The sequence below is a fragment of the Thunnus thynnus genome, chromosome 22, assembly GCF_963924715.1.
Source record: "Thunnus thynnus chromosome 22, fThuThy2.1, whole genome shotgun sequence".
Taxonomy (NCBI): Eukaryota; Metazoa; Chordata; class Actinopteri; order Scombriformes; family Scombridae; genus Thunnus; species Thunnus thynnus.
In genome coordinates, this window is record NC_089538.1 from 825,191 (window position 1) to 884,606 (window position 59,416).

The 59,416-nt window shown below is 38.5% G+C and overlaps 3 protein-coding genes and 1 long non-coding RNA gene across 5 annotated transcripts; 2 read left to right on the forward strand and 2 right to left on the reverse strand.

Annotated features, from left to right (window-relative positions):
• The first annotated feature begins 1,063 nt into the window (after positions 1-1,063).
• Positions 1,064-12,895, forward strand: LOC137174412 (uncharacterized). The gene is made up of 2 exons (XR_010925360.1): positions 1,064-1,426; positions 12,182-12,895. It is a non-coding gene; the product is annotated as an uncharacterized lncRNA (long non-coding RNA).
• A 1,320-nt stretch (positions 12,896-14,215) lies between these two features.
• Positions 14,216-21,213, reverse strand: LOC137174410 (chromatin complexes subunit BAP18-like). 2 transcript variants are annotated; one of them, XM_067579667.1, is made up of 5 exons: positions 20,681-21,213; positions 19,605-19,699; positions 18,335-18,579; positions 16,770-16,877; positions 14,216-15,688 (listed from the first exon to the last, which is right to left on the reverse strand). In XM_067579667.1, the coding sequence occupies exons 1-5, from the start codon at positions 20,699-20,701 to the stop codon at positions 15,624-15,626; spliced, it is 534 nt and encodes a 177-aa protein (XP_067435768.1). In that variant the 5' UTR covers positions 20,702-21,213; the 3' UTR covers positions 14,216-15,623. The 2 variants fall into 2 exon arrangements, with proteins under 2 accessions (XP_067435768.1, XP_067435769.1); XM_067579668.1 differs by having other exon boundaries at positions 18,335-18,561; positions 20,681-21,212.
• Positions 21,214-29,990: 8,777 nt separating this feature from the next.
• On the forward strand, positions 29,991-33,855 carry rnaseka (ribonuclease, RNase K a). The gene is made up of 4 exons (XM_067579048.1): positions 29,991-30,139; positions 31,937-32,019; positions 32,253-32,379; positions 32,918-33,855. Exons 1-4 carry the CDS (start codon positions 30,062-30,064, stop codon positions 32,933-32,935), a joined length of 306 nt encoding a protein of 101 aa, XP_067435149.1. The 5' UTR covers positions 29,991-30,061; the 3' UTR covers positions 32,936-33,855.
• A 59-nt stretch (positions 33,856-33,914) lies between these two features.
• Positions 33,915-54,453, reverse strand: alox12 (arachidonate 12-lipoxygenase). The gene is made up of 15 exons (XM_067579047.1): positions 54,156-54,453; positions 48,851-48,997; positions 47,527-47,728; positions 45,685-45,766; positions 45,475-45,597; positions 45,003-45,109; positions 43,375-43,547; positions 41,663-41,806; positions 41,052-41,255; positions 39,936-40,022; positions 39,607-39,776; positions 36,936-37,057; positions 36,211-36,311; positions 35,824-35,994; positions 33,915-34,864 (listed from the first exon to the last, which is right to left on the reverse strand). Exons 2-15 carry the CDS (start codon positions 48,995-48,997, stop codon positions 34,685-34,687), a joined length of 2,013 nt encoding a protein of 670 aa, XP_067435148.1. The 5' UTR covers positions 54,156-54,453; the 3' UTR covers positions 33,915-34,684.
• Positions 54,454-59,416: the final 4,963 nt, after the last annotated feature.

Consider the following 59,416-nt stretch of genomic DNA (forward strand, 5'->3'; position numbering starts at 1 on the left):
TGCTTATCCCCGCCCCCCACCCTCCACCAACACACATACACACTTCCTTATTTTATTATTATTATTGTAAGGCTGCTCTTTAGGACATTCTGCAACCAATCCCCATCCCTTCTTTTAATGTACATTAATCTATTTATTGTTAAGTTCTGCTGTGTAATACACATTACTGTGATGGTTTGATGGACTTACTTACATGCTAGCGGAAGAACAATCCACTCATCACTTTTATTACTGCCACTTGCACTTAGTCATTTTAAGGTTTTATACTACCTTTAATGTATAATTATTGCGTATTGTTGTGTATGATGTGCATTGTCTTATATACCAGTGCCAAAGACGAATTTCCATTTTATGTAAATTTAATGGACAAAAATGAGTCTGAATCTGAATAGGCTAATCATGTTTAAGAGGGTGGTATAATCATTTTTAATATAATATAATATAGTTTAATTCAATATAATATAATGTAATATAATATAATATAATATAATATAATATAATATAATATAATATAATATAATATAATATAATATAATACACTAATATATAATAATGTATAATAGTATGTGTGTACTTGTACACATACTATTATATATATATATATATATGTGTGTGTGTGTGTACTTTATATGTGTGTGTGTGTGTGTGTGTGGGTGTGGGTGTATGTGTTGATATATGCACTTTATCAACTTTATGTTGATATAATAGGAAGGCTACTGGTTAGTAAAAAACATATCTAGACTATATCTATTCCTGTAAAAGCTTCTCATGACTTCTGAATTTCCAGTTGCCACATAGGAGAGCTTAAAATTCTTTCAAACAAATGTCATGTTTGAAGCACTTTCTTGTTTAAATTCCTTGTTGATTGTGCTATTCCGAGTGAATAAAGTTTGACTTGACAAGTACAGACTGTCGCAACGTGCGCGCGCACGCACACACACACACACACACACACACACACACACACACACACACACACACACACACACACACGCAGGGCTCTAACCGGTTTGAAATTCAAAACACAACCGCCTTGTAGATATCCCGTCCTGCACCGCGGCAATGTGAAAGTCTGTGACGGTTATTTTAATTTAACATAAAAAATAAATAAAAATCACAGAAGCGATATTATTCAAAACCAACGACAGAGATCGATTGGGCTGGTCGACAAGCACATTTTGATACTAGTGAAATATTGCTGCGCGCGCGTTGAAATTTCTATTTATTTTTTGTGTGTGTGTGACGGCTGTGTGGGGAGCCGAGGAACAGAGCTGTTGGCGCCACTTTCAAATCCTGCACTGACACAGTTAGTCCGTCTTCAAACACATTTAAGTTACACACCACTTAATTTCTCTTTTTCATAATTACTGTTAGACGAGGAATATCTTAACACCCCTTCTCTTTTGGACAGTTTTTTCTTCGGAAGGTAAGCAATTCAGTCATTAAATATTTTATATATTTTTGTTATAATTGAAATGATACGTTTATTTTTGTTTTTACTAGTAGTCGTAGTCCAGTAAGTAACTTTTGGGGCTTTTTATAATTAGCTGTAGGGAAAAACTGAGCTGCTTCTGATTGAATTTGGAGTTGCTGTAAGTTACAGTGAAGCTGCCGTGTAACCTCCTGCATAGTAGGCTATCAACGAACTACAGTTTGAAACAAAGGCTGTTTCGCATTAATTACAACCGAAGCTTTGCACGGCTCTAATGCTGGACACACGGCTGCTAGTTTATCCTTTTCTTCGTTGAGGCAGGTGGGTTGAAAAAATCGTTTCTCTATATAGGCTTACGTTAACATCGGAGGAATTGTTTTATATTTCTGTACAAAAGAGTTAAGAGATAACTGAGGAAGCGGACACTCCCCCAGTCACAGCCCCCTCCCCAAAGACCCCAACCCACTCCGGCCGTACACTTCGACTAAATACGCTTTGAAATTTGATTTTAACCATATTAAAACGAACCCGTAACTACATCTGAGACTAAAGGCACCGACAAAAACTAGATAAATCCCGTTTACATTATGTAGAATGAGTGCTAGGACGAGAATCTACCAGGTCTGAGTCAGCGGTTTATCGAGGACTCGCCCCTGTCATGATGCCATTACATTGTTAGAAGGTTGTGGACAGTATATCCGCAGCTCGGTTAGATACAATGTCGCAGCCAGGTGCAGTTATCGAAACACAAGCCACCCTTATCGACTTTTTATCCTGTTGATAATTTCGTTAATAAGCCATCTATATCTATATTAGTTTACATTTTTCAATATCACATTATACATTAAAGTAAAACGTTACAGTTGATTTCTTGCCAATTTGGTACAGTGGTTGGTGTTAAATTATAAAAAAAGACTTCTTCATTCATTAGTTAAAAAAGTCCTTCATAAACATATGAAAATATAGAGAACAATATGAAGATTTGGCTCTCTAGGCCTGTATATTTTGCTGTATTGCTAGTGGAATTTTCCAGCAACATGAAAATAGTGTAGCTGTCATTTACTAAAAACATAACAGAGTTTTTTAGTTCAGGCCCAACCACAACCAGTACAGGCACTTCAGCAAGTCTTTCAGGCGGCCACTATCTTCCCTTGTTAGAATACATAAGAATGAGTGGTGGAATATGATGATGAATATGGGTCCCCTTGGGGGGAGGGGAGGGGGGGGGTATGATATGCTATGACAATGCAGAATCCATCCACATGTATACATATTCCTCCATGCCCCCGCCTCCCTCCTAATAATTCAGGACTCTGGTTGTTAGCATTTAATATACAGTGTCATTACATTAGAGTTACCACCGTGTCTCACCTACATTTGATATATCACAACGAGAGCAAATATCTGCCTTGAAAAAATGTTTAAATATTGAATATTGGTTTATTGTTCAAACCCTTTTTTGTGAATTATCTTGTGAGGTGTAAAGTGTAAGTCAAACTGAACCTCTCTTGTGTCTTCTTGTCAAATATTTCTGAGAATCGGTTCCCATTCTGTGATAATATAGTTGAATACAACTGAAACAGGTGCTCAGATGAAGTGAATTTTGGCAAAAAATGTACTTATCATTACATTCTTTCTCATTTCAGGGGCTTCAACTATTAGTTGTTTTCATTTTCAGTTAATATATTGATTATTATTTTTGGAGAATAGATTTCATCCAAAAATCTAAAAGTGATATAGGTGGGCATTATCAATAATCATCAGTTATCAACGAAATCTATCATATTACAGAAGACAAAGGTGATGTCTTTGAAGAGTTAACTTTGTCTGACCAATAATCCAAAAAAAAACCCCAAACTATTCAATTTAAAATTAGATCAATCAGAAAAAAAACAGAAGGTAATATATACATATCTGAATAGCTGTGAGAAGCAAATGTGTGGCAATTTTACTGTCATCAGTCTATTTCCTGTCAACTGACTAATTGATAAGTTGATGTTTTTATTGCAGTGCTACATAAATCATTCAGAGGTGATAAAGAGTAGGTTGCGAAATTAATTTAGTCTGTGAGAATTATCTTAATTCTTTTACATGATTCATGAGAACTATCTGCACTGAATATGAGAATATCTGGTGTAGGGGAGTGAAATTTAGCTTTCAAGTGATCCAGAACTCCACTGATCCTTCCTGAAACATTCCGTCCAATACAAAATATGAAATGTCTTTTTTATATTACTTGTAAAAATATTTATCAACTTACATGTGCTTTTATGATGCCACCAGTTTACCTATGTAAGGATGTTCACTTTCAGAGCCATTATAGTACCCGTCTCTTTTACTAATAATTTTCATTGTCAGTTGATTAGTCATTTAGTCTATAAAATATCAGCAGTGAAAAATTCTCCTCTCTTCATCTTCAGATTGCTGTTTTGTTCTACTCTAATATCTTCAGTTTACAATGATATAAAACACAGAAAAGCAGCAAATCATCACATTTCAACCTGACAGTGTTTGACATCTTTGCTTGATAAATTACATAAATAATTAGTCTTTTAAAAATTGTTGCCAATTAATTTTCTGTTGATTAATAAACTATTTTTTTCAGCACTAGAGCAGCTGGGTAATGAAATACGTTGATACTAGTGCCAATGCGTGATTTTCAGTACAGATACACAAATTAATATATTTTTCTATAACTTACCTTGTTGAGTCAACACCTGTTTTTCAACAAAACCCTTTTTCTTTTTGACTTTACTTTAATCTTCTCAGCTGCATCAGTCTTTAATGTTCTTAACATTCAGACGTACAAGATGTTCACTTAAATAAAACTACAGAAAAAAATAATAGAATTTTGAATTAAATCAAGAAATATTTGATTAAAACAAGAAATGAACAAGTCTAAGAAGCTTAAAACTTATAGGTGTGATTAGAAAAACTTTATGTTCTAAATTCGGGCAGTGCTCAAAAGTATAGAGGTTCCATAGGTGGTCTAAGAAACCATGCTCAGTACTAATGTCATGTCTTACATTATGATGTGTAAGTCTGGAGCCTGGTGGTCATTATTACATAATGTGTGACTGAGATCACTTCTTGTGAAAGGAATTACAGTAAAATCAGAAAGCTCCATATTTTTGGGTCTCCCTGGAAGCTTTACTGTGGTAACTAGTGTTAAACTGAGTACTACAGTAGATTTTCCAAGTCAGAATTCAACCACCACACTGAGAGCAGAGCCTTGGTCTTTTTTTTTTTTCACTTTGTGCACTATATGGTTATTTTTGTGTGTGTGTGTACGCATGCATGCGTAACAGAAAGGGGGTGGGCAGAGCTTCTGTGTCCTGGTAAAGCAGTGTAGTTTGAGAGCAGCACTTTCAGCAGTCTGAGGGCCGGCCTCCTTCCCGTCGACTCCCCTCTCATGACCAAATGACACGAGAAAATACAGAGAGAGTGGAGCAGACACTGAGCCCAGCCATCAGTGCAATTAACAACATATTTCTGCATTAATACCAGTCCACCTATGTCTCTGCTCAGCCCTCTCATTTTGTGTTTCTGTGTATAAAAGTCGGCCAGTCGAACTCGCTCTCCTCATAGCTTTGCTGTGGTTTATGGTTTTAGTTTTGCAACTTTACCCTTGAAAGCAGACTTCTTAAACCCTGTGTATGAAAGCGTGGAGAGCTTCCTATCACAGCCACACTTTCTTCATTTTATTTCCCTCCCTCTCCTCCCTCCCCGTCTCCTCAGTCTTTTTCTTTCAGTCTGACAGCCGAGCAGCTTGGCAGGCTTACAACTCAGCGCTCGGCACAGCGCAGCAGCCCCCTCGCCTTCCACAAATTAATTTTTAACTCACGAGTGGTAGCACCAACAGACCCCTCCTTTCACACCTGTCTTGCACACATCCTGGGGGCTGCCCTGATTTTTTTTCAGATTTTTCGGCGCCCCCAAAAATGTTGATTTGTATTGTAGAAAGTGATGGCCGGGGAAAAAGGCTGCAGCCCTTTAGGTTTTATGCCTACTGAGCCTCCTCACTGTCTCAGTGTGCGTAGCTGGGGCTCCAGCGAGGCAGCAGGCAGCACTGAGGAGGACTGGGACACACACACTCACATAGCTAGGAGGTGAAGATGTGAAGGGCCAGGAAGAAAGGATGAGGGGGGGGACACTCAGTTTTTGGGGGGCCAATTTTTGGGACTGGGACCAGATCCCCCCCAACCCCCCACAGACCCCCCCCTTCTTACTAGGAACAGAAGCAGGAGCAACCAGAAATCCCTAACAGGCCTTTTTTCTGCTCTCCCTGTCACTATAGTAGACTGGGTATATTCCCATTGATATGTGTTTGTATGGAGCATATGTGTGTTTTAGTGACGTTTTTAGTCCTGGTGTTTTTCCTGTTTTCATTTTTATTTGAATATCTTTGTAATCCTGTAGCCTCAGTGCAGCGTCCGTACGTGTGTGTGTGTGTGTGTGTGTGTGTGTATGTGTCTGTGTGTGTGCGTGTGTGTGTTTGTGTGCGTGTGTGTGTGCGTGTGTGTGTGTGTGTGTGTGTGTGTGTGTGTGTGTGTGTGTGTGCATGTGCGCGTATTTTTTATTTTTCAGGACTAGTTTTAACTGTGGACTAGTTAGTCTGTGATTGGTGATACTGGCCTTTTGGTAAGAGCATCCACACAAAGTGAGGATGGACTTGTGTTCAGATGACCAGCAGTGTTCTCTGAGTTAGTAGTTAGGGCTCGTTAGTGCTCCATTCATTTGCTTTATGATCTCTGCAGCAGACGGTAAGTGAATCTTTATTTTTTTCTCTGAAGCGTTTAAAATGGCCTCTGTTGCTGTGAATGGAGAGAGCAGCAGGCCACAGAGAGGAGCTTTTCACAGCTCTGCTTTGCTTCTCTCTCTTTCTTCCTTTCCCTCCACCACAATTTTAGTTGCGCTCTTTTTTTTTTTCCTTCTCTCTCTCTCACCCCCCTCCTCAGTCTACCTCTCTCTCTGTTTCATGCTTCTTCTTCTTCTTCTTTTTTTTTTTTTCTTTGAATGAGGCTGGAAGTTTGGGTCTGACTCTAACGCCCGTCTGTCGCTGCTCTCCCTGCTGTTATGACCTCTTGTTTTAAATCCGATCACCTTCTATCATTCCTTCCCTTTCTGATTGACTGAGTGGTCGTATGCTTGTACAAGGCTCAGTGTGAGCAGTGTGGGAGGCTCAGTATGACTTACAATGCCTTTTTTCCACTTCATTAAGTTCATTTTTCTCTTAAATGTTGGCCTCCGTTTTTAAATTCCTAATCTGTTTTTTTTAAGTGTATTTGATTTTCTAATATTTAATTTGTGTCAGAGCATTTGATGTAATAGAGCATTTTTATCACTCAAACTCAACTTTTCTGAAAGTAAAAATCTTAAAGTACACCAGGGTGGGTGTGGTGCTTACAGGCCATGATTCTCTCCTCTGCTCTCAAACTTTATTTTACTTTAGTTGAAAGTGAAACCACAATTCAAGGTTTGTTACATATTACATATACTATATATAAATAAAAAAGTGCTGAAACAATAGTCAGTTAATTGATTAGTCAATTGACAAATTAACTTGCAACAAATGGGATAAATAGGTAATTTTTTTAAAGCCATATTTAAGCAAAAATGTCAAATAATCTGTAGTTCCAGCTTGTCAAATGTAAAGATTTGCTGCTCTTCTGTTTTATATAATTGGAAATTGAAAATGTTGGGGGTTTTGGTCTGTTAGTCAAACTAATGAAGACATTCAGGTGTCACTTTGGGTTCTGGGAACTTATAATGGGCACATTTCATTATTTTCTGATATTTCACTGACCAAACAATTAATTAAATAATCGGAAAAAAAAATGTGAAGATCACTCAAAAAAGAAAATAATTGTTAGGTGCAGCCCTGTACAGCACATCTCCAGATTTTCTGTTACACCTTATATACACTGTAGTTTGTTACTGAAATGATGAAGTGTGCAAAAGATTGCAGATTAACAGAAAATGCATCGCCTACAATTTTGATAATGGATTATTCATCAGTCATTTATCAAGTAAAAATGTCAAACACTTCTTTGGCTTTTAGACTGTTAGACAAAAGTCACATTTGAAGACGTCACCTTGGACTCAGATCTTTCACTATTTTCTGATATTTTGTAGATGAATTTAAAAAAAGACATGAAATCAATAATCATTAGTTGCAGCTCTACCGTAGTTATCAGTTTGTAGTAGTGTTGGGTGTTATGACCACATATACTCTGATACATGTAAATCTGTCAACCATCATACTGTTAACACTCAGCTATCTATCCCTTTATATGAAAGCATTGTGGCTAATGGAGGGAATCAGTGAGGAGGACTGATTCAAATCATTGCATTTTTACATTAATGAAATAAAGTCAGATATTTAATTCACAAAATAAAAACAAAGTCCTCACAGGGTATTTTATCTCATTTCTGAGTGAATTTTCATGCAGAAAATGAATTGTATCAGGATATATATGGATATTGTGATATAAAATGACATATTGGCTGATAGAGGATTTTTACCCATATTACCTCCCCCTGTTTTATAGTTGTACATTCTATATTCTTCTTCTTACTCATACACACCTATGTGCCAGAGCACAACAGATTCCACACTGGTGACAATGAAAAACAGCTACTCACTTCATTCCTAACTTTACACTGAATGTAGCCATCAGTGTGTGTTGTGATTGTTGTTGGTGTTGTTTGGTTGTAGTTCTGTTGGAGTAGCTTCATGGCTCAGGTGTCTGCTTGGTTTTTTGGCATTAATATGGCTGCTCACTCGTGTAATCAATCGGTATCACAAGTGATAACATATAATAAGATTAATTACAGGGTTTGTTGTTTTCTGAAATTATTCCTTCATTGACAAAAAAAAATTGTGGCACATGACAATTTTGATGATGGACTAATCATGTGAGTCAGGTGTGAGGATTTGCTCCTTTTTTGTGTTTCATATCACTGAGAATTGAATATTTTGGGCTTTTGAAGTTGTTATTTGAACTACTTGAGGGTCTTGACATATAGGCTAAATGATCAATCGATCAAGAAAGGAATCAGTGAACAGATGGATTAGTGGACAAAGAAAATAACGATTGTATCTGTCTGTGATGGAGAGTGTGTTCAGCTGTGTGGACATCTTCTTAAATAAAACACAAGCAGGTTAGGATGATTCCTTCACTCTGACTTGTTGGATCTTTCTCCAACAACATGTTGCTCTTTCTCATCATTTTCCCCCCTCACACTAACTCATCTTTTCCCTTTTCAAGTGTTCAATGTGTGACCCTCTGCAGGTAAGATGCTGTTCAGCTGATCACACCTTCTGTCTTCATCTTTATTCCTTTTTGCTACAAACTCCATCTGCTCTTACTTTTTATTTGAACCTGTTTCACATGGTTGATTTTGACTTATTTAAATAGCAGTTGATGTACTTTACAAGGCTGATATGTATGAAGTTTTAACAGCAGACATTACAACCCTGCTGTCTTTAGGGTTCTTTTATGGCCAGAGGACTCTAGAGAGTTTAGAGAATGAAAACAGAAGTTGGCCTCATCACATGTGTCCACATCTCTGTGGCAGTTAGTGACACACAGCAGATTGACAAATAATGTAAGAATATTCTTTTACAGTTCCAAAACAACACTTTTTTTCTAATAAAATCGAAATCATAAATCAAATTTTCTTAAATGAAAAGAAATATGCTAATGTAGTGTGATTTCAGTAATGGAGCTGCTTCCAATTTCCATCAGTTTTGTGGAAATCATTAGTATGTTGAAATAAAGGCAGATCACTGCACTAATATCAAGAAATATGACACTAAAGCTGATCTGATTTGTTAACTAGTCAAATAAGAATCATCGGCTGATTTTTCACACTTGTTTTAAAATAAATTGGGTGAGATGTTGGATTATTGCAGTTAGCAGATATGACGTAGCTTCATGTATAGATTCATCAGAGTTAGTAGCAAAGATGTTAGAGTTGTGTCCTTGAAATTTGAGGCTTTTTTTTTTCCAACTGTCCAGTTGTTTCAGGCAAAATCTGCTGTTTCATACTCTGAATGACATTGTAATTATATTTAATTGTATTTGTTTTGTTGTATGTTTCAGTGTAACTTTACAAAAGAGTAAAAGGAATTTTGTAACATGTGAAATATGCCTGAAATGAAAAAGAGAGTTTTTTTTGCTCACTGAACATTTTCTACACAATGAGAGAAAGGAGACAAAGGAGGGGAAGACAGTGAGAATATGGTATTCCCCATATAACTAATCCAGTTCTATAATAGGTCTGAACATAACTGCAGACTTTGTTGCATTTTTCTGCAGTAATTCTTAAAGCAGATAAGCAGTGTTTCTGGTGTACTCTTCACTTCTACTGCTTCCTCTTTTTTTTCTTTTCCTCTTCCTCCATTTTGTCTCCCTCAACCATTTTGTTTGTGTTAGATTTCCTTTACAAATGATACACAACACTGAAAAACTCATGTGTTGCTCAATGGTGTTTTTTCACAATATTGAAATTAATTCAGTTATTTACTACAAACTGTTACACATTTGATTGAAGTGAGCAGCTGCTAAAAGAAAAAAAAAAGCATTTTTAAGCAACTTGTAGCTATTATACACATGAAGACATGTTTGGTGTACATTAAAGAGATTATGAATTAATTTGTACCTAAATTAACAAGGAAAATGATGAAAAGAAAAACATCATAACACATGAATTTCCCTGTTTGTGTCTGGGTGTTAAACTGGTGTGTTTTCCCTTTGAGTGTGTGCAGCATGAGGCAGTAAATCTGATGGACTCTTGGTCTCAGTGTGTCCAGGGTACGCTCTAGCAGCACATCATGTTTTGCAGATATATGCTGAATCACTCCAAATCATTATGTGCTGCCACCGTGAGCCCTGGGATTCCCAACAACATAGTGGGAACCGCTCCCAGTCAAACTTCAGGTCTTATACTTGTGTCTGCAGTAACTCCTGTTGCTTCTTTTATCCTCTTAAAGGTCCTCGGTCCATGTATGAGTGTGTGTAAATGTGATGGTTTTCTGCTCTGTGTGAGCATCACCGTGTCCTCTGACACATCAGCTCACATTAAGCGTGGGTATGGTAAAGTACATCCGCACTCTGAGTGTGGTCCACATTCTCTAAGATGTTCTCTGAGAAGAAAAAAATGTAGAAAATCATGTTCTACTTAGCAAAATCAAAAAAAATCATCAGTACTGAAATTCTGTTTCCGTTTGCTGGTGTTCTGGCACCAGTAGTGTATATTTTTAACAGTAGCTTTCACTATTTTCACTATTTCACATGCGTCACATTTTTATGCTTAATGTATGTTATCAGGCCCGTGTCAGTCAGTAAGTGTGTAAACTGTGGACAAATCCTTTATCCACCACACTGCAACAAAAAAGTCTCCTGACAAGGCATTTACACATATATGTATCTATATGTATGTATATATGTGTGTGTGTGTGTGTGTGTGTGTGTGTGTGTGTGTGTGTGTGTATATATTTATAGAAAGAGAGAGATTTCTTTCTCATTAACATTCACTATTAAAATACAGTGTTACACAATCTTTTTCTGCCATGCCTCCCATAAAGCCATTATATTTTCATGAACTATGAACAGTAACTGGTGAAATAACAAAATAAGGTCAAGTTTATTGAAATAACAATTTCTAGAACATAAAGTGCACGTTTCTGTTCACACGTTTCTTGTGAGTTATTAAGCAGCCATCCAGAGGTTGCATGGTAGAAAAAAAATATTGCTGTGGAAATCCATGTAAATGGATGAATAAACTGTAAGCAGGGATTAATATACTGAGAGAACAGTTTAATACAATATTAGTTAGCATTTAATAGTCATGTCAGCCAATTGAAAGCACAGAATTATAACTGCTCTCAAAAAATTATTCAAATACTATAATACATGTTGTATGCAATAATTGTCAAATATGACTGATAGTGTCTAATTCATACTCTGTTCTGATTGGCTAAAGGTCACTATATTAAAGGACAGGTTTTGCAGTATTCAGTTTGAATCCATGCGTTGATGAAGTGGGTATAAATAAATGGCATTCTGTAACAGCCTCCGGTATATCCACGTATGCCTGTCCAAAATCTAAAGTAAACTCTGCACTGTTGTGTAGCCAACTGTGTAGTTGCTAACTGAAAGCAGCCCAAAGTGCTGATCAGTATTGCTGAAAGAACGTCCAATGTAGTACAATATTTTTTTTTTTTAAAGTGTTCAGGGGACAAGGACAGATGCAGTAAATGTCATAGCGATATTAAAATGGTTAATAAAATAGTATTTAAAAAAATCAGTATTTGTAGCCATCTTAATAGCAAAGCACAGACACCAACCTATTCCATCAGTTCCTCTTAATATCAGAGACTTTTTTAACTGTAAGTAACTTCATTGTGTGCATGGATTTTTTTTTTTTAATGAGAGCCTGCCGGGCTCTGTATATATCCTTATGCTTTGCAGAGTACTTGAATTCATGAAACATTAAAATAGGGACACACTACATTGAAATGTTTGCACATTAAATAGCCGCAAATGTCAGGTTATTTCCGTAAGGTGTCTAGTTGCCACTAGTGGAGTTTATCTGTTCTACAATAAGTGTGGTGTTGTACTCTACATCTTTGTAAGTATATAGCCGTCCTGATCACGACTAAACACGAGCACAGAATACTGACACTCAAACGCAGAGCATGTCTGACAACCTGTGCTACTTTTTTTTATTGTTGTTTTTCAGCAGGTGGATGTGTGAAAGTCTCCCTGTAAGATGCTGACGGCCACACCGTCACCGTGAGTGGAGTTTAAATGCCAAAAAGAGGAAATCCGATCCCTTCAGTCATCACTAAAGGTTTTTAGAAATGCACTAAAAGTTTCAGTTTTAACTTCATCCATTCAAACCTGGCCAGTAACATTCAACAGAAAGTTTGTTTTGGTTCAAATAAATGAAAAGACGTAGATGATTAAATAGTGGACAACTGTGCAGCCCTACTGAATATTAGTTTAAATGTAGTCTGTGTCTATGATTCACCTGCTTTGTATTTCTGATCATATGATTTTAGCTGTGTGAAGCCAATGGAAGACACTACAGCACATTCACAGACACAGAAAGCTGCTAATAAACTGACCAACTTAACCAAGCCTGCCTCAGTACTTATTCAACAAGTACTTGTGTCTGGATATTCTTTGATTTCTGTGTGTGTGTGTGTGTGTGTGTGTGTGTTTTGAGAATAGCAGTCAGTGTGTCAGGCTGTAGCAGCACATCATTACTGGTATTTCTCCTCTCTGTATTGCCAGTATGATATGTGCTGCTCCTGTCAGACACACACGCCTCTTCACCCACATCTTCCTCCTCCAACAAATAAGGAAATATATTTGTACATTTTAGACTTTTCTTGTAATCGGAAAAAAACACATCTGTACAGTGTAACTTATTAAATATGACCTAGTTCAATATGTGGGTCCTTGAAGGATTATCAAGATTTGTTGGATACTATTATACTATTAATAAAAGCTCAATATTGGAAAACAAAGTGTCTGCCCCATTCATGTTTTATATGCTTCTTATATACTTAACTAATAAAGGTGCATGAAACTGAGCTGAAGTGGCAGGTTTCCAAAGCCACTTTCACTTAGGAAAAATAATCCTAAAGTGAAATCCTAACTTCGGAAAAGGACGCATCTCAAATTGTTGCACTCACAGAAAAGAGACTATACAGATAAAATTGTGACTGAAAATGCGAACGCAGGTGGGCCAAACTGGGCCGAGGAGATGACTTAGGAGACAGAATGTAGTTTGATGAGAAAAAAAATCATCAGTACAATCTACAAATCGGTTTTATTAAATAGCATATTAATCTATTAATCACTCCCTCTTAAAGAATGGTTCACTTCAACATGGATTTGTCAACCTTTAAAGGACACCACCACTGGTTTGGTATGTTTTCCACAATTTAAAACTAATAACCTATACTATACATTCCTACCAACCATTTTCCACTGAAATGAATTCATGAAATCTGCTATCACAGTGAGCATGTCTGCACTAGTTGTCAAAATCATGTTCATGTGGAATAATATAGACAGGGCTGGGAGATAAATATGAATGTCTCAATAAATTCAAATTTAAATGAACAAGTTAATATTTTACCAAAATCTTACCGCATGGGAGCTTAAATGCTTTTTTTTTTTTTAGGTATTTTTTTAAAATTAAGATCTGCACTAGCTTTACCAGTGCTTTCATCCACATCGCAAGGTCTTCATCAGCAGGTGGAATTTGCTCAGTTGTCATGATTTTAGCAAAACATTATAATATTTGCCCAAACTCTTTACTGTTGTTCTGATAGTAATTTATCATTAATGTTGTTTGTTCCCATACCATCCAACTTTCAATGTAATGCAGACTTGTCTAGTCTAACTATACTTATGAATGCGTCACTATCTCATGATAACTACAACAATTAAAGCAGACATGATGATAGATGGGCAAACTTCAGCTTCACATTAACTGAAATAAATGGAAGCCAATGGCTGCCTCAATAATAATAATAGTAATGTCAAATATGTATGATGTTGAATGCAACAGGCAAAAATGTTTGACAGAAGAAACTACAAGCTCACCTGTTACGGCATTTCACCTTCCTTCATTATGTTTTATATGGAAGTCTGGTATAACTATGGGTTATTGCTATAGGATGTCCACATGGAAATACATGATCTTAAATGTGGGTTCACTTTCACACAGATGAACTGATGTCATGATACAGAGCCAAGAGAGTATTTCCCATTAGTCTTTATGCACATTATTTAAATTAATCTGTCAGACCTCATGCCATGGTTATTCCTTAAGTACAGAAGCTGAGATTAATAAGTAATAATGTTAATAACATTTAAGACCTTTTGGTTTGAGGTGTTGGTAGGTGTACTTTTGAACTTTGGACAGTGCCAAGCTAACCATTTCCATCTGTTTCCAGTCTTTATGCTAAGCTAGGCTAATTGCCGTCATACTTAAGGCACAGACATTAGATTGATATTGATCATCTAACTGTCAGACAGTAAAGGAGTATATTTCCAAATTATTTTCTTGAAATATAATGCCGTTAAGCATTGTTCTTTCATTTGGAAGGGGGAAAAATGTATTAGCTTTTCGCTAAGCTTTCACACACATTTCGCAGTCTTCATCAGCAGATGATGCCATCTCCACGTAACACCTGGGCCAACTCCACCCACTAATGAAGACTTTACGATGTGGTTGAAAGCTCCAGAAAAAGCTTGTAGGTTTAAGTTAGGATAACTGGTGTCCACACCTAGTACCTACTCATATGTGTTTCTGCCATTTTGATATCTCTATGTCTTACAAATGTATACCATCACCATAAAAACATATTTTATCCAAAGAAAATTAGATAATTATATCTCAAAATACCAGCCACATCCTCATTATTTAGTTTCTCCTTGAATGACACAGAGAGTATCAACTGTATGATCTAACCCTCTGTGTTCTTATAACCTCTAACACACTTTAGCTGGCAAGTTAAGAGGAAGGAAGGAATTTAGACAATTCACACTGAAAATATACTGGAACCAATCACTCATACATGAATCCAAAATGTCTTTGTTCTACTTCTAACTACTCTAATGTTCTACACTGAGAATTACGTTCATATCTGCTAATACGATCATTTGCTGAATTGAACATGAAATACTATAAACTAGTACAGACAAATATTTGTTTTATCATCCTAAACAGCCATCTTTTAGAAACATGGGTGCATCTGGATAAGTCGGAAAAAAAGGCAAAGCAGGACTGTTTCTTCTCATTGATGCAGGCGTTGTAAAACGCTTCTGCTGGGTCGTTTCTATTTTCCTGGCTTCTCTTTAAAGAAACACAGGAAGTATGAATGGTAGAACAGCTTCCTCACTGGATACCGTCTTCTATATTTATGATTTCCTGGATGTTCCTTCAAAGCAAAATCAATTAGCAGAAAGAGAAATGATCTCAAACTAAAATGTCTTGCGGTAAAAAGGAAAAGTAGGATAGGAGTTGTGCGTGACCCAATACAACATCCAATGCTGCTAAATTTACTCTGGTGCTCAGCATCTTCTGTCCAGTTTATTACAACTTGTGTCTTATTTTCATAGTTTTGTCCATCGTTTCTATGAAATCCACAGGAAGTGAAAGGTCAACGGGACAGCAGAGGAAGGTCACTGGGATTCATGATGAGGCTGGAGTCCAGGTTTAGGTTATCTATGGAGTCACACAAAAACAGCATTTGTAAAGTCTGGTGTTAATCAATATTTTTCTCACTGTCAATAAAACCCATAGGCAGAACCAAACCAACAGTGTGTTAGTCCATCTCTCAGTACTTCTTTAACCTGTCTAGCTAGATTTATAAAACCATAAAAGTACATACAAGACTGCAGTCACCCAGTCCTGATGTACAATTCAATTAAATTATCGAGGATACAAACACAATAAAGCTCATGTCCATTGTGGCTCTTTACACTAACTTCCTAAAACAGATGGTCACTGTAGTTTTTAGGAAACGTTTATCAAACAGGAAGAAATTTGAGAAAAATGCATTAGTTGGGGACTATCTTCGGCCGCAGATTAATCCACATTTAGTGCTTTAGTGAGCGTTTCTGGCAGTGGTGTGGTTCATTGATGCGTTTTTAATAGTTTTTGGACAAAGAAGATATATCAGGCTTTGGATACATACACAACACTTTGCGGTTTGGCTCTGCACATGGGATTTGTTGACAAGACGAAATATACTGAACATCACCAAATATACACTTTGAACATGTTTAAACACATGAATTATGTGTTATCACAAACGTAAACGTGCACATACCATTAATTAAAGCTCCTGTGTAAAAAATATTTGAGTCTATAGAACCTTTTCAATGATTAAGATCTACTAAAAGATGCTATAATCACATTAAAAATCCATAGGTGGGGACTTTAAGCTAAGCATTCAACTTTTAGTCATTTGAGAGTACACACAGTAAACATGATACTTTTCTTGATACCTTTGATAACAATGGAAGAAGCAAAAGTTAAATGTTGTCTAAGCACAAGCAGCCATACAAGAATGCTGTCTATATAAAAATACAGAGTAGAAATGACAAACTGTTGATTTAAATCAGGATCTATCCGATCAAAGACAAAGTCAAGAAGATTATCAATCATTTGATGACAACATTTGGTGACCATGCATGTCAGTCAGTGCCAAAAATAGTATTGAGGTTTGATCCACAGTCCTTGTCAGAACTTCCCCTGAATCAACCCCTGTGTGTGTGTTTCAGTAGTTCCTCATGGACTTCACCTTGATCAAAGTTGTTGAGTTTTTTGGAGTTGGATCCTTCACCCAGTCCCTCGATGTCCACAAGATCACTGTTGACATCTGAGTCATTCAAAGCACTGAGTGTCACATCTACACACACACACACACACCAGAAAGATGAAAATGTGTTGTATTATTAGTGAACAATGTAAAAAAAAAAAGTTCAGTTAAAAATGCTTAAATTAAAAAAAAAAAAGATCTCTGTGGTGATGGAGGTTAGGCATATCCTATTTTTTGTTTTGGTGACACCTGGAAGTTACTTGACAACCTCCTGATCAGATTCTTATATATTATCAGTCCATCTATAATTTATAATTTTGTCCATGCAGTATTTCTGTCCTCTTGGTCTATTCTGTACACACACAACATCTATTGCATATACGTCTGTCCTGGGAGAGGGATCCCTCCTCTGTTGCTCTTTCTGAGGTTTCTTCCATTTTTTTCCCCTGGTTGAAAGTTTTTTAGGGAGTTTTTCTTTATTCACAATCAAGGGTCTAAGGGTAAAGGATGTTACATTTCTCTCATAATGAAAAATACAGCTGTTTAGGTTTTACAGAAACATCAATATTGATCTGTTTGTTGCAGCTATCTGTATGTAGGATTTTGTCCTTTGAGTGTATTACATATCTGTAGCCCTCACAGAGCTGCAGCATACATGCATCCCCAAACTGAGGGTTAGGGTTAGGGTAAGGGCTAGGGCTAGGGTTAGGGTTAGGGTTAGGGTTAAGACACATGGTACAACAGGTGACTTCATTCATTATGTAAATCTCCCAAAACGGTGGCAGGACAGGTCAGGATCTAAGGGTAATTTCTACACATCAGAGACTTTGGACCAAACTCTGGATCTTCTAATTACATTTATTTGTATTATGTTTATTATTACAACGAGATTTCACTTTTGCTGCTTAAATGCAATGTCTCACCATATTTACAGTAGTGGCACTACAGAGTGCATGGAAATATATCCATCTACTGAAGGCACTCTCTCTAATCTATTGAGTAAATAATAAAAAAATATAGTAATAATGCAAACATATTTTACTGTACCATAAGCTACCGGAGTTTTGTCTCATTGCGTGTTTTGTAAGATAAATTATAAATTCAGCTAGTAAAAAGATATTCTCTAGCATTGTCAGCATATTTGGGCTGATGTATGTTCATATTTGGGATTGTATTTGTGTGTTTTGGGACTTCACAGAGGTGAAACAGTTTGCTCCTAAAATACACTGCAGCCTGTTACTCCCCAGTCCATCCAAAAGGTACTAAAAAATTACTAAAAAAGGAAAAGAAAATGTATTTTCTGTGTTACATCTAGTGGTTTTATTTTCACAGGTTTTGAGATATTTGTCTCTTGAGATTTCTGCCTTCACCCCAGTACACTAGAGGTGAGAATAGAGAATGGAATTTCTTATGTGATGCTCACAGCAATGGAAAATCAACATCTATTTCCATAGTAAATGCCAAATACAATGGAAGTGAAAGTATAATCCATGTATCACGCTGACTTGCATGTATCAGTTTGTCAGGTAAAGTGCTGCTTCACTCACCTGCAGTCTTCTGTTTCTTCATGGGGGGCCGGCTGACAGCTGGACGCTGTAGTCCCGATGCCACGACAACCTGCGCTGTGGGCACAGAGATGACGGTTGGAGTGCCCTGTGTTGCCATGGTGACGGCGGCCACTGCTTTCTTGATAACCTTCTTGGGCCCATCGGAGGAGGCTGGCAGCGCACCATCTTCATACAGCTTCCTTTTCACTGTGCTCTTCGTCTGACCGCTGGAGAGAAGATGGGAACTAACCTGACTTTAGTATTTATACCAGGTTAGCTGTCATCATTAATTAGTTGATCATTAGAAAATTAACCTGCAACAACATCTTGCACTATATTTGTTTTGTTTGTTTTTTGGTCTGGAGGGTTTTTATAAAACCATGTATGAAAAAGGTTTGGTTGGATTGCAATAAATTTCTGATCCTCAATAAAGTTTAAGAAGTGGTGGTGTAATTACACTGTATTAACATATAATTTGCAAGCTATTTTCTGCAATGATATATGATATGAAATGATTTATACAGTATATATACACATTAAAAACACAACCACCATCACTTGATAATAATATTTAGTTTAGTTTAGTTGATCTGGTGCTGAACAGGAGTACTGATCTAATAAGTGGCCGATGTCCCTGATTTATGTCCAACTGGCATTCATTACCACTATATGTTTTATTATAAAAATGGCCAAATATTTGCTACTTGCAGCAGAAGTCAACCAACACAACAGGACATGTTACCACTTTCAGCACAGACAAGTTAATAGACAAAATAATTTAGTGGAGTGCCTCCTTGTTGAACTGAAAGATAAGGTTGATAAGGAGAGAAATATGCTTAATTAGGCTACATATATGCTAGACCTGTCTGTGCTGAATGCACGGAGATAAATATGATCATCAAGTCTTCACAAGATCCCTGTCGGCTATCATCCACTGAATCAATCAATCAATCAATCAATTTTTATTTATATAGCGCCATATCACAACAAAAGTCATCTCAAGGCACTTTTCACATAGAGCAGGTCAAGACCGTACTATTTAAATTTACAGAGACCCAACAATTCCCCCATGAGCAAGCACTTGGCGACAGCGGTAAGGAAAAACTCCCCTTTAACGGGTAGAAACCTCAAGCAGAACCCGGCTCTTGGTGGGCGGCCATCTGCTTTGACCGGTTGGGTTGAATACAAAGTGTCGTCGCAAACTTTGCTATTGAATTCACCATGTATTTTATACATGTATAGTCTGTGTGTCTACGTGTGTGCGTGTTACCCTGCAGGACTGGAGTCAGCCACTGGGTGAAGCTGCATGGTGAGCTCTCCTAGTTTGGTGAAGGCGGCTCCAGCTGCAGAAAAGATTTCCCCAACCTGTGCAAAACACAAACACACACTGTAACACTCAGTGTGAGCAATGCAGTACATGGCCAAAAGTATGCAGACATCCAAACATTCCACCCATATGTGATAGTTAAAACTATTATTCTGATTCCATGTTCATTAATCTGCTGCTACAGCAGCCTCCACTCTGCTGGTTTCAGGGTCTCCAGCAGATGTTGGAACCTGGCTGCAGGGATTTGCTACCATTCAGACACAAGAGCATTTGTGGTGATAAGGTCTGACTGGTGCTGGATGGGGTTTATGTTCCCCCACAGCAAATTTGGAAGACCATTCCTTTATGAGGCTGGCTCTATGCACAGGAGTCATGTTGAAACAGTAGAGGGACAAACACAATCTGTCAGAAGAACACTACTGTCTTCTGTCTGACTGTATGCTCAACAGGGAAACACTGTCTGAGGAAACACTAAGAGAGAATTTGATGCCAAAAAGAATGTAAATGTGGTAGATATCCACGTGATGTGACTAACTCAGACTGCTGAAGCCTCATATGGGCTTCACATCAACTTTTAAATGCATTTTTTGCACAAAATTTTGCCCCCCATCACTTACATTGAAAGCACATTTGAAGGGGATCTTTTAATATCCAGTATGAACAGGAGGAATGATTACAGCGAAGAAACCCTTTTCACTGTTCATATGGACACCTGACTGTTGTTTTAAGACACACTTGAAAACGGTGAACCTATCCTTTAAGACAAAACCAACAGCAACATCCCAGTCGTTCAGTAGAATATGTTTTATAGAACCGTTTCGCCAAACAACTGATTCAAGTCTCTGACTTTCCTGAATCCATCTCACAACACTGACTGATATTCTTCGTAGCTGGAAAACTTGAAGCGGCTCATTTGTTTGTGTAACGTTACAAGTTAATTGGATGCTATTCAGACAGGGCTAACTTCACTCTGCGGCGACAGACAACAACTCAGTGGTTCATGTCTTTAGAGGACTTACTTTAGTGGAAGCTGAGGTCATGGTGCTGCTTTCTGTAGCACCATAGACTGAATACAGTCTGTGAGTGGGATTCAGTGATGCTTTGAAGTGGACCTTGGAGCTGCTCAGATGCTAACAGTGTATGTTAGCTAGGTAGCATTTGGCTAAGTTACAACCTGTGCTGCTGTTCTTCCACTCGTGGTGTCGACGTCTGGAAAAGTCCAACATCTGAACAGGCTGGGGGACAGTGCTATGAAAGCTTTAGCTACAGTAAATTACATTACTGCTGGAAGAAGACAGGTCATTTTATACATCGAATACAATAAATGAGAGAACCGGTGCTGCCTTCGAGGTCTCCTCGTAAACTCCACGTTCGGGTATCCGAATTTATTGTGTGCTCTGTTTCAGAGGGTTTAGGTCGAAAAGTACATTTTGACTCGTGTGTATTATTTTTGACAGGAATTAAGCGCTACGGACTATACAGTTATTTACTTCTTAAATTGCTTTCCAGACTACAATACAATAACATGGAGTATTGTTTCCTGTCGCTAAAATATATGAGGTTTCGGGCTTTGAACTCAGCAGCACAGTGACATCTGGTGGCAGAAAGTATAGCAGCAATTCAAGACGACACGTCAGTGATTTCGTAGTTGCAATACTTCGTGTGCTGGTGTAGAAGATTACGTGCTGTCCAAGTTTAACTACAATATGATAATACTACAATAATCTTTATTGTCGATCATTGTGGAAATGAGTCTTTGACTATACCCAGAATAAAACTTTAAGACATAGAACATTAGAAACAACAACAGCATGTAAAACAACAGACCATGCAAGGGCACAAGAAGTATTCAAATACTTTATTTAAGTAAACGTTGCAGTGCCACAGTTTAGAAATAGGCTACGTCATTGCAAATAAAAGTTATTTAAAAAGTTAAAAGTTTATTATTGGTAAAAATGTAGCCTGAGAGTATCAAAAATAAAAGTACTCATAATGCAAGAAAATATACTTGGTCAGAGTTATATATTTTAGCCTATCATTTTATTATTTTTACTGATGCATTAATGTATAAGCAGAAAGAAGAAATGGAGTAGTAAAGTAGCATAAAATTGAAAAAATTACTTAAGTACAGTACTTGGGTACTGAGTATTTAGTTAGTGTCCACCACTGCTAATATGTAAACCATGTGATGCTCTCTCACAATAGTATCCGTGATGATAATAGTGGGAGCAAGCAAAAAAGAGAAGAAAAAAAACAAAAGACAAACAACTTCTAATGAAAATAAATAAAATTCTAATGAAGGACTTTTAAAATATTGGTTCACGCTGGTTGAAATATATATGTAAAAATATATATATTGTCGTCTACTGAACTCAGGAAATATCACAACATACCAGTATATACAAGAAGTTTACTGCAAGTTATCATCACTCACTGGTAAAAACACCACATTAAGTGGATCAGTGAAAAAGCCAGTGCAAGGTGTAGGCTGATAACATAAATTCATGGTCATGTTGTTCACTACTAAAAAGTTATATGGGGGTATTGACATTAAGTTGATAACTAATGTCCACCATGTGCTCAAGTGAAATCTCACATCTTGTAGACAACTGGCACTTACCACTTTGTCAGCTGTTGAAACGTCCTGGTTATGTTATAAATATGGAAAAATATGACTTTAGAACATGAGGAGGACCTGAATGCACCATTTTGAAGTCTGTTTGGGAAGAGGAGAAGCCATGTCCAGAAGACACAATGAGAGCCACATCCTGTGGTGGCCCTTGATTTTTTTTTAAAAATAAACAAAGCTAATAAAGAAGAGTGTAAATAAATAAAATAAATAAATACAAAAAAAACGAATGAACATGTAGGTGGATGGCCAGATTCAAGTCAGATTTTGGTATTTTTAAGTCATTGTTCAATTAGAATGCAGCTACTGTGTTATTACCATCTTGCCATGTATAAGGGCTTAAAAGACGTGTTCACAAAGTTTCAAGTCTGTCTTAAAACAACAGTCAGGAGCCCAAATGAACATTGAAATATGTTTTTCTTGCCACAAGTATTCCTCCTGTTCATACTGACCATTAGAAGATTCCTTCATAATGCATTTACAATATAAGTGATGGGGGACAAAATCCACAGTCCTCCTTCTGTGCAAAATCATATTTGAAAGTTTATTTGTAGCTAATATGAAGCTCCAGCCATCCAAATGAGTCAAATCAAGTAGATATCTTTCAACATTACTGAATGTCAGGCTTCCAAAAATGATTCATAGTCCAGGATGTTCATTTAGCTCCAGGACCCCACAAACCCCCCCATGGTAGTCAACTGACTGCCTGACTGAAAAAAATAAAGAAAATAACATTCACATCCAAGATTATTCACATTACAACATTCACTCCCCCCATAGTCCACAAAAAGTCCTTTCTGTTTTTTGTTTTGTTTTTTTCATTTATGTGAAGTCAAGTCAGTTTAATTTATATAGCATCAAATCACAACAGAAGCTATCTCAGGGCACTTTTCACATAGAGCAGGTCTTGACTGTGCTCTTTAATTTACAGAGACCCAACGTTCCCCCATGAGCAAGCACTTGGCGACAGCCTCAAGCAGAACCAGGCTCTAGGTGGGCGGCCATCTGCCCTGACCAATTGGATTGAGAGGGAAAGAGAGAAGAGGAGATAATTGAAATCTGACTAATAATAAAAGCAGCAGCAGTGGGTGTCACACTGGAAATCCATTGGTCCACAGCTGAAGGTCTCCTGCGAGACAAGAAAGCACAAAATTACAGGGAAGATGTCAAGTTAGTAACATGCATTAATGGTACATGAATGCATACAAATGAGAGAGAGAGAGAGGACAACCCTAACTATACGCTTTATCAAAAAGGAAAGTTTTAAGCCCACTCTTAAACATAGAGAGGGTGTCTGCCCCCCTGGACACAAACTGGGAGATGGTTCCACAGGAGAGGAGCCTGATAGCTGAAGGCTCTGCTTCCAATTCCACTTTTGGAGACACTAGGAACCACAAGTAAGCCTGCATTCTGGGAGCGCAGTGTTCTAGTGGGGTAATAGGGTGCTATGAGCTCTTTAAGATATGATGGTGCCTGACCATTAAAGGCTTTGTAGGTGAGGAGAAGGATTTTAAATTAAATTTTAAATTTTAAATTTACAGGGAGTCAATGCAGAGAAGCTAAAATAGGAGAAATATGATCTCTTTTTCTAGTTTTTGTCAGTACACATGCAGCTGGACCAGCTGGAGAGTCTTTAGAGACTTGTTAGGGCAGCCTGATAATAAAGAATTGCGATTATCCAGCCTAGAAGGAACAAATGTGGGGACTAGTTTTCCTGCATCTTTTTGAGACAGGATGTGCCTGATTTTTTAAATGTTACGTAGGTGCAAAAAGGCAGTCCTTGAGATTTGTTTTATGTGGGAGTTGAAGGACATATCCTAATCAAAGATAACTCCCACATTCCTTACGGTGGTGCTGGAGGCCAGGGTAATGCCATCTAGAGTAGCTATATCATTAGATAATGTGTTTCTAAGGTGTTTAAGGCCAAGCACAATATCTTCAGTTTTGTCAGTTTTACCTAACCATCAGTTTATAGAGTATTTCCCAATAATATTATGTAAAGGAAGCATATATATAATGTGAATAGTATTGGTCCAAGTATAGAACCTTGTGGAACTCTGTGTCCAACTTTTGTGTGCGTGGAGGATTCTTTGTTAACATGTACATACTGAAATCAATCTGATAAACAGAACGTAAACCAGCTTAAAGCAGTTCCTTTAATGCCAATTAAATGTTCCAGTCTCTGTAATAGGATGTGATGGTCAGTGGTGTCAAATGCAGCACTAAGATCTAACAAGACAATCACAGAGAGAGATCATTTGTCCAATGCAATTAGGAGGTTGTCTATAACTTTCACTGGTGCTGTCTCAGTGCTATGATGCACTCTAAATCCTGACTGAAAATCCTCAAATAAACTGTGGGTTATGTAGAAAGTCACTCAACTGATTTGCGACTGCTTTCTCTCTTTCGCTCTTAGAGAGAAAGGGAAGGTTAGATATAGGTCTACAGTTGGCTAAATCAAGAGTAGGCTTTTTGAGAAGAGATTTAATTACAGTTACTTTAAAGGACTGTGGTACATTTATAAAGACAGATTGGTCATATCTAGTAAAGAAGGGTAAGGCTGTTTAGATGAAGAAAGCAGTGAAGTTCAATCAAGAAGGTCAATTGGAGAAAAACTGTCTAAATATATATCAGGATTTTATAGCTGTTTCTAAGGTTCCTGTTTATTGTGGATAAATCAGTGCCTGTTAAGGGCAGGAGGTGATGAATTTTGTCACTAATAGTTAGAATTTTATCATTAAAATGGCTCATGAAGTCGTTACTACTGAGAGCTATAGGAACACATGGATCAATAGAGTTATGACTCTTTGTCAGCCTGGCCAAAGTGCTAAAAAGGAACCTAGGGCTGTTTTTATTCTCCTCTGTTAATGATGAGTAATAGGCAGCTCTGGCATTACAGAGGGCCTTCTTATATGTTTTAAGACTATCTTGTCAGACTAAGCAAGGTTCTTCCAATTTGGTGAAACGCCATATCCTTTCAGCTTTTTGTGATGCTTGCTTTAATTTGCGGAAAGGGGCGATAATTTTTAAAGGGGCAATGGTGTCGAGTGTCATTCACAGTGAGCCTGCGGTACTATCAACAAGATGATCAATTTGGGAGGGGCTAAAGTTAGCATAAGAGTCCTCTGTTGTATTGAGACATGGCTTTGAAATCAATGCTGATGGAATCGCTTCCTTAAATTTAGCTACAGCACTATCAAATAGTGAAGATATTTTTGTCTAATGGCGTTTAATCCAGTAATAGAAATTCAAAAGTTATTAAGCAATGGGCTGATAAAATAGGATTTTGTGGAAAGTCTTAAAAAAGTATTAAATGTTCAATTTCAATGCCATATGTCAGAACAAGGTCGAGGGTGTGGTTAAAACAGTGAGTGGGTTTATTTACACTCTGAGAGAAGCCAATTGAGTCTAATAATGTTTTGTGTCCCTGGCTATCATTATCAACATCCACAGGAATATTAAAGTCACCCACTATAATCACTTCATCTGTACTAAGGACGAAGTTTGATAAAAACTCAGAGAATTCAGATAAAAATTTAGAGTACAGGCCAGAAGGGCGGCACACTATAGCAAATAGAACTGGCTCTAAAGTTTTCCAGGTTGGGCGTGAAAGACGGCCCATGTTTCGAGTAAAGTGAATATTAATATGACTGGGGGGAGTGGATTAATTTGGGCTAACATATTCTTCATGACAGAACCAGGTTTCGATAAGACAAAATAAATCAATATGATAGATCTAATGTTTAAGAGTTGGTGGTGAACCATGGCCTTCTGCTTAGGGCTATGCTTCCTTTCGACAGTAACCCAGCTTCCTGGCTGCTGGGTTGGTTCACTCCGGCTACTGGGGGCTGGCTAACTAAAGTAGCTAATGATTAATTTTCCACGGTGCAGAGCTGCGTTTCCAATTCACTGAGCCCCGCCTCCAACACTGCAAATAAAAAACATTTATTACATGTACCATTATCACTACAGGAGGCAGAGGAATAGCTAAACATATGACACACCGAGCAAGAGAGAGGGAGAGAGAGAGGCCATCGCTAACTGCTAAGCTAAGTTAGCTGCTAAGCTTACTGCTGAGCTAAAGTAACTAGCGACTGAGGGGTTAGCGAGAAAGTCACTAAAAGAAGGAGAGAGTTAAGAGTGCTTGAGCAGAGCTAGTGTAAGTTTAAATGTACAGCGGGTAATTATCCACAGTAATGAAGAATATATCAAAATTAACTGTTGAGAGAGAACTGTTGAGTTGAGAGGAGCCAAAATGCTATCAGCAACACAGTTGACATCCAGAAATGAGACAATATCCTTACCACAGAACTTCAGCAACACATCAGCACGTATGTGACATTGAACTCAAATCTACACTACAAGTTATGGGGTAGACTTCCCCACCTCAAGGCACCCAAGGGGACTATTCTCCCCCTACAATAACATAGTCCTTGAGTCTAAGTGGGTGCCTTCCTAACTCGCACTGGATAACGTGGCGCCATTTCAGGACCCCTCTCTGGGGGCACCAGCATGACTGCCTCTTGTGCCTGATTCTCTGGTTCAGGATTTGGTGTTTCTTGTGATGCTGAGTCCACCAGGAATCTCTTATCTTGAAGGCTGGATTCAGTCAGTTTCTGGTCATGACATGGACGACTCTGATCCTGATGCCGTCTCACCAGCTTGCCATCCTGTGTTGTCACTCTTCAAGATACTGGACAAGAGGCCCAGTAGCGGTTTGTGGTCTGTCACAATGGTGCAGTGTTTTCCAAACAGATACCAGAAGAGTTTCCTAAGGCCGAAAATAACAGCCAGCGCCTCTTTATCGAGCTGGGAATAACCCTGTTCTGCTAATGACAGTGATTGTGACCTGTATCCAATTGGTCTGTTGGTGCCATCTGGAAACCAGTGGGATAAAACCACTCCAACGCTGTGAGGTGATTAATAACAGGACAAGTAGAGAGGCTCTGTGTCATCAAACTGCATAAACAATTGCTCTGACTGGAGACACTTTTTGGTGGCCTTAAATGCCTGGTTCTGATGTTTTCCCCATCTCCATGGGACTTCCTTCTGCAAGAGCACATGTAGTGGCTCCAGCACAGTGGAAACACTGGTCAAGAATCTGTGGTAGTAATTAACCATGCCCACGAAAGACTTCAACTGTGTCTGGTTGGTTGTCTGTGGGGCATTTACAATTGCCTTAACCTTGTCAGCAACTGGATGAATCCCCTTGTGGTTAATTCAGTAACCCAGGTGCGCCACTTCTGGTACCATAAATACACATTTATCTCTCCTCAGATGAAGTCCTGCAGCTGAGAGTCTGCCCATTACCACCCCTAGGTTCTGGTCACCAGGATACTACTCTCACAACTACCTGGGGAAATCCTTGTAATGGGTTATCCCTGGTGTGCTGAAAAATGCCTTGGTATGACAGCCCATAGAGTAGCCTGGTAGACAGGCCATGGGGTGTGTTAACTGTTCAAGATTAAAGATTTAGTTTATTGTCATTTTCTTGCATATTTGCATACACAAAAAAACAAAATGCTGTTCCTCCCAGCCCATAGCAGTGCAACAACAACAGAAAGTATAAAGATATACTGTATCCTCAAGGCTGTGGTCTCCCGAAAGAATCGACTTGGCTCTCCAAATAGAAAAAAAGAACCCAAAACAAGTGACCTTACCTACCACAATGTGAGAGAGAGAGGCAACTTGATCAATTTCTATGTATGAATTTATTTTGCATTTCACAAGAAACCATTTCAAAAATACTGTTACTTGTAATTTTACATGTTTTTCTTTTTAACTCTAAAGAAGTTGAATAAAACCAACTGGCCAACAAAAAATGAGGAATGAATAAATTATTGAATCAATGAAAATGAAAGTTAAGAAGTTGCATATAATGATAATTGGCCAATCAGTGATATCAGTGAAGGCAAAACAAAGATATCTTGTTGGCCTTTTAAACAAGCATAAAAAATACACATATTGGGCCTTTGACTGGCCACCTCAATTAATGTATGGAAAAAAAACTTGTCTTGTCCTTGTCCTCCTTGTCTAGTCATCAGCTTTGTTCCTCTGTAACATACACATACACACTGTACTAACTTTTATCCCTGATAGTTTAATCTAAAATGTCTGCTAATAACATTACAAGCAGCTGTGGCTCAGGAGGTAGAGCGGGTCGTCCACTAATCGGAAGATGGGTGCTCATCCTACTGATGAGCAGGTTGGCACCTTGCATGGCAGCCCCTGCCGTCAGTGTATGAATGTGTTTGTGAATGAGTGAATGAGGCTTGTAGTGCAAAAGCACTTTGAGTGGTCGAAAGACTAGAAAGGCACTATATAAGTGCAATCCATTTACAAGTGTGGTTGTGACAGCAGGCAGCAGGCAGACATACAGGGAGCAATCCCAAATAAGTAACTAAGCTTTGGAAACATGCCCAAAAAACCGCAACCTTTGACCAATATTTGTAAGCGACTTTATAGAAAAACAAACCCAAAGTTGCTTATAATAAGCAGACTACACAATCCCCACAGACACAGCTTATCGCCTGGGTAGCCTAATGCTACCCAACTCCAGTACCCCACAAAAAACAAACCATCAAACAAAAAAAATTCCAGTACCCCACATAGGCCCCCATGGTGGTCATCTGACTGCCTGACTGAAAATAACACTCACAGCAAATAATATTACATTACACCATTATTAACAGTCTTTTTAATGTCCCTCTTTTTGTCACTATACTTCCACCTTTGCTAAACAGGGAAACACTGTCTGAGGAAACAGAAAGAGGGAATTTGATGCTAAAAAGACTGTAAATGTGACATATATCCACTTCATATGACTAACTCAGACTGCTGAAGCTTCATATCAACTTTTAAATGCATTTTTGCACAAAATGACTGTGTGGACACACTGTGGATTTTGTCCCCCATCACTTACATTGAAAGCAAATTTGAAAGGGATCTTTTAAAAGCCAGTATGGACAGGAGGAATGATTAAAGCGAAGAAAACCTTTCACTGTTCATATGGACCATGGACGTATTATAAGAGCTGGATACTGGACAAAAAATGGTGCCCATTCAGTCCTATAAGAATTGCTTGGCTGGCAAATACGCCAAAAAAAGTTTCTAGCTTCGGGGTTAGCTTCCACATAGTGCGGCCCACTGAATATGCGCAGTGCTGGGGGATTTTTCGTTGCAATACTGCCAGTGGCTACAGGGAAAAATTGTCTGCAAAGCTGAGCCCTGTCCAGCTCTTATTACACATCCATGATATGGACACCTGACAATTGAAAAATAATGAACCTGTCCTTTAAGGATTGTATTTCCGACAGTACCTAAACGCAGCGTAGTAGTACCCGCGGCACGACCGTTGAGAGGAAAGTCACGTGACCTTAGACTAGGTCACATGATTTTGTATCAGACAATTAATTTTAAATATTTTGTATCATGCCATGCGCTGTTTTTGTGTTACGCCGATAATTGCCAGTTATAAATTACATAGAAATAGAAATTCTGATGTATTTATTTACCTTTCATTCAAATTAAATTATCAAATTAAATGTATATAGTTCCATATATTTAAATTCAACAGCATACTTGAGTAGATATTTGTTCTTTCTGTCGATAATTAAAACCCCCAACTTTTAAATTAAACTTCAAAACTAAAAGTAACCCTTTCGACGTCACGGAAACTTCCGGTGTGCAGTCAGAGTCATCTGACTGAACAAGTGACACAAGTTTGACCAACAAGTCAGCTTCTCTTTCCTTTCTAATACAACTAATATTAATGATGCGCGTCTTGATTTGTGGACCGAAACTCGCCGCGTGTGGGATTGTATTGAGCACGTGGGGGGTCATCATGTTGGTGAGTTTGACTTTTTGCTGCCTTTTCTTCTGTATTCTCGGCTATATGATTTCTGTCAATATTCAAGTTATATTCAAGTTCAAAAAGGCTCTGAAACCATGTCCAGAGAAGACAGACAGTTCCCCTGTGATGAGTTTAACCTGATTTAACAGCAGCATAAACCACAACTTCCATAAAGTTCAGTAAACGCCTCTCTAAAACAGTTGGAGCAAAAATGTTATTGTTGCTCAATCAGAATGCATTCATTTTAGCCGAATACTAGCAGCATACCTGCTGGTATGGGGGTATGCTGCATCCTGTCGCGCATATATATATATACCTGTCTCCTTCTTAGGACTGTTTTGAATTTTGAGAGGTCATTGAGCTCTTTGAAATCTACTCCAGTTGACAACTACGCTCGTTACTGTAGGTGCAACAAAACCGTCGTTAGTAAAAAGACAATAAATACTTTATCAAACCACCTGTTCAACAAGTATAAACATGAAAAAAGCGATATTTTCAACTGCTTTGCCCGCAGTGTCCCATCCATCGCCAAGCTAATAAAACGAAAGCTGTCTGTATGTAGCCTAAATGTTTATCTGAGTACACTACGCATCTTAAAATTTGGCAATTTTTTCATGTAAACTTAGCTGCTGGCTGAGACAAACCAGCCCTCCTCTTTACTAGCAGTACCTGCAGCAGTGATTCACATCAGCAGCAGAGGGAGGAGGACAGAGGACAGAAGGAAAGACCACCTGAACAGAGAGCAGCTGTGCACACGCCACTTAAATCGGGTTGTGGTGACAGATATGTTGAAATTGTATGTCGTGCGTGGATTGTATGTGTGTAGAGTGTGTTTCACAGATGATCTGGCAAGTTGGGTAAGGTCAGACAAACATACAAAACTTGTGGATCTGTGTGTATGACGGTTATTCATAATAAAGTTCATAAAGAGGGACATGCAAATTCCCCCGTTTTGTTTGTTTCTCCCGGGAGAAACAACAAAACGGGGGCACAGCTGGAGAGGGGGTGAAAATACGAGAGAAACCCAGAAAAGGGGAACTAGCAGGAGAATGTACATTTTGAAACAATGACGTAAAAAAAAAACACCTGTGACGTCACGAAAGGCTTCCAGCTGCTCACCAAAAAATTAACTTTTTTCTTTAAAGTACTTTTGTTTTTTTATGTTGACCAAAGAATTAGTAAACTTAATTGTGATAAATGATAACTTATGCATAACTGTAGTTTTTTTTTTTCATTTTTTAAAAAAACAAGAAATTTTGTTTATATAAGTTTATATAGATATATAGGGCTGCAACTGATGGTTATTTTCATTATCAGTGAATCTGCTGATATTTTCTCGATTGATCGCTTTGTCAATAAAATGTGAAAATAATGAAAAAATTCCTGTTATCATTTCTCATAGCTCATGGTGATGTCCTCAAATATCTTGTTTTGTCTGATCAACAGTCCAAAATACACACAAGACAATCAGTTTTAGTATCATGTATGACACAGAGAAGGTTCACATGCTCACATTCAAGAAGCTGCAACCAGCAAAGTTGTTTGCATTTTTGCTTTAAAAAATGACTAAAGCTGTTATTCATTTAACAAAATAGATGCTGATTAATTTTCTGTAGATAGAATAATCAATTAATCAGCTAATTGCCATACAGATATATAGCCTCACATGTGTTTATAAAAAATCACACAAAACTCTGAATTTAATTGAATTGAATTACTAATCTTAGTCTAGGATCTGTTGTTTACTTTATATAGAGGTGCCCTTCAGTAACAAGTCTCCCTCCTGCCTCTCAGGCCATGCTAGGGATCTTCTTCACAACACATTCAGCAGTTCTGATTGAAGATGTGCCTGTGACAGATGAAGACATCCATGAAGAGTAAGGCTTCTACTGTCACACTTCATTCCAGCTCTCTGCCTAAACACTGTACTGTAGCTGTGATGAGGCCAGACTTTCTGTATAGATGCAGTTGGTGGTATTCAGTTCTCCTGTGACTCTCAATGACCTGCAAAAGAGTTCTTTTGTGGGTCTCAATGACATCTCTAGCAGCCTGTGTCTGATGTGTACTTGAAGTTGTGCAGACTGTAATGATGTTGTGTGTGTGCCCTCAGTAAGAACCCTCCGCAGAGGATCTATGAGCTCTACAACAAAGTGGGGTACAACTGCTTCATAGCAGCTGGTATCTACGTCCTGTTTGCAGCCTTCTCCTGCTGCCAAATGAGGCTCAACAAGCAGAGAGTGAGTTCATTCCTTTTGACTTTTTTGAGTGTACATGCTGTTTTTAGGCCAAATTATTTTCCTCTTTTGGGATCTGTGCTTAATAGGTCAGATGACAGTGAATCAGAGGCGAAAAAGAGGATGGAACCTGACTACATCTTAGCTGTAGTGATATCTCTCCATTAAGATACTATTTCTACTACAAAAGTAGTTTCAGTGAAATCTAAAACGAATGATTGTAAAGCTCCACTTGCTTCCTCCATAAGATTCAGTGATTATTACACACACAATATGAATGTTTTGGACAGAGCAAACAACATACTTGTTTTTTGTTGGTCTTTTTTTAAATGATTACCAGTAATGAGGCTAAAAATGTGTCATTTTGAACATTAAATCTGATACAGTATGAGCAGCAGTTCAGAGCAGAATAAGTGTAGTGCATTCATGATACAATTCTATGTATTTTTCTTACAATCAGTATAATATTAAATGTAACCAATTAAGAATGTTTTTTGCCTCAGCGTGTAATGTGCACTCCTGTTACTGACTTGTTCTTTAGGAGTACCTGGTGCACTAGTGCCACCTGCTGGACTGAGGAGCTGACAGCAGTACTCTGACAGCAGTGGTGGCTGCGTCCGAACAATCACCTGTTCCTTGATCATTGACCTGCCCTGGGGTTTTAAATTGTTAATCAGAAGCCACAGGGAAGAGTCTGGATGCTGTGTGACAGCAGATGGATGTTCTGCACCTTCATGTAATATAACATTTTTCTACCTCTGATCATAAGTGCTTAAATTATTGGAATTTATATCCACTCAAACTCATCTGTTGCATTGTTCTCCAGAGTCTAAATGATTATTCTTGTTAAACATTTCAAGTTGTAATTTATTTTGTCTTTGTGTTTCCCAGACCTAATGTACAAGAGAATGTATTCTGATTATTGCCAGTATCCAACTGGGTTTGGAATGTTAGTCATTAAATCAAGTTATTCATTTCTTTCAGCTAATTTCTGTCCGTCCGTTTCTGTACAGTTTGTCCACTTTTGTCTAATGTCCACCAGATGTGATCCAGCTGTGCTGCAGCTGCTGAAGCAGATCAGTCATTCTAGTGGAGTGTCTTACACTCAGTTCAGGTGCTGCTCTTTTGCATGCTCTGCTTTTCTTAAGATTGAAAAAATGACTTTTTTGTGGATAAATATTCTATTTCTACAGCATTTCCATAGAAAAGTATGTTTCAGGGTTCAGTTACATTTACAGTCCAGTGAAAGGTGCTGTGGTGGACATGTCAAGCTAATGCCTGGCTCCTGTGATGGTTGACCTTGTGTACTGATTCCAACACATGTACTTCACTCCATGTGTCCAGCTGTTATCAGTGGACACAACCAAACTGCTTCAGGTGGACATTCAGGTTACACTGAGTTATAAATGAAACATTGTCTAATTAATTATAGACAAAACATTTTTGCTAATAAATAAAGTACCAACAAGTGCACTTGAACTTTTTCATATTTCTTTCTTTCTTTAAAACATTCACTCATAGATGCAGTTTTGAGGTCCTCTTTACAGTCTCTAATAGAGGTTATGATCCGTGTTAATATGAATGACATAGCAGAGGAAGCCTTAATTCACCAAACCAGAAAAATTTTCCACAGTATTTCATGCCCATTACCCATCCCAAAGTGGACAGGCTCCCTCCTGATAGCTCTGGAAAATGTTGAAATTATAATACATGGTAAAATAAAGTAAGAAGAACAATAATTAAATCAAAATCAAAGAAAATGACCTTGACATCAAAGCTGTTAAAATTGCAATCAGTTTCCATCCACCTTCTTTAAAAACTCTTACCTCTCAGTCAGTTTAAAAGGCTGAAGAGGATTTGTGAGACTACATGAAAACAACAAACTGAAGAGGATGGAGAGATTTGGCACAATCTGCAATGAGATCCACAACTGGAAAATGTTAATAACAAAACTAATGGTTACTTTTTACAGCAGGAGGAATGTTAAAGACAGGATTGTCAAAGCAGGTCCACATATCCACAATGCATTAAACTGGTCACCAGTGACATGCCTGTTAGGAACTTTATGTGTGGATATTGTGTCAGCTGGAATTTCACAAAGAAAACTGAAAGTTTCACTCATCCAGTTGCAGATGTAATTATACAGAACAAAAAATGTAATATATGATCGTCTGTCCATGCAATGAAGTATATTTTGATGACGCTCCATTAAAATAGATTTACGAGCCATTTCCTGAAAAACAAAAAATAATTTAATGTACAAACAAAACAAAAAGTGAAGCTTGTACTGGACAGTCTGTTAGTATTTCTATATAGTGATGCTGTTTTCTATGCGGCTGGGCAGCAAGAAAAGGTACTGAAGCTCCAGTCCTTCATTCTGACTCAGGATGTGGCCCTCGATCTCCTTCAGCTCCTTTCTGAACCTGTCAATCACCTCCTGGGCCTGCCCTTCAGTGAAGTACTCCTCTGTGTATTGGCCTAAAGGAATCTAGGCAGAGGAAAACATGAAGCCAGTAAAACAAAACTAATGTAACATGTGATGTGTGTGACATCATGTACGTTAATGGAGAACACTTTTCAATATAATCCACTCTAATAATGAACATAAAGTAGAATAATCACCTTTCTGGTAATGTTAACAAAAAACACAAAATGTATAAGCTTCATTAAAGTGGAATTTATGGCAGAGCTGTTGAAGTGGATTGCTTAGGTGTTCCTAATAAAGTGCTTGGTGAGTGTAGATAGGACCCTAGTCAAACACTAGATGTACTTTTATACCCTCATATTTTTGCACGTCATTTTTGCTCAAGGGCCCAGCTGGGTTAATCCATGAGTCACACTCTCAGCCATTCATCTCATTCATATTTTCTTCTTAACATGTTCATATTGTCACTTGCATGTTTATACAACCACAGTGCACTTCAATATTTATATCTGTGCTCTGTGTCTGTACTTATTTTACTGATAACATGCAGACCTCACATTTGTCATAGGGACTTCTTTATACTGAAGGATAGTATGTATGAAAACAGACTGTTCTGTGGATTATTAAAATTTATAGGGACCTTGGAAAGACACATCGCTGATTTTCTTTTTCATCGTTTTTCTATACAGTGAGCACCACAAATGAAAGTCCATTCACCTCCATTGTTTTGTGGAGTACAGTCTAAGCCTGCTCTCTGTGAAAAGTGCCCTGAGATAACTTCTGTTATAATTTGGCGCAATATAAATAAAAATTGAATTGCATTTTGTGGATGCAGAATGAGACACATATCTGAAAACCTGGAAACAATAAAGCCAAAACTATCTGCTTGAATAAAAAATCACAGGGGGTAAAAAAAAAATAATTAAAAAATACAATAATTTGGTAAATTATCAGTGATATCAGCTTATTAAAGTCAGATTTTGGAGTCCTCAGCTTTACAAAGCAAACAGAGATGGACTTACTGCATCTGGTTGTGCACGTCCCAGATGCCATGTGATCGCCATCTGCACGCAGGACTGGCTGACATCAGGAAGAGTGGCCATGATCATCTCCATCGTAATGGAATCCTTGTCTGTTGGTGGGGGGTGTCTCATAGTGCAAGGTGTGTTGGGTACCCAGGCACACCAGTCAAACTAAACAATAACATGGAAAGAACGGGTTAACGCCCTGTGGTGGGTGCTGAATGTTCATGATGAGCCAATTCCATCCTAAATTTTAAAAAATTCTAGTTAATTCATGATGTTCTGAAAGTAAGAAGAGTGGACAGTTGAGTTTCAAACCGTCAACACTGAGGTGGGAGCTTTCAGCATGTCTGCAACCATAATTCGCAGTGTGTGAGTGTTACACACCTGTCCGTTGTTAGTAGCAGCATGCTGGGCTGTACTGGTGAAAATGGCGATGGCCAGCAGAGTGTTGAGTTCCTCTCTGGTGCTGAGCTTACTGGACAGACCTGAAATATGAGTGTAAGACACACACAAGCGGTAAATCATCTCTTCTGCTGACAGTAATGTGTGTGTGAGTGGTTTCAGGTTGTCACTAATGATGTGGTTAGCTTAGTTTAGCATAAAGACTGGAGGCGGTTCCTGCTAGTTCCAACTCATAACTCCCCTACAAACACAAATAGTTAGGGTTCAAACCCAGATGGGGTTAGAACCATTCTTTGTTTGCCCTGGTTTATTATATTATTGTTTTATTATTGTGAGAAATGCTGCAGGCTGTGTGATGGTGAATGAAGTGTGCGATTGCTTTCACTCCTATAAACAGAATTCATTTTTGTTTGTGTATAGATTAAACAAACATGATAGGAAATGTGGAGTAGTGAACTTTAAAGGTGTCTGAAGGTGTACTTTTTGGACTTTGGACAGAACCAAGCTAGCCTTTTCTCCCTGCTTCCAGTCTTTATGCTAATAAGCTAACCACATCCTGACTCCAGCTCTGGAGAACACACTCACTTCCAGAAAAGAAAGCAAATAAAAATATTTCCCCAAATATAAACTATTCCTTTTTTTAAAGGATGATTATAAGTCCACTTGGACTAGTCCACTCTCTGTTGGGTGTTGCAGTTGAAACTGACCAAAGTTGGGGAGCTCTGTGAAGCCTTCTTGTGTTATGTCTCTGATCCAGGCTTGGAGCTCCAGGTCTTCCTGCACATCATGGTCTGACTGGTAGAACAATCCAACCATATCTGAGACAAAACTGAAGGAAGAGTCACAGTTAGAGTTATTACTCAAAGTCATCTTGTCCTTAATGGTGCCCTAAAATTACAGAATACATTCCCTCAAACCAATAGCCATAAATTAACTCTGAGCCTTAAATTAACCTATTGTGTACAATGCAAACATTTCAGAATTTGGTGACTTTGGCTTAGCCCAACATACTGAAATGCAGAAGAGCATGCAGACCAAAGCACATTGTAATGAGGCTGACATCGCTCAACGCGTTTTACTGATCTTTACTAGATCTTATCATACTCTTTTTATCCTGAAATCTCTTTTGATAGAACTTGATGTAAACAGTTCAAAATCTCAATCCTCCAACCCTCTCAGATGAGGAGGTGAAGGCTCTAAATGCACCAATTATATTACAAAAGTGGAATCAGGGTACATGGCTACATTTGGGGACCTACTGGGAAAGCTTATGATTGTATGTTTTTCAGATAAAGGTTAATATACATTCAGATATTAATACACAGCTACCTAAGCCAAATAAAGACTGGGCACTGACCATTATCACTTCTAAAGCAATTTGGCCAGGTACAAATGTTATTAATATGATAAAAGTTATTTTTTCCAATGTGTTCACAGTCTTCATTACAGTCACTTTTCCACATTTCCAGGCACCCATCAGGGCTGCCTCTGTTTAACACTTTTGTTTGCTGTATAAACTGAACTAAATCTGTGCATCCCATCACCTTCACCAACACCTCAAACTAAATATCTCTTTATGCACACACAACAGTTTTCTTTTTATCCAGTTGTAAAATTGCCTGGAGTCTTTGTGGCTTTTAAATATGACTGACTGCTGAGATTGCTCTTCCTTCATTAAAGTATCTGGGTATAACCAACATATTCTACAGCATTCAAACATTTTCAAGGCATACCTGTCTATAACCAGTTGTCTCAGATTTTGACCATTTGTCAAACCTGCATACCTACATACCCGTTCTAAAAGATTACAACATGCACAAAAAACATAGATTATCTCTCAGGATTTCAGGGAGCTCTGTACCTCTTAAAGGATAGGTTCAATTGTGTCTTAAAACAACAGTCAGTGGCACATATGAACATTCAAAGGGGTAATCATTCCATCCATTCATACTGGCTATTAAGAGAGCCCCTTCTCATGTGCTTTCATGGGGGCCAAAATCCACAGTGTCCACAGAGTAATTTGCATTTAAAAGTTTATCTGAAGCTTATATGAGGCTTCAGCAGACTGAGTTAGTCATATCAAGTGGATATCTGCCACATTTACAGTCTTTTTAGCATCAAATTCCCTCCCTTTGTGTTTCCTTAGACAGTATTTCCCTGTTGAGCTGTGGTGGAAATATAGTGACAAAAAGAGGGACTTTGGCACTAAAAAGATGGTAACTGTAGGAATACACTGGACTTGACTTAATGGATATGAACACAGGAAAAGCCGTCAGCAGGTTCCATTTCAAAGCATTTATTCTCCTCTACTTCAGTCAGAGTAAGGTGGTGAGTGGTTTCATTTTCTACAATTGAAAGAAAATAATGTACAAATTAAATTCAATCACATTATCTTGAATACAAAATCAATGATCAGCTTCATATTAGCTTCAGATAAACTCTTAAATATATTTTTGCACAGAAGGAGGACTGTGGATTTTGTCCACCATCACTTACATTGTAATTGCATTATGAAGGAATCTTCTAATGGTCAGTATGAACAGGAGGAATGATTACAACAAGAAAAACATGTTTCACTGTTCTTTTGGCCACCTGACTTTGGACACACACACTTTGGACTTTGGACGTCTTTTTATTCCTCACTGATAACCCTTTCTCCATTATCAGTTACCGCAGTATAACACATTTTAAAATGTTACATGGAAAGGTAAGGAGCCCTGTATAAAACGATGTAGTGTAATCAGGTGTGGTTGTATCCTGGCGGTCAGTTGAAGAGAAATTTAGGTAACCCTCATTGATGACAAAATGTACTTTACTCTCATTTCTATGAAAATAGCCAAATTATGTCCAGAACCAATTTTCCCTTCTTCTCTCCATCTGGTGAAAGGTTGGAAAACACTCGACTAAATCTTAAAATGGCACTTATATGCCACAATTCTCTTCTCACTGATAATATGCCATTTTCACTGAGTATGGAAATTCATGTCCAAGCTACTGTATATTTATGGAATGAATATGACCTCTCTCAATCTTTCAAACAAATTATTGGTGAATAGAAACAGAAACCGTTATCTGTGTTCTGTATTCACTTTTTCAGAGGCATTACATAAACCCTTACTAGCTCACTAGTCCCCTAAAGACATATCCAGATCTGCTAGATATTGGTTTGCACACTGAAAACTATTTCATACAATTTAATACTCTAAATTGAAGTTTTAAATCCCTCTAGCAGTTATACCCCACCTACATATTCCATTTCACTGAGAAATTTATCACATTACTGACATTCATTTCTGTTTCACTGTGACTTTAAATCTCCTAAATCCTTTGGTCTTTTTCAGAATAAAGCACACCCAGCACCATGCTAGAATGAGCAACCTGTGTATGGCGTCCCACAGCATCAGGCCATGTTCCTTGTAAAAATAGTTTGGGAGGTGGGAAACTCCTCTGTCAGTGAAGTCGTGGCAGGGGTGGAGGGAGCGGTAGGTCAGCTCCTTGTACTCCCTCTGAGCCAGAATCAACAGACCATCACCGCCTGTAGACACAACCTACACACAAACATGACCATCACCATTAACATCGCACCCATCAACAGAACTTGTTTTTCATTTCTTTTCAGAGAGAGAGGCAAAATGGAGAGCCTGGTCACTATAACAGTTTCTGGCAAAGTACATCAAGCCCACATTAATTTGAAAAGCCTGACAAACCCGTTTGAAGATGCCATTAGCTGAGATGAGCTGAGTGCGCCCCCTACAGTTGATCTCTAGGGTGTAGCGCAGATGAGGAGCCAGGAGCTGCAGCAGGGAGACACACAAAATGATTCAGGGTACAACATGTCTGTGTTGGCTACAGCTTGATAAAGTAACATTAAACCAAATTAGCACAAATTCTCAAATAAAAGCCAGTATGCAAATAGTCAAGTAGAGTCTCAAATCATAGCACTACTCTTGATTCAGAGGAGGATAGGTGGATGGAGGCATTAATCCAACAGTGGACTTTGCCACAAGAGACCGCTGTTTGTTTGCTGTTTCCAACTGCAAGTCGGGACAGTATTTTAAAAACTGTAACTATGATTGTCCACTTAACCCTAACCCTAACCCTAACCATGTTTTTTTCCCTAAACCTAACCAAGTGGTTTTTGTGCCTAAACCCAACTAAACCTTAACCACAGCGTTGTCACATCATAAAACATCAATGTTTTTAACAATGATGTGTAACAGGTTTTGAAAAGCACATACACATGATGTTGTCTTGCTGATTACTGCTGATAGAGGCGCCAGATTAGAAAATGTTCCAATGTCAACTCAACACTTCTGCACATAAAGCCACAGTCAAGGAATACTGTGTATCCTTTGAGAAGGTGGAAGTCTTTTAATTGAAACATCTTAACAGGAAGTGTTAGACTGATTGTAGCTCAACAAAAAAGCAAAAAACTGCAAAGTGGAAGGGACTTAAAATAAAGAGTGAATGAAAAATAGTATGTGTTGAAAAGAGAAAGTGAGAGCGCAGAGTGGTGAGTGCAACATGAGTCTGTTGCTGTACCAATGGAACAGGTGCTGGGGAAATGTACATTATACAGTTTGTCAAGACAACAAGTCAACATGGAGGGAGTGTTGAGTTTGCATTAAGCAGTAGTAGTAGGAGAAGTAGAAATAAAGACATGATTAATATAAGATTGTAAATAAGTACAGATCTGGTTCTCTTTCACACAAATATAAACTTACAATAACTCTGCTCAACTTTGTCCCCACAGACATCATGGATGAAATTTTCCAACAGAAAAATACAGTTATGAATAATATTGTGTGTGTGTGTATGTTTACCTTATATATAGGGTGTACAGCAGGCAGCTGTCTAAGAGTCGCCACACAAAACACCTCTATGACCAGGTGAGTCCTGAGCAGGTGAGACAGCACCTGGAACACCTGGAACTCAGAGTGACGTACCCACAACTTAGCCATTACCCAGGCCAGGGGTGGGTCTCTGGGCAGGAACATGGGCGTGTCCAGGCCTGGAGTCTGTCCAAGCTGGAGATGAGGAGGGGAAACTATTACTGTCCATATCTAGAACCTCCCAGACCATATGAAGCTCAGATATCAGTCACCAGTTTTGTTTTCTCTGTTCTTCCACTATCTGCAACCCAGGGGAGTGTGTCATTTTAAAAAAAAAAACCATCATCTATGCAGCCATTCTGACGTTCATTTTGTATTCTCAATATCCATTAAGTATTTTCAGACATTAATAAAATGTTCTCAGATTTTCATTCAGTATTCTCAGGTTTTCATTTACGGAAGCAAACCTGCTAGTTAGTTCAGCCAGACAGACTTTTCAGATGTTCATAAAATGGATTTTCCTTCTGTATGGTCAAACTTTCATAAAAAGTTGTCAAGCAATAGTCTCAGATTTTCATTACAGTTTCTGTGTTTACATCTACCTGTATCGCAATAGGTATGAGTCCTTGGTCTGGATGTTGGTAAAGCAGACACAGGGGAGCAGCGATGTACTGAGGTTTTCCCCTGATTGTGTTGGTGGGAATCCCATCAACGATGGCATAGTCCAACAAGAAGATGTTCCCTGCCTGGATGGGAGAGGAATCGATCAATGAGAAGAAGTGAGGACAGTGAAGGAAACAGTGATGGAAGAATTACTCAGATCCTTTACCTCAGTAAAGGTACCAATCCAGCAATGTAAAAATATCCCATTACAAGTACAAGTCCTGCATGAAAAATCCCATATGTATAGAAGTAGCCTACATAAGTATTAGCAGCAAGATGTAGTAAAGTATTAAGCTGAAAACACACTGCCGCACTTCAGCGCATCATATGTCGCTCATCAAGTGATAGTAGTTACCTGGATGTAACTCCAGTTCTATGAGTACAAAGTGGGACAACAAAATGCCATGAGTGAGTCGCCTATTGTGGTTGTCCATTTTTGATTAATAACTTGAAAAATAATACTATTCTGAGCCTTGAAATCATGTTTTGAAAGCAGCTGATCAGCCACCAATACATTTTTGCCTTGTATAGAAGCACAAGTGAAATAGTTGAAACTACAGTGAAAAGCAAGCAACAAACTAACGTCTATAGTTGGGCAAACATTGTATTGACGTGCAAAACAGCTTGGAAAAAAATGTGTTTCTCCAGGGGCGGCAACGCTGGAAATAGGACAGAGGAGCAAAGTGACATGTGCCTAACCACTGGTGTGGGCGTTGTACATATGCACACCATTGGGCAGCGGTGTGCTTTGGACCTTAAAATAAAAATGGTTTGGTCCCTCTGACTGATATATTATTATATATGACATCATTAGATTATTAATACTGAAGCATCAGTGTTAGAGCAGCATGTTACTGTTGTAGCTGCTGGAGGTGGAGCTAGTTTCAACTACTTTATATACAGTTAGCTAGTTTAGTTCAGTGGTTCCCAACCTAGGGGTCGGGCCCCTCCAAAGTGTCAGCAGATAAATCTGAGGGGTCGTGAGATGATTAATGGGAGAGGAAAGAAGAAAAAACAAAGTTCTGATACACAAATCTGTTTTCAGTTTTTTGACTTTTTCTCTAATCTTTGATTTTTGCTGAAATATTGGATCCTTTGAACATTTATTGAAATGAAAGCATGTGAGAAGTTTAGAGGGAAAATCACTATTTGGTGGAGCTGTTAACAACTCATAGACATGTGAAATGTGACCCCGACTACACACTGCTTTTTGTAAGACATCAAAAGCCAAAAAGGTTGGAAACCACTGGTTTCATCTTTAACAATGTGTTGTATTTTAAAAGCTTGTTATATTATCCATTGTGTCAAATCTTCATCTGAAAAAGTAATTAAAGCTGTCAAATAAATGTAGTGGAGTAGAAAGTGCAATATTTCCCTTTGAAATGTAGTGGACTGGAAGTATAAAGTAGCATCAAATGGAAATGCTCAAGTAAAGTACAAGTACCTCAAGATTGCACTAAAGTACAGTACTTGAGTAAATGCACTTAGTTACTTTCTACTGCTGGAAGGAGGAGAGTATAAGATGAATGAACACTTTCCAAACAGAAATCACACAGACAATTCAGAAGTTGATCTCCATGAACTGATACATTTGTGGTGTCCCATCAAAGCCTGCACAGAGTATACAGACAGATGTAGAGTATTTCTCCACCTTTAGCTCTTTGTTCAGGTTGGTCCTGGGAGGCAGGGAGCTCTGCACCATGTCTGGTGTGACAGGGAAGTTTCCTGGCAGCGTCTTGCACCTCTGGATCATTCTTGGGTTGGAGCCATTCAGACACTGGTATCCAAAGAACCAGTCCTCTTTCCAATGCTCCATACAGTACTCTGAGTCAAACACATATGTCATACTCGGTGAGTAATCAACACTAGTGGCTTCTGTCTTTAAGAGAAATGTGTTTAGACTGTACATGCCAGTAATGTTAAGGCAGCCTGTTACAAAGATAATAGTTATTTTGTTAGCACTGAACAACAGCACCTCCCATGGGGATTTGATACAAGCTCTATGTCTTAGACTCATATTACATCTCAAGACAGCCTGGTCATAGATACCCTCTTTGGGAAAACTCATTGTGTAATAGAGGCTTTTGGAACAGAAGCTAGCCCAGGAAGTAGGGCAGGTGTAGCTCTGTCTTTGATTGTAGCGATGGCTTTCAACCAACACTGTTCCCGTCTGCTTTGGCCAAATGTTTTTAGCTGCTCAACCACCTCACAGAGGAAGTACAGGGATTAAATAGTAAATTAACTGTTAACTTGGCCCCTTGTTCTGTCAATGTAAAGAATCCTGCAGACTCAAAAGGTGTGATTGGTTTGCCAAAAACACACAAGAAAATATATTTAGTGGTTTAGACAGCTAACTCTGGGTTTTGGTGTCGCAAAGGTCTAAAGGCCTCAGTGTGCTGCAAATGAACTAGGCTGTATGACAATTCATCCGACCACATCTAAAGGCAAAAGTGAGGATAATGGTGCACACTTTCACACAGTCTCTCCTCATGTTGTTGCATGTGTTGTTTACATGAAAAGTGACAGAAGTGGTTGTAGGACAAATGAAAAAAGATAGGTTGAGAGAGAAGTTCTGCACCAGTTCTCATTAGGATTTTCTCATTTGTCTATTAATAAAAACTAAATGCCATCAGAATAATTTAATGTGAAAATGCTATAATCTCATTAAAAAAATGTACTCATCGAGGCTTTAAAGTTTTAATCCTTAATATTTTCATGAAATCAGACCTCATTTTGATACTATTTTTCAGCAATAACCATTAAATGTATATATATTTTGCAATTACCTCTTTATGTGTTATTTTTGATAGTTAGTAGCAGGGTCCACCATTCTCACTCTGGATTGAAACTGCACTCACACATGAGGGATTGGTAGGAAATGATGCAGCATGTAATCTTGGGGTTTGTTATTTGAGCTCACTAATATCAACCTTGCTGTTTACTGTTCACTCTCCTACAGCCGTATCAGAACTGTATCAGTTTAGTGCTAATCCTACTGTTGCTGCTTCACATTCAACTGGTAAAACATGGTGTGACTTTTTTTGTGAGCAAGCCACAGAAAACAGAATGTATTTGTCACAGATGTTAGCCTTGACAACGTTAATCAAAAATCTGTTGTTGTGCTTCTGTTGTATTTCTGACAATGCAGCTGCTCAACGTGTGTTTGCTGTAGTATGAAACCACAGGTGTCACCAAATCAACCAGTGACAAGCGATAAAGAGCACAGAAAAACTTGCAGACTGACAGAGCGGATGTGTGTCTGTGTATGTATTTACCCACCAGCAATGGGACTTCTCAGCTTCCAGAAGATCCGTTTAAAATCATCCAGGTCATTCCAGGACTTCCCAAACCTGATGGCCATCTTTTTCAGTGACAACTCCAGCAAGCTGATGATAAGGAAGGTTGCATGCGTAATTTATGTTTATACAGGTGTGATTATACAGTTACATACATGAACTCCACTGTCATCCCCTTAAAAAATGTTCTTTCATCAGTTTTACCATTTTATTTGGGACAAAAATCAAGTCCCCATAAAGTTAAATATTAAATTTTAGGGTGAAGACCTGGTTTAAAGTTAAGGTATGGTTAGGGTTGGGGTTAGGGTTAGACAAATAGTGGTTAAGTGGCTAGGTCTCTTAAGTCTTCTGAAGTGATGGAAACACGACTGTGTGTGTGTGTGTGTGTGTGTGTGTGTATGTGTGTGTATGTGTGTGTGTGTGTGTGTGTGTGTGTGTGTGTGCACACCACCTACGCATAGTGTAGGGAATGTTCAAAGTCACTCCTCTTCTCATTGTCAAAGCGGACATCTTGGGGTAAATCTGCTTCTGTTTTAGCATCGATGCATCTGGGAATCCCTGGAGCCCACGTCACCCATCTGACAGACACGCCCAAACAATATCATACAAATATCTATACAAATGTGAAGCTGTGTCTATGTGTTTTTATTGTGTGTGTATTCGACCTGTAAGTCTTCTGTCTGTCCTGCAGCTCTGTCTGTCTGTGTGCCAACAGCAGAGGTAAGGAGTCATCCCTCAGTGTCCTAGCTAAGGAGACATGACAGAGAGAGAGACAGGAAAGTCCATCTTTAGCAATAGTACAGACCTACAGGGTCTCATGCCCACAGCCCCAAGGTTTTGGAGGGTCCTTCAGAGAGGAGGGGTAGAGGTGTGGGTAGAGAATCTACTCGCTAATTAGTGTTGACTTTAGGGTTTAAACTTTTTGTCATGTTTGCCTCTGTGTGGAAAATACAACACCTTGACAAGTATTAGTTGGTTAGTAGTTGCTTTTATTTTCATGTGAAGTTGCTTAGTATAAAATTGGCCTCTGTCTTTAATTTGAAATTTAAAGTATTTCAGATTTCTTTTATTTACTTTTAAGTCATAAAGTTATAACATGAGTCTTCCTCTTAGATGCTCTCTGATGTTGGCCATTGATGAAACATCAGCGGAACCCTGAATATCTTTAACAAATTTCATGGAAATGGAAATGGAAAGCAGTCATAGCAATCCCAGCATTCCAGCCTTTGTGCATGAAGATACAGACCTCTCTGGTTTGATCTAGATAATGACATCTGATCCACAGGCCTTGGCATTTATATTTGGTATTAATAAGTGTTCTCATTATCTCCATTCTGACCACATTGTCATCTTATCTCAATATGTAGATCGGTTAGTCAGGTTGGTAGACTTGTCAACAAACATGGCACATCCCAGGTTAAGGAAAGCAGTGCCATTGGCGGACATCATTCACTTTTAAATCACTTTTTGATAGGAAAGACCTGCTACTGCCACTATTTGTAGCTTTTGCTGGCCAGCTTAAGCCAGTGGGAGGCAGAGTCAGTTGACCTTTTGACTTGTTGTGCAGATATGACCGCTTAAGAATGCAGTCATACTGTACAGATTCCATTTACACCTGACTGAGATCAGATCACAGTGTGAGTCAGATCACTTTCAGATCACATTCTGACCACAAATTGTTCTGCTTGCATTGGCGTCTTTCTCCAGATAGGATATCCAGATACTGATGCATGTTAATGCAAGGTGTACATGGGGTAACAGAGCAGGAAATTGGCAGTGATGATGAAGCTCAGTAGTCCCGAAATCTCAGCCCAGTAACCTAGAAATGACCTTCATATTGGTGGATTCCATAGGCCATGATTTATGTCTGATGCCAACATGTAGTGCCAATGCAGAAAGTAATATGTCTTTAAGTAGACAAGGAGAGAAAGTAAGGGTGTGGAGATTGATGGGTGTGTAGCACATTCAAGTCTCACATGAGGAATGTCTTCTATGTGTCCCCTCCAACCCCTCACCCTGACCCTTTCTCATACCAAGTGTTTGAATTATCAAATCTATACCATTATTACCTAACTCATAATAATGATCTTCCCCTACCTTAACCGTACTGTAGTTGTCATGTGAAGATATTGTAGAAAGAAATAATTATTTAAAAAGTTAGCATTGCAAAACTTTGTCACTCAGTTTGCAGTACTTTCATAAAAGATACAGGTGGACAAAACAATACAACACAGAAAGAATGATCAGTCCACAGGATTTGCATGTGCTCAGCCTTGTGCCAGCAAAAAAAAACAGAACCTGATGGCTGATGCTTCACTGTCGAGAAATTTGAATGTCACAATGCCTTCATTTGACACAGTGTAAGAGCAGCTGCTTAGGATAACTAGTCTGCCACTGAGCAGTGTACTGGATCAGTTGGGGTTGACTGCCTTGCTCAAAAGAACCTTGAGTGTACCTTTACAGCTGACCATAAGCAGCTTATTCCAAATGTCTAGAATCTTCCCTACCTGTTCCTTCTCTTATTTCCAGCTTTATGTCTCCTATAAGCCAGCGGTAACATGGAAAAGTCAGCACTTTGTCTCCACCAGGAAGTTCCACAGTGACATAGCGGCAGAACCAGTTATCTTCCACCCAGTATTTCTGTTTCTCCAGTCTGACCAGTAGCAGGGAGCCTAAAGGAGAAGGGCTGTTCACCTTGTACTGATCCACCTGATAGAAACGGGGGGATGGGGGATGGAGGAAGGAAATGACAAAGATAAAAATCATCATTGCAAGCATTAACAGCAGTAATACATATAAACATAGACAAACACTACAGCATTCAAAGGTCTCTGTGTGCCCTGTATGATTTACAACTTTACAACTTCTGGCCCTCCTCTCCTCTCCAACCATCAATCCAGACTCTACTATTTATCCCCCAGTCTCCTCCTAGATGAGCCCAGAAAAACTTCTAAAGGGAGGCATACAGGAGGCATCTTATCAGTTGCCTGAACTTTGGCTGGCTCCTTTTGACATGAAGGAGCAGTGGTTTCACTCTTTCCAGACGACTGGGCAAGTCACACACTTTCTAGGTGGGAGACTGGACACCCTGCTTATCTGAGATCTCATTCTTTCGGTTGAGTTCATGACCATTGGCAAGGAGTTGAACATAGATTGACCAGCAAATCAATAGTTTCACCTTTAGGCTTAGCACACTCTTCACTACAACAATCTGGCACACTGCAGCTCCATCTTACCTTCGCTTAGCCTCAAATCTTTCGTCAGATACTTGAACTCCTTCACTGGAGGTAGCAACTCCTGGAGTAGTGACCTTCATAAAGAAGGACTCTAATTCTGTTCGGCTAAATGTCGGAATGTGAATTGTGGGCATCTATCATTGAAATCGTGTCCGCTCCACTATACATATACTAGCTATACTGGCGTTACACTGGTCTTCACATAGAAGTTGTCCCATAATGCTAGAATGACCAAATCAGATGGGATACTTACTTATTTAATTAATAATGGATGCTCCACTGGACATCAAATTGCTATGGCAATTTGAATATTTAATTTAGGTCAGGTCCAAGATTTGTTGTCAGAGTACGTAGTTTGTTTTTTGCAGTTAGCAATCGTATCACTGAATGCTGTGATGATAAAGACAATGCATCTGCCTTCAGTTGAGTCTGACCTAATTTCAGGGTGTTGCTGGTTCTAACTGTTACATTCAGACCGGTGCTCTTTTGTTTGTCCATCATTGTCAACGTGGACAAACAAAAGATCTGTCCAGAAAAACTGTAAAAGCAGTTGAAATCTATTTGTCAAATATGTCTCTGCCTTCGACACACTTACTGCTCCTCGACAGAAGTCCAGCCCAGGGTTGTCCAGCAGGGTACGCTCACTCTCCCCTCTCTCCCCCACCAGGGTCACAAAGATGTAGTTGTTGGTGCCTGAATACTCGGATGTACCAGTTGCCACTGTTACAGTGTAGACTTCCATCTAAGGATATATATACACACACACAGCATGTTAATGAACAGGGGGTTCAACTGACAACTTGTAGGTACGTGCAGGTCCCTACAGATGCCTTGTTTTCACTGATCAGCACTGATGAACCTCAATCAGATCACCATTGAAAGAAGCCTATGTTTTACAGGCTGTTATACTCTGGTCCTTGGATTATGAAGGGAACTCAACATACACTGTATATCCAGAAGTATGTGGACAATCCTTAGCTGCCTCAGCCACGGCCATTGCTAACAGGTGTGTAAACTCAAGCATGGAGCCATACATTAGCTTAGTCCCAGTTCCATACTACACACTGATACTAATTCTATTGCCATTTCTTAATTGCAGTTATTATACAAGAAATCAATATAATACATAATTTCATATTAGCAGGAGATGATGCAATATGAGCACTGTGCAAAAGCAAACTGCGACGGAATGCCACCGCTAGTTAAAGCTAACAAACACAGCAAAATGTCTCTTCAAAAATTCAGTAGATGAGGTGTTCTTGGAGATGTTCTACCACCATCCGCTATCATTATTACTATTTTAACTGTAAAGTGTCTTTGAGTATCCTGAAAAGTGCTCTATAAATAAAATGCATCATTATTGCTATTGCTATTGTTATTGATATTGTTATTTACTGCTTACTGTCCAGCTGTGAGTAGCTCGATTTCCTTTGGGCATTGCACTGTGGGACAATATCAACAGCACACTCAAAAATCAAGGGCTTTATAGTCAACATACCAACTGTTTTGAGTACACTTAATTTAGTCACTATTCCAGTGTGAATACACTACATACTCAACACTTACTTAGAATTAGTGTGTAATCTTGGGGCACAGCTATTGTCTTGACTGACATATACAGTAGATTGGATTGTACTGAAGAGCTCAGTGACTTTCAACATGTCATTAGGATGCTATCTTTCCAATAAAGTCTGCTACTGTGAAGTGGAAACATCCATTAACAGCTCAGCTACAAAGGCTCCACATGCTCACAGAACAGGACGGCCAAGTTGTGTAGCATGTAATGTCTAAACATCGCTTGCCTTTGTTTCAGTTCCAAACTGACTCAGGGGAGCAAATTCAAAACAAGAACTGTTTGCCGTAATGATGCAGGTTTCCATGGCAGTGACGCAGCACACAAGCCTAGTATCACCATGACAATGCCAAGAGTTGGCTGGACTGGTACAAAGCACAGCGCCACTGGACTTTCTGAAGTGATAAATCACGCTTATCTAGCAGTGTGATGGACACCAGGAGAACACTCCCTACCTGAATGCAGAGTGCCAACTATAATTGTCTGTGGCTTCCTGGTGTGGGCCCCTTACTTCCAATATAAGGAAATTTTGATACTACTGTATACAATGAAATTTTAGACAATGAGGTGGTTTCCTGTTGCTTCCACACTCAAAGCCGATATCATAAAGAAATGTTTTTCTCAGTTTGCTGTAGAAGAACTTGACTGGCCTGCACAGAACCCTGACCTCAACCCCATCCAACACCAGCCAGACCTCATCACCCAATATCCGTGTTGGACTTCACTTATGCTCTTGTGTCTGAATGGGAGCAAATCCCTGCAACCAGATTCCAACATCTGCTGAAAAGCCTGAAACAAAAGACTGGAGGCTGTTATAGCAGCAGATTCAAGAACATGGTGTCAGAATCACAGGTTCAACTATCACACTAACATTGAGCATCCTAGATAAATGGCTTTACCTAACCCTAACCCTGCAAAGCTGGTTATCAACTGGCTTTGTTAACTCTGGGTTTACCAATCTAGCTATGAGCATCTGAAACAAACAACCAACCACATGCAACATCAACAAGTGCAGAGTTAATATTGAGATAAGATGAACATGTTGATACCTTTGAGGAAGCCTAGTACATATTTCTCCAGGAAATATTTTTAGTTTATACTACTTATAGTCAGAAACATCCCATGAACTTTTTTTTTACAGTCTAAGCCATTGCATATAAGCTATTTGATCACCCAGGTATTACAAACATAAAGAAACTATAGTTGTCAGATATTCAGCCCGGTAGTAACATGCTGATGTGAGTATAATTTCCTGGTAATAATTTGAATATTATTTCAGAGATACCAAATGTGTAAACCACACAGACGCAAATGAGCTTATGAAAACAATAGATAAGAGGTCTGCAACAGCAGATATCACTGCCCTTATACTTGTGGCAGGACGTGTGTTCACGTAATAGCTCTTCAAAGTCAAATATCTTTATTTCAAATGTGTTACTGTCTTACTTATTAATGAAAAGATCATGATGCAGTTTGCAGACTTGTGATATGGACCTCTGACCTTCAGAATAAAAGTAGTGAAAGGAATTGTACGATGGCTAACAAGCTATGACTCACTTATTTTCATGCATCATATGGCATATTATTGTACTCGCACTAATATGTTATTGCATCACTTTGCTTTTTTGGCTGTGTTTTTCTGTACATTAGTTACATTTATGCAAATGTGTGGATATTTAAAAACAACTTTATTTAGGAAAATGCACCATATTAGCGTAATATAAACTAAAACAATCAAGGTCTTCAAGACGGGGTCACATCATTAGCCACTAATAATGTAAACCCTGCCAATTGATATTTTATTTAGATGGTGCAACTTCCCTATAAAATATGCAATTAATTCAATTACCAAAACCAGTGAATCCCATATAGCATGTGCAGTATGCATTCATCCAGCTAGTGTGGGAATGTCAAACCCAACATCAGATAAAAATTGTGGTATCCTGTGAAACACAGAGAGATGTATTTGGTCGTGATAGGCTTAATCAGCATCGTGTGAATTCGTTTGGCAAGGGCTTGAATATAATATAAATATTGTAAAATATAAATATTGTGTATAAACAATATTTTTTTCTACCATACAACTCCTGACAGGCTTACATTTTTACTTTATTCAAGATAATTATGTGGAAATGTATTTACGTACAGCCATTTGAAACTTCAATATATCACATCACATCAAGTTTCAGAGAAGAGTTGTGGAGGAAATATCCATTCATAACAACTGCAGAGGACATTTACTGTGATTAGTTTATCTGTGTCCTTTGTTGAACCAACAAGTAACTTCTGAACCCCACAGAGTCTCTTCAGTCAAATAAATGCTACACAAAACCACCAGCAAGAATGTTGTACCCTACTTTGTTGGCCATAAAACTAACTAACAATAAAGTACGCACCACACATAGGGCCTGACGTTATGACCTCAATCAAAGAGAGATTAGTGTGTTATCCATCTATCTTTGGGTTTAACTCAGGTTTTCGTAACTTCAGAGGATCAGATCATACCTGCCAACAAGGACACACATAAGTAGTAGATATCGCTTTCCTGTTCCAGAGTTTCCATGTGTCAGATGAAAGTGAGGAGTTGGATAAATCCACCACTGATGAATAGGTTATTACAAGGGTTTCTTGAAGGAAGTGGGTAGGAATGATATCAACAGAACCAGAGGAGTTACTCATTTTGGTAATGGTCTCAGTTACATTTTCAATTGTTAGTGTATCAAAAGATGTTAAGGCACAGTTGGTGCAAGGAGAGGGTTCAGTGATCAGTATTTTTTCAAATGATCTGTTCTGCACAATCTCCTTTTTATTTAAATATTACAACAATGCAAACAAGTTTCAATTATGATACACATTTAATACATGAACAGAAGACTTATGTAATTAGTTTGTTTGGCACCCCAAACAGTAACTTATTCCTGCACTGAGCAAACAATGGATTTACCAAATAAAGTGATGCAATCAGTGCAATAGCAGTGTCAGTAGGCAGTGTTGAGAGTAAGCAGATGCCCCAGCACATCCTCTCTAGTCCAAATGACTGAGTCAGCCATATATATTGTCAAAAAGATGAAAATACAAAGTATATATTGAATACTTGAATAGTTCGAAGGTTTATTTGAAACGATGGAAGTGCTCAAATTGAAAGATAATGAATACTGGCACAAAATCTCAACTTTGTGTGAAAAATATTTGTTTTGACCTCAAAAGACATGAGTTATATTCACGTTCCTCAGAGGATGACTCCTATTGACATTGGTGATCCTTTGGTGAACCACCCTGAGGTTGACATTTGTGGTCCAGAGTGATATATCTTCACAGCTATTAGATGGATTGACATGAAATTTGCTAGACATTCAATGTCCCTAGAGGATACATTCTAATGACTTTGGTGATCCTCTGACTTTTTCCTCTAGCACCACCAGCAGCTTTTCATTTATCCTGTGAAATGTCTCAGGACCTACGGGATGGATTGGCACACAGATATGCATTGTGCCCTGAGGATAAATGCTACTGACATTGGCAATCCACTGAGTTTTCCTCTAGCACCATCGTGAGCTTTTTTTTAAAATATCTCAAAAATTATTGGATGAACTTAGGCCCTGTTCACACCTGGCATTAACATGCATCTTGGGTGATCTGATCACAAGTGGACAGCTCTAAGTAGTTACAACTGTTACAACTGTCCCTGGTCTCCCTACGTTAGTTCACACCTAGCATTACAATGCTAGGTGTGGTCACAAGTGGGTTTCCACTTGATCTCACTTGTGATCTCACTTCCCCACCCCATATGCAAATGAACACATATATCATTTCCACACACCCACTTTACTACATGACACACCCACTTGGTTAGATTTAGGCATGATGAGGGGGATGGTTAGGGTTAGGGGTCAGGGGGCGTGTCACGTAACATGTATAGTAAAGTGGGTGTGTCGCATAGGTAAAGGGTAAGTCTGCAAGACTGTAAATAGACCCTTCTCTGTTATGGCTTCTTCTTCTTGTTTCGCACTTTAATATGATGACGTTGGTGCATTTTCACTTACGCAGAGGACATCAGTTGAGGAGGTGGTCCTTCAATGTGGCCCAGGACATATATATATTTGCATACACACAGCTAAAAGCATGTGGCCATATACAGTCTGAGTGATCAGATCTCAATGCGCATTTTATGACAGGTGTGAACAGAACCTTAGTCTTGTTGATAAACATCTTCACACAATTGAAGCAAGATATGATTATTATCTTTATCCTGATTAAATAATAAGAGTCAGCTATGAATGATCCTATTAGCATGTCAGAAGCCAAGAAGCAACAGAAAAACACTCACCTTAGTCCAGAGCTGTGTTCAGAGATGAGTGTCAGCTCCTCGTTTTCTCCTCCTGCAGATTTCCTTTGGCACAGTTTGTATTCTGACACTTGACCCTCCTTTTCCTCTCTCTGCGTGTCTTTAATCTTCTCTCCTCCTCTCTGTTAAGAATCCTCACAGACCTCTGCTGTACACCCAACAGCATAAAGTTGTTTGAAACTATGAAAATCTTCTGTTTCTCTGTGGTTTGAATTTGCTCAGCGGGAGTGTCTCTCACACACACTCCCTCTCTCTGACTTCACAGCTGAACTGACTTTCTCTCTCATACTCCCTTCAATCAGCCCTTTGTGCTTGGCGCACTTCCTGGGGACTTGGTCTCACCTCACACACCCACACAAATGCACGCACTAAGTTGCAAAAGGGAAGTTGGGTCAATATCTGGACTGCAAGTTGTCAGATAAGACCCATGTTACAGAGCTGTTGTAGCAGCAGTAGCTGTAAAAACATGTCTGGTCAAAAAACAGCAAATCATTCAGGAGTCTCTAGTATAGTTTTGGCTCCAGTCTTCAATGCTAAGGCATTAAAAGTTCCAAGAGACGCCTCAACACTGAAAAATATTTGTTGGTGGTCTGTGTTTAGCTTAGCTCTGTCAAAAATGTTTTTAGTTGGCCAGCTACAGTCACCAGTACTTCAAAAAGTGACTTTAGTTCATTCAGTTACAGTAACCCCACGATGAGGGAAAGAATTTTGAGAAGCTACGTTCTATGTGCAACCACCACCCACCACTTGTAGGAATTATTGCATATTTTTTCTCTTTTGATACCTTTAGTTAAGCAGCACAACTGGAGAGAAATAACATATAAGCTCAACATGATCTTCAAAATAGAAAATTAGCCACTTTTAGTTTTTGTTTATGAAGGGGTGAAAGCAGCTTCAAATATTGTACCGCACTGAATTTCTCACTGACTGTCTTATATAGCAGTCAGATTTGACTCAAAACAGCATTAAATGTTGTTCACCTCAGTTGCACTGAGGTTTCCAAATAAATCAGTAATATTTGGTAAAAGCAGAAGCAGTTACATCATCTCATTCTCTTATATGATGATGATGATAATGTAACCAGCCTTTAAACACAGCTGTGTTGTGACGAATGCTGTATATGTTAATGGGGGTGTTACGAATATTCTGTTTGAAAGTTTGTACAAAGTGCATTTATGTGGAGTGGTTGCATCCTCTTCTCTTCCATCACTAATAGTGTTTAAAATACCACTGAATGGAGACCAGAGAAGCGTTTGCCAGTGCAGGCAGCAGGAATGCTCGGAATTTTCCTTGTATCTGTAAAAAGTCTGGAGGCATTTTGAATCACTTGGAGGCAGAGAACTGACTTTTGACCTAGTTAAAAACAAACAAAAAAATCATCAACTGGAGGAAGCCTTATTGAACCTTATAGTCCCTTAGTTTTTAAAAGACAGGATGAACAACTTGACTAAATTGTGACTACAAAGTGATCGTAGATTGTCTGAATACAGGAGTCTCAGATTTAGATTAAAGTTATGTGTGCATCCAGCTCTTAAAAATTCTGCTTTTCTTGTTTTCTGTTATTTATATACTGTTATGATGTTGGATATCTATGTTAAACATGGTCAAAGTTTGTAGAAATGCTGCCTGAAAGTCAAAAGCCAGGGCTTCAACCTGCTCTGAACGCTTGGTTCGCAGCATTTTTTTTTTTGGCAAATGCCCATAAACAGCTGTCAGTTCTGTAGCCTTGCTTACTAAGGTTGTTGCTAAGGCTTTTCCATGTGCTGTTTGCTTTGTCCACTCTCATATTTCAGATCAGATTCCGGCTCAAACATGTATGGAAAGATATTCCAGTAGAGCCCCAGATTATAAATATAAACCTGGAAATGAGCAGAAAATATCCTCTTTAATATCTGAAAGACAGGAACAGATTGAAATGAAATGTGTGGCCTCAACACAGTATATAAATGAAGAGTAAAATAGACCCTTGCGGTCACCACAAGTGAGGGAGCAGGATGACAGCCCTATGGTTTCAAGAGATTTAGATTACCAGCAAGGTAGAAATGAAAGAGAAAAGAGAGAGAGAGAGATCATCATTCATGACAATCAATTAAAATAGAATTCAGTACAGAGCTTTAATCAAAAATGAAAAAATGACTAGAATTAGCAGCATTGGTGACCATGATAAGAGCAGTGTTGGTGCAATGAAAGCAACAAACACCACTTTGAAATTCATATAAGAAATCAACTGGTTAAGCTAATTCTAATTCTACATTTTTGTAGATAATAAGCTTGAAATTGTTTAAAACCAAGGCGTCAAAATAGAGCTTCCCAGCAGTTGATGATGGAGAGACTATGTGGGCTACTGCTGTTTAATGAGTGAAATGACTAATAAACACAGCACATTTGGCTGTGGGAACTGATTGAGAGAATGACTCATTGCTGAGCAAACTGTGCCACAACTGGACCACAAACGTCATATTTCACCACAAGGTTTCAAGATTACTATTAAATGTTTGTAAGACACAAAATGTGGTGTTTTTTTTAACATTTGTAAGAAACAAACATTTAGTCATAAAGGCACCCAGAAAAGCCTGGCAGAACTGTGGAGTGGAAATGGACAGAGGCAACCCTTAGACACAGAGTTGGGATGATAGCAAACATACAGTCAACCAATGTGAGGCTTGTAAATAACTGCTTTGTGGTCTGGAGGAGGGACGTTATTTTTGGGAGTTCTAGCTGATCTTCTGTTCTACAATGGCGGCCTCTAGTATGCATTGATTGATTGTTGACAGGTTTAATCTTTGTCTTAGCAGTGCCTACTGACCTTTTTAGATCATGTCTTCTGTCTTGGAATGTAATTTATGCAGGCACATTCGGTGTTGTCACATGCCAGTACACAATGCACCCATAAACAAAATGCCCCTACTGTTATCAGAGATCAGACATGACGGTTATGAGCCACTGATGTCAAGATGTCTGAATTCAACAGAGCCAGTTGCAATAGTTCATTTACAATCAAAAGTATTTTTTATCTTCAGTCTCCAAACAACATCTCACAAAAAAGCAAAAACGATTTTTGGAAATGTTCTCCTATTTGCTCACCTGGATTTTGGCCATTTCTTGTGCTTCTTTTTTCAGATTTCCTTCAGCTGTGATCTTCAGATTTCTATAGAATTTCAGTATTTTCAAGTTTGTGTTGGCGGCATTGCTTAAGCATATTGAGTCTTTTTCCCAGAGCTGCACCGGTGTTGTCTCAGCTGTCAAACTGAGGTCCTGCGAGTTGTGAGGCAGTTCTTGGCTTTGTATACAGTGTTCGCTTTGTCCTAATCCCTGATTAAGAACAGATGTGTGACACAAGAAAACCATCAAATGTCTTAGTAACAAGCCTTTAAAGCAGCCTCAGTCCTCATTGTCACAGATTGTCCAAGTGAGTGGAACTCTACTGGAGGGATGGACTGAACATATTCCCTCATATTTTGATGATGGTGATAGACAGCACTTTCTAACACTCGAAACACCGTAGCAAATGATTCACATAATCAACCTAATCAAACCATTCAGTGAACCCTTGTATCTGTATTATTTGTCACCAATCTGTATGTGCTCTGCCAGCATGCTGCCAGCAGTCAGGTTGTGTTATTCAGGTGATGACCTCTGCTGTATTTAAATGCCAAATGTAGAACGTCAGTTTTAATTACTTGATTTAAAGTCTTGAATGTTATGCAGCTAATTTTCAAAATAATGGTCTTGCTTTGTCATTATGTGATAAATTGACAGAACAAAAATAGTAAAAAAACAGAACATTGTGAAGATTGTGAAGGCATATTAATATTTAACAAACCCATGGTGTATGAGACTATTGTATGTGGTACATAAAAGATAACTGCTACCATATGTCCTGCAAATTCCATTCTGCATTACCAAAACAAACAAGCTAGCACAGGACATTTGCATAGAAACATAGTTCATGAAATGTTGTCTACAGAGTGTCAGTGGTAAAGGCCACCCAAGAGACACTATCATCACGATCACTATTCACAATCCCAACTTAATCTGCACCACAAAAAACAGATATGCGCACCATAGCCATTTTTTCTCAGAAAAAATGGCTGTGGTGCGCATATCTGTTTTTTGTGGTGCAGATTAAGTTTTTTGTTTTTTCATACTTTCATACTGTTTTTTTCCATATCAAGATAAACTGTTCTCTCATTTTCACAACTGTAACTCTTCTGTCAGTTTTGCCAATAGTCCATGAAGAACAGAAGCTTAAGACATTAAATTCCTAATCATGACAGAACATGTTGAATATCTGCAGATTAGGTTGTTGAAGGGGAACTCCACTGATGTACACATCAAATCACTAATAAACCACTATTAGTCTTGGTATACTAATACTGTAAACAGTTGTAGATCTTCTGTGGCTCTGGAGGAGCTGTGTCACATCAGAGACAACAAACCCTCATGATGTCATCAAGGTTATTTTAAACTTAGATTAGGAAAATACAAATTTAAAACAGAAAGCCTGTCACAATCTCGGGAAGTTTGAAATATGTCATGATGATCAGTGACATTCCAAAGTTACATATTTGTTGACATCTCTGCTGATGCCTTGTATCATTTCCTCTTTCAAAAGTGAAGTACACTCATTCCTTTTTGTATACTGACTGCAAAACAAGTTAGAGGATGTGTTCACAATTTTTCAAGTGTCTTCAAACAACAGTCAGGAAACCAAATGAGCATGTAAACATCTTGCTGTAATCATCCCTCCTGTTCATACTGACCATGAGAAGATTCCTTCATAATGACCTTATAATGGAACAACATAATCCACAGTCCTCCTTCTGTGCAAAAATGTATTTAAAAGTTTATCTGAAGCTAATATGAAGCTACAGCGTCCAAATGAGTCAAATCAAGTAGATATCTTTCAACGTTAGTCTTTTTAGTGCCAAAGTCCCTCTTTTTGTTACTATACTTCCACCTGCAGCTCAACACTGTCTGAGGAAACACGAAGAGGGAATTTGATGCTAAAAAGACTAAATGTGTCAGATATCCACTTGCTATGACTAACTCAGACTGACTCATATAAGCTTCACATCAACTTTTAAATGACTGTGTGGACACGCTGTGGATTTTGGCCTCCATCACTTCCATTGAAAGCACATTTGAAGGGGATCTTTGAATAGCCAGTATGAACAGGAGGAATGATTACACTGTTCATGTGGAGACCTGACTGTTGTTTTAACACACACTTGTAAAACTGT

What these genes read in the sequence shown, in the direction of transcription:
- LOC137174410 (XM_067579667.1), bottom strand. Translation starts at nt 20,701, where the DNA reads ATGACCTCAGCTTCCACTAAA. An exon ending in TGACCTCAGCTTCCACTAAA is followed by an intron (nt 19,700 to 20,680) that starts GTAAGTCCTCTA and finishes TGTTTTGCACAG; the next exon opens with GTTGGGGAAATCTTTTCTGC. An exon ending in GAAGAAACAGAAGACTGCAG is followed by an intron (nt 16,878 to 18,334) that starts GTGAGTGAAGCA and finishes GTGTGTGTGTAG; the next exon opens with ATGTGACACTCAGTGCTTTG.
- rnaseka (XM_067579048.1), top strand. Translation starts at nt 30,062, where the DNA reads ATGATGCGCGTCTTGATTTGTGGACCGAAACTCGCCGCGTGTGGGATT. An exon ending in CGTGGGGGGTCATCATGTTG is followed by an intron (nt 30,140 to 31,936) that starts GTGAGTTTGACT and finishes CCTGCCTCTCAG; the next exon opens with GCCATGCTAGGGATCTTCTT. An exon ending in GATGAAGACATCCATGAAGA is followed by an intron (nt 32,020 to 32,252) that starts GTAAGGCTTCTA and finishes GTGTGCCCTCAG; the next exon opens with TAAGAACCCTCCGCAGAGGA.
- alox12 (XM_067579047.1), bottom strand. Translation starts at nt 48,997, where the DNA reads ATGGAAGTCTACACTGTAACAGTGGCAACTGGTACATCCGAGTATTCA. An exon ending in TCATACCTATTGCGATACAG is followed by an intron (nt 41,256 to 41,662) that starts GTAGATGTAAAC and finishes CCTCATCTCCAG; the next exon opens with CTTGGACAGACTCCAGGCCT. An exon ending in CTGTGGGACGCCATACACAG is followed by an intron (nt 37,058 to 39,606) that starts GTTGCTCATTCT and finishes CTCTTCCTTCAG; the next exon opens with TTTTGTCTCAGATATGGTTG.